This window comes from Durio zibethinus, chromosome 23 (assembly GCF_047325235.1).
Source record: "Durio zibethinus cultivar Kanyao isolate XHJ-2024 chromosome 23, ASM4732523v1, whole genome shotgun sequence".
NCBI classification, from domain to species: Eukaryota; Viridiplantae; Streptophyta; class Magnoliopsida; order Malvales; family Malvaceae; genus Durio; species Durio zibethinus.
This window is the reverse complement of record NC_143184.1, coordinates 9624169-9696257: the sequence shown is the minus strand read 5'-3', so window position 1 is coordinate 9696257 and position 72089 is coordinate 9624169. Positions and strand designations below refer to the sequence as shown.

The 72089-nt window shown below is 29.4% G+C and overlaps 2 protein-coding genes and 1 pseudogene across 7 annotated transcripts; 2 read left to right on the top strand and 1 right to left on the bottom strand.

Moving 5' to 3' along the window:
* The first annotated feature begins 32053 nt into the window (after positions 1–32053).
* On the top strand, positions 32054–41054 carry LOC149512194 (uncharacterized). 5 transcript variants are annotated; one of them, XR_016332692.1, is made up of 7 exons: positions 32054–32160; positions 32538–32892; positions 32969–33205; positions 33286–33411; positions 35196–35246; positions 35332–35395; positions 40530–41054. XR_016332692.1 is itself a non-coding variant. In XM_089752820.1 (7 exons), the coding sequence occupies exons 4-7, from the start codon at positions 33346–33348 to the stop codon at positions 40688–40690; spliced, it is 342 nt and encodes a 113-aa protein (XP_089608946.1). In that variant the 5' UTR covers positions 32054–32160; positions 32538–32892; positions 33101–33205; positions 33286–33345; the 3' UTR covers positions 40691–41026. The 5 variants fall into 5 exon arrangements, 2 of the variants coding, with proteins under 2 accessions (XP_089608946.1, XP_089608947.1); XM_089752820.1 differs by having other exon boundaries at positions 33101–33205; positions 40530–41026; XM_089752821.1 differs by having other exon boundaries at positions 32538–33205; positions 40617–41054.
* Positions 41055–53066: 12012 nt separating this feature from the next.
* LOC111314581 (uncharacterized) lies at positions 53067–65545 on the top strand. The gene is made up of 7 exons (XM_022916069.2): positions 53067–53336; positions 53797–54151; positions 54265–54384; positions 54465–54602; positions 56381–56431; positions 56518–56554; positions 64855–65545. The coding sequence occupies exons 2-7, from the start codon at positions 53825–53827 to the stop codon at positions 65202–65204; spliced, it is 1023 nt and encodes a 340-aa protein (XP_022771804.2). The 5' UTR covers positions 53067–53336; positions 53797–53824; the 3' UTR covers positions 65205–65545.
* An 881-nt stretch (positions 65546–66426) lies between these two features.
* LOC111313550 (UDP-glycosyltransferase 82A1-like) lies at positions 66427–69303 on the bottom strand (annotated as a pseudogene). The gene is made up of 2 exons (XR_016332564.1): positions 68616–69303; positions 66427–67371 (listed from the first exon to the last, which is right to left on the bottom strand). The product of XR_016332564.1 is annotated as a UDP-glycosyltransferase 82A1-like (transcript).
* Between the last annotated feature and the right edge of the window lie 2786 nt (positions 69304–72089).

Below are 72089 nucleotides of genomic sequence, written 5' to 3'. Positions count from 1 at the left end.
TAGTTTTTCATTTTCCTTTTGGCACTTCGTTACCTTTCTGAAGGCTCTTGAAAATCTTTTTTTCCATTCATGTTGTTCTTTAGTGAGTGCAGAGATCACTTCCTTATTTTTTCAAGCTTTATTTTTCCAATACTCCACCATATCTCTTAATTTTTTCACATCTTTCTTAGATCCCTTCAAAGGTCTACTGTTCAACCTTAATTTCTTATTTTTTTAATGTAGATTTTACAGATCTTCTTTTAATACCTTTCATTCATTGGTCAACTTCTATACTATATCGTCTCTCATCATTAAATCATATCTTAATTGGTTAACCTGATCCATCATAGCCATCTTCTTTTTTTTAACCTTTTTTTTCAATCTCAAACTCTCATTGGAAGATCTTAAAAGTTAACAATACTAGTACTGAAATAGGAGCTGGTAACTTTTCTAAAACATCGACTGGTAAAGGCCTAATTTCATTAACCGTTTTCATCCTCCAAGTAAGGTAACCTTCTGTAACATTATCTAAAAATCTAGCTGGACTCATTCGGTTGACTTGCTTTCATGCTTTGATGATTTCATGAACCCTTTTCACGTAACCGGATGTCCCATAATCGAACTCGAGTGAACTGAGTCCACAAGTCATAGGGATAAACTACCGTGAGTCATATTATCTTTGAACCATAAGGGATGCATAACTCACTACCCCCTATATTCCTAACAAGGGTACCCATGACTCATTTCCACAACTATACAAGACGACCATAAGAATCATCCATGGTGCCCTCCATGTTACATCCTCGCTAGTGAGCTTCAGAAAGAATGCCAACCACTGACCTTTTGTCCAATCTTTTCTCCATTCTTTAGTAATAAACTCTTTGATAATATTGAAATGAACGGAGAATGATCGAAATGATGTCTTTTCTTTTCCTAAAAAATGGCTTCTAACTTAGACAAAAAGTAATTGAGCACACCCTATAAATTGTCCTTCACCCTTTTTTTGATAAAAATTAAGTGATCTAATAGTCTTTGCTAAAATAGTTAGTGAAGGATTTATTCCTTTATCTAATTGCTCAAAAAAATCAATCACTGATGCTTCTATATGTCCCAACACCTTAGAAAAAATCATCAATCCATACACAGCCAAAGCAAATCCATCCAATCCCTAATCAGTTTCAATATACTTCTTTATGTACTCGAGTAGAAAAGCTGATGGAATGGTTTCAACCCCGTTCTTTTCTTTTTTATGCTTGTTTATCTCTTCAACCTTTACTTGCATGATCTTGGCTAACTTTTTTCTATATCCGGTAGTCTTATGCTCTTTTCAATAGATCTTATCTTGATTGGTAAACTCTATCCAGAGTAAAGAAGAACATTCTTCAATCCTGGGGGTCAAGTCTTCTTGGTTGAATACAAAGCATCGATAAGATGGATCCCAAAATTGTATTGTGACTCTCATCAGTTGTTCATCAACCTTTACTGACATAAGCAGTGCCACATCCCCGTATTTCTTGGAAAAAGATTCTTTTTTCTCTGTTCTTCACTGTTTCCAAATAACTTCCAATTCTAATATATTATTCTGACTGAGATTCATATGCACTAACTGTGGTAGCACCGATATGTGACCATCTACTAAGCAATCTCTTTATTTCCCCTAAGTACTTTCTGAATGGCTTTTGACCTCTAAGTAGCTCTTACATATGAATGACATCCTTTACGTTTTCTGAAAGTTTTTCTTACTAAAGATTGATCCAAAACAATACCCTCTAAAAATATGGTACCTATATGATGCATGTAACAAAATTGAAAACAACAAAAGAATTAAACAAATCAATAATGTAAATAAAACAAATAAATAAAAATGAGTAAATGAATGAACAAGTATAACATGCATCATAATAGAATATACATAGTGTCCTAATTTAGGTAATTTTCTCATAAAAAGGACAGCATGGCTCTATCCTAAAGTTGGACCTTACGGTTCACTATATGTCAGGCTAAGATTTACATCTAAAGGTTCCCAGACTATTCCTCACATCATCATCCATTATAGACTAGTAAGGCTCCTCGATCCTTACCCATTATAGGTTAGTAACAAAATGGGTTCAATCTGAGTGGAAGTGTTTCGCTAGCAAATGCAGAGGTTATCACCTCACGAGAGCGTAGCTACTTCGCTTCCTCCTAAAAGGGATAAAGCCCGGGTCTAGAGCTCATGCATGAATATGCAAAGTGTGTGCAAAATAATGTATTAATCAAAATACCATAAACACGAAATAAAAATAAAATAACAACTAACATACAATTTATCTTATTCATTAACGCATATTTTTTGAAAAATAAAAATAAAAGAGATTAAATGAAATGTCAAATAAAACCAATTAACTCCAACAAATCTTAATAGTGTGTAATTAAAAGTTTTGGCTTGACTCTCAAATTAAACTCCCCAGTAGAGTCGCCAAGCTGTCATAACGATTTTGGGACCGCCAGACGTAATGAGTTTTAAAATCGAGAAAAATAAAAGGGAGTCACCACCAATCTTTGTTAGGGTGTGATTGGCCACCCAAAAGTTTATCTTTTTAATAAAACTATAAAAACAGGTTTAAAGTTTATCAAAAAGATAAATTTTGGTCTACGAAAAATCAAGTTGGGTCCGGGAGTCGGTTGCGTGTGGGGAAGGATTAACACCCCCACAACGCCCATAAATTGGTACCATTTAATTATGTGTTATTTTCGATGTTGGATAAAAATGGTTTTGACTTGAAATTTAAAACTAATTCCCTTCGTTTTAAAAAATATTTTTGCTAAAATTTTTATTTAGAAATATTGAGAAAATCTTTAAGTTAAAGAATTATCTTAAAATTCTCTAACATCTAGGTAGAATTTAAAATAGCTCTTTTCGCTTAAGACTTAATACAACAATCCTTAAAATGAAATAACACTCTTTATAAAGAATTATTGGTGACTCTCCAACATCTAGGCAGAGTACCAAGAATTATTTTTTTCGGAATATTATTTTTATTTTATTTTGTAATATCATAATTTTTTTAAAAGTATTATTTTTTTATTATAAAATATTTTATCACCAAGCAGTAAATAAAAATTAAAGATAGAATAATGTAAATAATTACTGATAATGCTAATGTATGTATGCCAATGAATGTTATGAAGGATGAGATGCAATTTAAAAATTGGATTCTTAAGTATAATAAGGCCATCTCGACTCTTCAACATCTAGGCAGAGCTTAGGTGCGACTGTTTATATTTAAGATCTCAATTTACTGTTATACTTTTTATTTATTAATCTTATTATTAATGCGAATTACGAAATCGTGTGAAAAGACTTAATGAAGTAAAGTTTCCTAAATACCCCATCATCTATGCGTCATTCGGGAACAAATTACTTCAAATGAGATTTCCACATGTGCCCTTAAGATTTTCAGAAGGTTTTGAATAAGGGTTTGAGTAGAGGTTTTGAAGGTTTGGTTTTAAGGTTTAGAGGGTTTTAAGGCTTGAATTTTAGGATATGAAAGGTTTAGGGTTTTGATTTTAGAGTTTGAAGATTTCAGGGTTTGAGTTTTGAGGTTTGGGGTTTTTGATATAAAGGTTTAGATTTTAGGGATTTTGGATTTTGGGGTTTGGATTTAAAGGATTTTGGATTTTAGAGGTTTTAGAAAACACTAACATCTCTAAAAATCTCCAACATCTAGGTGGACTTTCGGAGCAAGTTCAATTTTTATAATTTTTTTTTTAAAATTAATTTTAGAAACATAATTTTTATAAAAATGTTTTTTTTTAAGGTTCTTTTTTTATGAAAACTTATTATCAAAAATATTATTAACTTATTTTGTATTTTTTATAATAATAATTCCCCAACATCTAGGTAGAATTATTATTTTTGAAATATGATTTAATTTCCTTCAACATCTAGGTAGAAAAAAATTCTATTATTATTATTATTATTTAAGCATTTTTAATATTTTTAATTATTATCTTACTTTGTTTTCATTTTATTAATATTAAAACAATTAAAAAACTTATCCTAACAAATTTAAAACTTATCATGCATAAATATATAAAAAAAAGAACAAAAAACTTAAAAGAACAAAAATAATAATATATAAAAAAAAATTAGAAAATTTTTTAAAAAAATTTTTTTTACCTCAATCGAACCAGTCAACGACGGTTCGGGTCAACGGTTCGGTCCGACAGTTCGGGTGCGATTCCGCTCGATTTAGGCGTGGTCTGATTGGTTCAGCGGTTCAATACCAGTTCGATTTCGGTTCAGTCAAATTGGTCAAATGCTGATGGAGAAACGGGTCGCAGGTTGACGCTCGGATCTTGGGTGCTTAAAACGACATCGTTTTGGGCATTTATTGAAATGACGTCGTTTTAGCTATTAACAGCTTATATGAAAGTTAAAAAAAATTTTTCATTCATTTTCTTCCCTCTCCAAAAAAAAAAAAACCTTTTTTTTTTATTTAGCCAAACGCAGTGCTGGCAGGTCGCCCTCACCGTCACTGTTGCCGTCGTTTACCGGTCACCGACTACCGTCGTCGGTGGTCGAAAAATTCTTAGAAAACACCAAAATGTTTCCTTCGATTTCCTGAACACAGATCCGACCTTCTTTTCGGGAGAACAAGCCCTGATCGGCGTAGATCGGGGTTTGAACTTTTTTGAGTTTTCTGTTTCTTTTTTTTTTTTTGTAAAACAAAGACTAATCTGATTTTTTTATTCTTGTAAGGAGCTTCGGCACTGAGGTTCCTCCCTATGGGGAGGACTGTGTTTTTTTTGTTTAATTTTTTGGCAGTATTTTTTTGGCAGTGTCCCTTCTTCTCTCTGTATATTTTTTAGTTTGGCTAGGAGCTCTATTTATAGAGCTCCAATCATACGTGTGCTTAAGGGAAGGGCACAGGGCTCAGCATAGGGTGTAAGCACGAGCCCCATGCCCTATTATTTGTTTCTATCTTATTTGATAGTAAAGGTAGTAGCTATCAGCAGGATGAGTGATTAAAGGGGTGGAGGGTAGGGTATGGTGATCAGAAGGGTGGGGTGTAGGGCCTAATGGCAATGGTGCCGGGGAAGGCACCACTGCCATCCTCGATTTTTCTTTTTTCTATTTTTTTTTATTTTTTTATAATTAATTGATTTTTAATTTTAATTAAACCAATTTTATTATTATTATTAAAATCATTACTTTTTTTCTATTTTTTTATAATTAATTGATTTTTAATTTTAATTAAACCAATTTTATTATTGTTATTAAAATCATTACTGTTATATATGAAAAAATATAACGGACAAAACTGATGTCTACAGTATATACTTTAATAATATATATTGAATATATCGATTTTACTTGAGAAAATATAAGCTTGAATTGAACATACTTATTTTGCTTTTAAGTATGCTTGAGATACTTGTTGAAATTGATTGTGGTGTTAAATTGCTATTTACTTAAATGATTTTGGCATAATGGAATGATTTTGTGATTTTTATATATAGTGATTTGTGATTGTTGAATATGCCTATATGACCATGTTGATTAAAATTACTCAATTTATTTTTAATGCTTAGATAGTGTGAAATATTTTTTTTTAAACTTGATTACTATATTCTAAATTGTTATAACTCTTGATTTGTGAATTGATGAACATCTTGTGCTTAAATCATATATATTGATGTTTGATTGTTCATCTCTTGATTTCTTATTAAATAGTCTTAAAATATGCTTTAATTATTTATCCTTATTAATTAAAGATTTATTTCTTCTCTTGTGTTGATGAATTGATGAACATTATGTGCTTAAATGGAATATATTGATTCTTAATTCATCTCTTGGTCAAGATATATGCTTGTATGATCATTAATTCAATTTGACCTTAATGCTTGTGATTTAGAATTCTTGAATTGTTAACCTCTTGATTTGTGATTTTGGATATGATGAACTACTTACTTGTAAATGATATGTGTTATTAGTTCATCTATTGTTCTTGTCAAGTATGTGCATATATGATAAACGTGATTTTTCTTGACTTGACATGGTTGCAACATGACTTAAGTAAATGAATTTCTTATGATGCTTATTTTTAGCTCAAGTCATTGTTGATTATGGCCTATAATTTGTGTAGACATATTTATGCTTTTGTGCTAAAATTTTTCTTGAATATGTTTTTTATGATAAATATATCTTCCTTGAGTTAGTTTTGATATGGCCTAAAATTTATTTTGGCATATTCTTCAGTGATTTATTGAATATATATGAATATTAAATATGTCTTATTTGTTTTCAATATTTTAAAATGATCTAGAAAAGATTCATATTTTGCACATTACATGAGAACTTTAGCTTTAGTGCCAATATTGTGATATTTGATTCTTAACTTGATATATGACCTCTAGTTTAAGTATATATCTCCATTGCAATTGGCAACTTGTGCTTAGTGAATAAATTTTCTTTTGCCTATAATGACTTAGAATTTGGAATTGTTTTCTAACAATTGGTATAATTTTTATCAATTGATTTTCTTGATGCTTCTAAAGAAAATCCTTTGTCAAGAATATTTTCTAAGTCTATGCTAGGAGAACTTGAAATAAGCATAAATGAGCCTACATTTTTGGATTTTCAAGTACAAAAAAAAAAGCATGTCATCCTCATCAATCAAGCCCAAGTACATCAAAAACTAGCTCAAATGATGTGAATTAAAGAATTCAAAGCCAAATGAGCACAATAACAAAGCTTGACATGGATAGAAGTAAATGTATCGACTTTATGATATGATGTATGAGTTTGGATACATATACATGCTTGCTTTGATATGTGCAAATATATGATTTTGTGCTAGAACATATGAACACATTGCACAAATTAATCACCAAGCCACTTGGTAGATATTGTTCTAACATTTTTGAAAGCTTGGATTGATTAATTCACCTTTATTGATATTCATGCCTAGTTCTTGATTGCTTGGATTAATAGTTTTTATTGCATGAATATTTGTTTGAATCTTTGGACATGGATATGAGTTGAATATATTAATTTTTTTTTATCTTTCAATTACCTTGACTCATGGATTATGAACTTACAAATTTGAAATTTATATGCATGTTCATTGATTGAGATCATTGAGATAGCATGTACCATATTTTGTCTAAATGTTTGTATCTTTATTGGTATATTGGTATATGTGATTTGAAATGCTTTTGCATATGTTTGTATGGTTTTGATTGAAAAATATGTTTAAATTGTATTTATGTACTTGCATATGTTTGGATTAAGAATATTGCTTTGCATTGAAATAATTTGGATTATAATTGAATAATTATGCTTTCATTATTTCTTTGCTATAGCATATGTGCTCATCATGTTTGGAGAATCGTGCTTATATAATCTTTTTTATGACATGATGATAATCGAACCTCATTGCTCATTAGTACTTATGATTTATTATATACATATGAGCTTTTGGTTCTTATTTGGATAGGATAACTTATGAAAGATTACTATTATATTTATGTATGTATTGAATGAATCTTTCATATGCTTAAAGTATGTTTGTTCTATGAAAGTTGAATAAAATTGCTAACAATTGGTAACAATCGGTATCAAAATTGCTAAAGATTTTTTAACTTTCATAGATACTTATTTATGTGCCTATTCTTGATGTAGCTTGTATCTTTCATGCAAAATTGTGTGTGCCTTATATTGATTAATCCTTATTTTGAAAATGAAGAGAAATCTTATAATACAATTTTGCTTGATTTGTTTTATGATAACAATTGGTATGTTTCTTGATAACCTATCTTTAACAATTGGTATGAGCTTATATGCATGTGCTTGAATTTATGCTTAATTGCTATTGATGTTTTAGGTTCTAAGCACTTCTTATGATAACATGATTTATGAGTAGATTGCATATCATTCATTATCCTTTGCTCATAAATTTCATGTAGTAAATTTGATGACTTGTGCTAAAATGCCAAATTTGGATACACTTATACTTTTGTGCTTGAATACATGTATGTGAACTTCATTGTGCATATTACACTTGATTACATGCATTCAAAATACTCTTGATATTATTGGTATCAAGCATTTTATCTTATGCCTTGAATTGATTTCTCTTTATTTTGAAATGACAAAAAGGGAGAGAGAGTTTAGAGATATTTCTCCATGTATGCTTATTGCAATTGATATAGGAGTTTAAACATTTGGTATAAAGAGCATAAACAAAAAGGATGAGAAATGTTTCTTGAATATGTTTGTTAATGATGCATCTTTGTGTTTATTTGCTCATTAATATGCTCATACCTTTTTGCTATGACAAAAAGGGAGAGAAATATCATATGGACAAATTTGCTTGTGCTTAACATGCATATGTTTGATTGTGCTTATTTCATATATTTGACTAGCATATGTTTGTTTAAGTTGTGTTGGATTATAATGCATAAATTGAAGGGGAGCTTTACCATGCATTAATTAAGGGGGAGTTTTCCAAAATGTGTTTCATCAAGCAAATTTATCTTTAAGTTTTGTCATATCAAAAAGGAAGAGATTGTTAGCCTTGAATTGATCCTTATTTTGAAATGACAAAATATTAAAGCTAAATAAACTTGATCAAGATTTTGAAAAAGGATTTATTTAGTACATGTTCTTAAGTTTTATATTTTAGTACTAAATAAATAATATGATTTTCAAAGCTTAAACAAACCTTTCTTTGTTTTCCGATTTCTCAAACCAAATCTATCTTTAAAAATTATTTATTTGAGCTTAAATGAAAGTTCAATTGTTGTTTTTAAAGTGAACTCATTCATTTTGGACTTAATACAATTTTGATAATATTGGTTTTGAGAAATAGATTAACTTAAGAAAGTTGTTTTACAAGAATAAAGTTTTTCATCATCGAACTTGTTTTATTTTTCTGTATTAATTCACAAAGTCTTAATATTTGAATTTTATATGGTTAGAAAGCTCTTTGAGTCTACTTTCTAATGAATTAAACAAAATCAAAATCCAAATTTTCTAACAAAAGATTTTGAATTTTTACTAGACACTCTGCAGTTGTCAGAAAAACTACACAAGGCATAACTTTGAAAATTCATTATAATTCGTATACAGTGAATTAGGTGATAAAACTTTATATGGATAGAAAGCCCTTTAAGTCTAGTTTCTAAATCTTTAAACAGTTTGTGATTTGGATTTATACAACTCAAGTTATGATCAAATTAGTAAATAGAATACAAAGCAGAAAACTACCACCAAGCATGGACAGGATCGATCCCCTCTAGAAGGGATCGATTGGTTTTCAAACAGAATACTCCTAGAACTGAAAATCCAGAAAATGGATTGATCGGTTAGGCTATTTTCAAAGGAAAATTGGTTCAAAACATGAACCAATCGATCCCCTAAAGGAGGGGATCGATCCCCTGAAGGCCAAAATCACTCCAACGATTATTTTATCAAGGATTCAACGGCTACTTCTTCAATTTCTCTATAAATTGGGCACTCCAACACACAAAAAAGATTGATGAATCAAGAAAGAAATAGCCAACAAGCCATATTTTCATTTTCTTTTAGAATCAAGAGTTTTTAGAGCTTAAATTCAATATCCTTTGTTTTTCTTGTATCCAAAATATTTTTGTGTTTTCATTCATCATTTTCTTTGTACTTCATTAGGCAAACACTCAACCTTGAGAGGTATTTTAGTTTGCAAAAATTATTTGGTTATCTTGTAAGCAAGAGGTAAGGTATCCTCTTGATTTGTTAGGGTAGAGATTGCTATCTAAGCATTGAGAAAAAGATAAAGATTTAGTACAAGACAAGTTTGTATCTTATAACAATTTTTCTTTAATTAATGGATTGAAGCCTTGGTGTGGACAACGAAGAAAGAGGACATAGGTGCATTGTGGAAAAGGATCGAATCTTTATAAATCATTGTGTTTGATTTCTCTATTCCTACCTTTTTATAATTTATGGTTGTTTATATTTGATTTTAGGTTCATTAATTGATATTCTTTGCATTATATTTTCATCAAAGTTGCTTATTGCTTTAATTTTCATTCAATTATATTGAAATCATTATTTGGGAAGAATTTGGAGAAATCCAATTCACCCCCCTCTTGGATCACCATCTCACCTATAAAGCTAACATTATAGAACATCAATTCAAACCTCCACAGAGGCTACCCCATTTTCACTAGTGTATGGGATGAAGGTTGTATTACCAGTTGAAATGGAAATTTCTTCCCTGAGAGTTTTGATAGAGGTAAAATTGGATTAAGCAAACTACGTTCGAAACCATTTTGATCAACTAAATCTCATTAAAGAAAAAAGGCTCTCGACACTCAGCCATGGGTAGATGCACTAAAAAAGAATAATGTGAGCACATGATAAAATGATACAACCCCGGTGCTTTCATGAAGGTGAATTGGTTTTGAAAATGATCTTACCGAATCAACATGACAATAAAGGAAAATGAAAACCCATTTGGGAAGGTCCATACGTGATAAAAAATGCATTCTCTAACGAAACTTTGATCCTTAGAGATAGTGATGCATTGCCAAATCTTATGAATTCGGATACTATTAAGAAATATTTTGCTTAAAAAATAAAGATAAAAAAATAAAAATAAAAAACGAGACGATTCAAACTAAAAATCCAAAAAGGGTAGTCTGAACCAGAAAAAGGGATCATTTAAGCTAAAAACTTGAAAATGTGACTTAAATAAAGGTAGAGCTAGAAGTAAATCTTTTAAGGAATGAAAGGATGATGCATAACTAGATGAATCAGCATTAGAGTTAAAGGAAATAACTTTTAGGGGTAAGTTTCCATTAATCACAAGTGTGAGGTAAGGATTAGTTGTATGAGATCAAACATAGCAAAATTGCAAATGTAATGAGTTTTTAGGAAACAATCTGGTTTGACTAGGTCAAGGCCATCTAAATGTTCATTTTTTAAAGAACTGATATTTGATTCTTGATATATTGTTGAATTACCTATTTTTTGTGTTCTAAAAAGCTCATTTTTCTTTTTGTAAAACCAAAATAAATACCTCATTGTTAGCTAAATCTCATATTCAACCTTGAACATAGAATCATTGCATTTGTCACTTGAAATTAAGATAATAACTGATAATGTTTATAATAGACCAACGTGTCATTTAAAAAAAAGATGTAAGGGTCAGAAGAGAAAAAATAATTAATCTCTAAAAGAAAAAAGAAAAAAATAAAGCAAGATAAAGAAAGAATTCGAAAAAGGCTTCAAGATGTGCAAGAGTCAAACACGTCTAACAAAGGTATAAGATTTCAAAATAAGAAGAAAAAGAAATAATTGGATGATAAGTGAAAGTTTAGAAAGATGAGAATACCAGAAGCGACTTTTTAAGTTTGAAAGAACCTCATCAATCTTAAAAATTGAATAACATGAATGAAAGGGCATGATATAAATCATTGATTGCATCTTCATCTTTTTGATTCATTACAATTATCATATGCATTTTTATGATAAGTTGTATTAAGGGTCTCTTTATGAGATGTCAAAAAGAATCAGGGTGTGTTTCTTTTTCAAAACAAGGATAATGGTCTTTAAGATGAAAGGTTATGCTAATGTGATCTTCAAAATCTTGACTATCGATTTAAGGAACACCCAAATCACTTCTCAACTAGCGGCTTAGTCCTGGTCACATTTTCTCTTTAACTTGCGGCTCAGTTCTAGTCATCTTTATTCTTTGACTTATAGTTCAATTCCAGTCATTTTTATTTTTCAACTTGTGGTTCAGTCTCCGTCATATTTATTCTTCGACTTGAGATTTAATCTCGATCATTTTTATTTCCTGATTTATGGTTCAATCTCAGTCATTTCTATTTCTCGACTTGCATTTCAATCTTGATCATATTTATTCTTCGACTTGCAGTTCAATCTCAATCATATTTATTCTTCAACTCACGATTCAATCTCAGTCATTTTCATTTCTTGACTTGTGGTTTAATCTCGGTGATTTTCATTTTCTGACTTACAGTTCAATCCTAGTCATTTTATCCCTAACTTGCAATTTAATCTCTATCATCTTTATTTTTAGACTTATGGTTCAATTCTTATCACTATATTTTTCAACCCATGTCAATTCAAATCATCAAAAAAATAAATAAAATAAAAAAATAAAAAATAAAACTTTTGATTTCGGACAAAATTGTTGTCATTGTCTTTGTCCTATTTTTGAATTTTAAAAACATGCAAAGAAGGACAACTGTAGACATCAAATTTATCCAGATTTCCAAGTTGGGCCTTATTTTGATTTATTTTGGCCTAAGGCCTAATTTCATTTATTAGGCTTAAGCCCATTGCTTTTATTTTTATTTTATTTTATTTTATTTTATTTTTATTATTTGGTTTTATAATTAAATATTAAAATACAATAACGTTAAAAAGTATGTTTAATTAATTAATTAACAAAAAAAATTAAAAAGAAGGAAGAAGACAGTAATGCCGTACACGGCATTATTGCACCCAACCCATACTCCAACTATCCTGAAACCTTGAGCCACCCACTCCTTTACAGTCTTTAGCACTCCCCTATAGTCCTTAGCCATACCTTGAACTTTCATCAGCCACCACCTACTCTACTTACTATCTTTAAGTGGCTAGCCCCATAAAGCACCCATTATTGCCCTAGCGGCATTGGTCTGAGCCTCCATACATAAGCCCAGACACCTGCAACACCCAAACCTTTATTGTCTCTAGCTGTTCCTAAAATTTCCAAAGACCGTCAGCACCTAACTTTCTCCCTTATGCTAGACCCGTTTCCAGCCTTTTCCTTACCATCACAGACTCAAAACCTAGCCCTTCCACCTAGCGCACTCAACCCTCTCCATGAAGCACCCAATGAGACACCCATTTCCAACTTCATTATTCTCTGTGTACCTATAGGCACCTCAATCCCTTGTACTCTCAATGATCCCAACAAAGAACCTCGACCTGTGCATCTGACACCTAAAACCCCTTTTTCACCAATCGTCTTACCCAAGCCCCGTGCACTCATAGCCCAGTCCTAACTTACCCACACTAGCCTTCGTCCCAGTCCCAACATACCCACACCATGCCTCTTAGCCTCGCACACACCAAACCCAGCTCATACCCACGCACCATCAGCCTTCACTCTAGCCTATCGCAAGCACTCTAGACACCCCCACCAAAAACCTACCTAGCCACCCATCAGGAAACCAAAAAAGAAGAACTAGAAAAAACCAACCAAAAAAAAAAAATAAAAAATAATAAAAAATCAATCATAATCCTCATTGGTAAGGAACCTCGGTGCCAGTCTCAAAAAAATCAAATTAAGATCAACAAAAAAAATTTTTGACTAAAACTTGAAGATCCAATCTAAGGAAATTATGAGTGTTTTTGGTGAAAAGAAGTTTAAATCAAGAAAAAGGAGAACGTCAGGAGTTTTTTTGAGCCTTTTGGAATTTTTTGACTATTGGCGACCATTAGCACGATGGCTAACACGACAGAGCTTAGCCGGTTTCTGGCCTTTAGGTTTTTGTTTCATAAGGAAAAAAAAGTTTTTTTTTTTTTAAGCAAAAGAAGAAATGAGCTAAAAAAAATTAAGCTTTTATATAAGGAGAAAAACCTCAAAACGATGCCATTTTAAGCAGGAAAGACTCGCACGTAAATTTGAATCTGACCCGAGATCTGCGCAACCAAACCCAACGACCCACCTTTTTTAGCCAACCCTTAACCGATTCAATTGACTACTTGCCTAAACCACCTCTAGTCGATCCAGTTGAACTGACTTTGACTGGTCCTGTTCAAGTGATTTTTTTATATTATTTATATCATTTTAAGTTTTATTATTGTTATTTATGCATATTTAAAACCATTAAATTTGCTAAAATAAATATTTGTTATTTTTATAGTAATAATTAATAAAAATAAAAACTAAATAAATAAATAAAAATAAATAATGAGTAATAAAGTTAAAGTTTTTAATAATTTTGTAAAAGTTTTTTTAAACAAACCTTATTAAATAATATAAAATAAAAAAATAAAATAACTAGATAATAATAACAATAATAATAATAAATAAAATAAAATAAAAATGATTTTAAAACTTTTGATTTTCTAGAAAAAATTTAAAATAAAAAAGAATAATAACCAAAATAATAATAATAATAATAATAATAATAATAATAATAAGTAAAAGATTATAAAATAGACTAATAAAAAAGATTTTCCCTAGATAATTGAGGGAATAAAATTAGTTTTTTAAATAATAATAATAAATAGTTTTGCCTAGATGTTGAAGAATTATTTATAATAGTAATAATAATAATAATAATAATAATAATAATAATAATAATAATAACGAGTTTTTATTAAAAAAAAAAGAAATACATGAAAAATTTTAACAAATTTTTAAAAACGATAAAAATCGAACTTGCTTCAAAAATCTACCTAGATATTGAAGACTTTTAGAAATGTTTGTATTTTTTAAAAACCCTTCTAAATCTTGAAACCCTAAAGTTTCAAAATCTTAAAACCTTAAAACCTTAAAACCCTAAAATTTCATCAAGACCCTGAATCTAACCTAAACTTTAAAATTAACACGCAACCCCAAATCATCACCAAACCTTAAAGCCCCGACCTAAACCATACTCAAAACTATTCCAAAATTTTAAGGATACATGTGAAAATTTTAGGTGAAGTAATTTATTTTCGAATGCCTTTTAGACGATGGAGTATTCAAAAAATTTTATTTCGTTAAGTTTTTCGTGCGAGTCCTTAATTCGCATTAATAATGGGATTAAAACGAATATATAAAATATATAAAATAGGATCTTAAATATAAATAGTTATATCTAAACTCTACTTAGATGTTAAGGAGTCAAGGTGATCTTATTATATTTAAGAACCTAGTTTCAAATTGCAATTTACCACCATACATAGCACCTATTGGCATACACACGTCTATTTGCTATTGTTTGCACTTACTTCGTGTATTTATACCTTTAATTTTTGTTCACTACCTAATGGTTTATCACTTACTTTTTCACACAAAATGTTTTTTTAACAAAATTACTTACTTTAAAAATGTAAAGTTATAAAATAAAACAAAAATAATATTTCGAACGAAATATTTCTTAGTACTTTACCTAGATGTTGAAAAGTCACCAACAATCATCTTCTACAAAGAGTTTTATTTTCATTTTAAGGAATATTATTTTAAATCTTAAGCGAAACGAGTTATTTTAAATTTTACTTAAATGTTAGAGAATTTTAAAATAATTCTTTAACTTAAAAATTTTCTCGATATTCCTAAATAAAGAGTTTTAGGAAAATTTTATTTTCTTTCTTTAAATGAAGGGAATTAGTATTAAATTTCAAATTGAAACCATTTCATCCAATACTAAAAATAACGCATGATTAAATGGTACCAATGTATGGGCATTATAGAGGTGCTAATCATTTCCCACATATAACCAACTCTCAAACTCAACTTGATTTTCTTAAACTAAAATTTATCTTTTTAATAAACTTTAAACTTACTTTTATATTTTTATTAAAAAGATAAACTTTTAGGTGGCAATCACATCTTTTTTTTATTTTCAAAATCCTATATATCTAGCGATCCCAAAGCAGTTATGACACTTATCTGTAAAAGTCATCAATGTGCAATGACAATAATAAATAATGTTGAAATATTTGCTCATTAAAAGATTTTAAAAAAGATCCAAAATAGTCCTTCACAAAGCAATTTCTCTGACATGATTATAAATCAAAAATGACTTTCAAGTCAATGTCATGTTAAATGTAACTAGCAGAGAAAGTTTAATAAGTCCACAGAGGATACTTTTAATGATGTAAAACTTATAGGAAATTGATTAATTTTTAAGGATGGAAAAACTATAATTCCATTTAATAAACTAATATAAGTTCAATAGAAGAATAGAATCTACAAATTAAAGGTGGTAGACAAAGCTCTCTTCCATAAAAGTTTCTAACAAAGTAAAGTTTCATTACATGGCTTGTGTAAGCTTGATTTTAGCTTCTTTAGGCTCAGAATATCTCTTCAAATTTCAAATATAGTGTGAAATCTAAGCTATTTGTAAGACGAAACAAATAATGGAGAAAATGTATTTTAGGGGATAGTAACAACAAGTCATTCTAAGGAGTCAAGAATATGAAAATTTCAACTTACTCAATCAATAGCGGCTTGGAGAGTGACATGACTGTTAGGCTAAAAAATGCCCTTCATCAATTAACTATCTAACTTAGCAAAAGTAAAATCAAACCATCAATCAATCACACAAGAGATTACAATTTAACGTGATTCGACTCAACCAATCTATATCTACGAATGAAAAAAAAGATCCACTAATTATAAAAAATTACAAATATATAATTCATATCAATTAACACTCAACAATCAATATTCAATACCCATATGCCTTTTTAATCTTTTTAGTCCTATAGAATATTCTCAACTCAAACAAATACATGCTCATGTAAACCCATAGAATATACCTATTTTGACCATCTCAATCTTCTTTAGTCCATTTAAATAAAACAATCATCATTCTTATATGGATCCTTTCAGTCACCTCTAGTCCACTTACAAACATTTAAATATATATACCCATAAGAACGTTAACCTCTAGTATAGGATCCTTACCCAATAAAACCCTACAACTTTCTCAAACCTAATATTATGAAGACTTCACTTATTTATAAGTATACAAACTTGCCTACTAAGAATTATTTTTTTCTTTTAGAATTCTTCACCTGCAAGTCTTCTTATCTATCAAGCAATATCTAACCAATCTCAAATAAATTTCTTATGGGATTTAAGTTACTATTCCTAACAATGATCTCCTCATTCCCCAGATTAAATGTAACAAAAAATTTTTGCACTGAATGAGTTAGCATTTACTCATTTGAGATGATTAAACAAATCTTTCTATTCTTCAAGAGAAAATTCAACATTAATCATTATTTAACCTTTTCATCTTCTTCATATAGCCTTTGTACTTCATTGGGACATATCCTTCAAACAACTTTCTAAAATGTACTTCACTTATTGCTTATCCAGCCCACATTATGAAATGGCATGACATTTTTTTTAGAAAGAGATGATAGAAAAGTTGAAATAAAAGTATCACACTAGCACATGTATTAAGGTTCATGTCGCTCAAAAATAAAACAGGAGACAAAATGATTAGTGATCGAATGATTAAGGATCAAAGACCATGAGAAACTAAACTTTGGAGATGGTCACAAAATTGTCTCTTATAGAAATTAGAACATGTGAAAATGATTTTTTACTCTAGTATCCACATTCATACAATGTACTCTACCAAATATATAACTCAGGAAATGCACTTTTTTAAAACATGATTACTAATTGCTATTTAAATTTTTTTTGAAGAAATTATATAAAGTTTTGCCATAATGTTTGGTGTCAAACTAAGAATTTGACTGAATAAGATACCTAGTTATAAATAATAGACTTAAGCTAGTTGTCAAACAAATATTTATCCCATAAGTTTGCAAAAATAGAGATAGAAATGTGTTCAATGTGATAAATGTAGATACCTTGTTTATATTTACCTTTAATTTTATCATATATCCACCATAATAACAAAAATAAATGCATCGTGATAAAAATTTCAACATAAGAAAGATTTGATTCTTTTTCTTAGACAAAAATAAAAAAGAAAAAAAAAGATTTTTTTTCCAATTTTTATCGTTTTAATTTATATTTCAATTTTCGTAATTTTAAAATTTTTTCATTCAAAAATATAAAAAAATTAATAAATAAAAAATGGCGTGACGTTTTTAGACAAATGGCATGTTTTTATTGGTTATTTTTTGACACAATACCCATTTGACTAATTGCACATTTTATGGTGGATAATGACTAATCGCACAGTATCTAATTACACATTTTTAAAACATTAGGTATCAAATCGAAAATTAGAGTATAGTTAGGGTGCCAAATATGTCATTAACTTTTATATGCTCATCTTTTCTTAGTAGGAACATAGGCATCACACATGTGTAGGTATATAAATTATAAATACATACATACATGGAAACCTTTTAGATTTTGAAGTTGTATCAACGTGTACTATAATTCAAGTTAGTAAAAGAAAACTTTTATTCTTTGTAAACACCCTACTTAGTCCGGGCCTAAGCCCATTGGGCCTAGCTCAATAGGGTCCAGGGTATCGGGCCCAATTGGCCATTCTTCTATTTATTTTATTATGTCTTTTTTTTTTGTTTTATTAGGTTGATTATTAATCTTCAATTTTTTATATATATATTTTATTTTTTTGTATTTTTATTAGATTTATTATTTTTTTTAGGTGATTAAAAAAAAAAAAAAGAAAAAGTTACCGTGGATTGTGGCTGGTAGGATTGAAGTTGGATTCAATTTGTTTAAGAATAGATTTCATGTTTTCTGGGAATTTCATCTAAAGAGGGAATCAGGGTCAATCAAAAACTCTTCTTATTAAACCCTATAAATACCCATGGATCACATAATATAGAAGAAGACAATGAGCAAAATTTAGAAACAAAAAAACATAGAACAAAAAACACAAAGATCAGAGAGGCAGATCATGCAACAATGGAGAAAAAAGTAACACACAGAAGTAAAAATAAAAAATCACAGGTAAAAAGTAATTAGAAAGGCTTTTAAAGATTTTAGGATTTAAGAAGAAAAAAGTAATTTTTTTGGAAAAATCTAAAAAATTCCCAGAATCTGGTGAAATTTTCCAGTTTTTGATGAATTTTTTGATGTCTGTTGAATTTTTTGATGAATTTTCTAGCGCCAGTTAAGTTTTTCAGTAAGGGTTTCCAGAATCTGGTGAAGATTCCAACGAAGTCTGAACTTTTTGGTGACACAACCCAGATTTTGATAAATTTTTTAGAATTTAGTGAATGATTCAATCGAAGTTCCTCTGGGTAGAGAAAGAAGGAGAGAAAAGAAGGGGGTAGAGAGAGAAGGGGAAAGTGGGATCTGAGGAAAAAGGCTAAAACTTAGCCTTTTATAGCCTTGTCAAAATGACATCGTTTTGGCATTTAAGAAAACCCAAGATCCGTGCGTTTTATCGCTGGGTGACCCGACCCGATCGCTTGACCCGCTTCTCTGCTTTTCACCTTAGTCGATGCTGAGCCATTGAACCGAGCCGCGTACCAAGCCAACTAGTCGATTTTGTCTTTGGAGTCGCACTCTACTTGAGCTAAGCTAAGTCACGCCAAAGGTTTTTTTTTCCATTTAGTTTTATTATTTATTTATTGATTATTTTTCCCTTATTTATTTATTAACTAAATTAAAATAAGTTATTTATTTAATTAAACATCATTTAATTTTCAATTAACTTTTTAAAATGAAAATTTGAAAAAAATATTTTTGAAGGAAAGTTGAATGTATCAATTTCCTTTAAACATAAAAATTATAAAAAAAAATATTTTTAAGGAAAAGTTGAAAGTATCAATTTTTCTTGAAAATAAAATTTTTAAAAAAATATTTGAGGAAAAGTTGAAAGTATCAATTTTCCTTGTATAAAAGCATGAGTTTTTTTTTCTTATAAAACACAAAAGAGATCTATATCAAAAGTAAAATCATCATCCCTTTTTTCTTGTTTTTTTTTTTCTTGAAAAATTTTTAATGTTAAATAATCTGACGATTGAGCATCTACAAGTGAAACAATAGTTTTCTTGTATACTTTTGAGGTGAGGGAATTTTCTTAATTTTTTGCCAAAAGTATTAGAGTCAATTAAGGATAATTTCTAATAATTAATTACTTGGTAAAATTTTTAAGGCTTATCGGATAACACGAAATTGAGCTGGTACCATCTTCTGATGGGCATGTGGGGGTGCTATAACATTTCCCACATGTAACTAAACTTTCGAACCCCGTTCTGGTTTGTAGACCCGAACCTATTCTTTTAGGGACCCTTAGTTAAGCTTGGGAGTCCTTTAAAAGGATGGATTCCTTAAGTGGTCAATCACACCTAAATAAAAAAGATTTGTGGTGACTTTTCAAGTCAATGTCTAACGATAGATCCCCAGATCTAATTGTTATGACAGTTTGGCGACTCCACTAAGAAAAATCGAGAGTCAGACTAACAAATAAATTCATGTTATCCAAAAAGCCTAATAAAATTGAATTCTTTGTAAGGAATTTTTTTTCTTTCTTTTCTATTCATTTTATTTATTTATGTTGCAAACTATGTCATTCATATACATATGCATAACATGAGCTCTATACCCAAGTTTCGTCCCTCTATGAGAGAGTAAAGTACCTATATTTTCATGAGGTTCTAATACCTCTTCAGTGGCTAGTGAAATACTCTCACTCAAATTGAATCCTTTCCATTGGTAGCTTGTGATGGGTGAAGATTTGACTATTTTACTAGTCTGTGATGGATAATGATATACAATTTGGGAACCTTTAGTGGTCAATATCACTTAGCCCTACATATAGTGTATATTTAAGAAGCCAACCCTAAGATAAAGCCTTTCCTACCTAATGATGGATATACCCCGAAACTAGGACACAAGAAGGAACAAGTTATGTTTATCTAACCATTTTGATTATTTGACTTTATGTATTTGCATTATCATGTCATGCATCATTTTTATTATCATATGTAACATTGTGCATCTACATCATTTTCATATTAGATTTCATCCATAAAAATGTACATTTCATTCGTGCATCAACATATCATACAAAAAGCATAGCATAACATTCTAATCATAATTATGGTGCTCAAGGTTCAAGGATAACTCCACCAAACAATCTCACTCACCAATACAATACAAGGGCTCAAGCCAAACAGATGGAACAAAAAAATTCCAATCATCTTGAGAGGATAGAGAAAGCCCAAGAGAAGCTAGAAAGAGAGTTAAATAAGATTTTGAAGGCTTTGAACAAATTAAACAAGGGAAAATGTATAGAAAAAGTACTAGTCAACAAGACCATCTATCATAAGAGGTGGATGACCCACTGTACCCTCTTGGTTTTAGGTTACCTCAAGCCCAGTCCACACAAGGTCCACTACTATAGCAGTTTACTTATCCTATAGGGCACACATACCTTGGAATGCCATTGGCTTTAAACCCTAACTAATATCAAAGTTATGTAAATCATGTCTTTACAGAAAAAGTAGTAAAGCTAGTTCAGGTCCCTAATTTAAATGATCTAAAGGAGAACGAAAAGTTAAAATCAAAAGGGGGTGAGTCACTGAAGGACTCAAAAGCTGACCAAAAGATTAATATACTGGAAAAAAAGCTACGAGCAGTGGAAAGAGTTAGTTTTTATGGTTCTATGGATGCTGTTGGGCTCTGTTTAATCCTAGATGTGATTATTCCTTTAAAATTTAAGGTTTCAGAATTTAAAAAAGTACGATGGCATAAAATACCCAAAGACTCATTATTACCATGTACCATGTTAATAATGAAAAGTTATTAATGCATGTATTCCAAGACAACCTCACGGGCTCTACTGCTAGATGGTATGTCCAGTTAGATAGAATCCACATTTATTTCTAGAATGATATGGCCCATGATTTTATCAGCCATTATCGACATATCATGGATTTAGCTCTTGATCGTTTGTCTTTGCAAAACATGAAGAAAAAGATAAATGAGTCTTTTAAAAAATATGCCTAAATGTTGAAGGATATTACCTCTTAGGTGCAACCTCTTCTGACTGAGAAGGAGACCATAGTATTGTTCGTTAACATTTTGAAATCTTTCTATTATGAAAAAATGATAGGGAATGCCATGAAAAACTTCATCGATATGGTGATCTCAGGTGAAATTATTGAGAATACCATTAAAAATGACAAGATGAAAGGAGAAGAAACCAAAAAGGCATCAGAGAAGAAAGAGATCGAAGCTCAAATTGTGAGCTTTGATAGATAGTACAAGGGTTATCAACCTTATCCACCACAAAGATACCCTCCATATTATCCTGCTGTGAATAATACTTCATCATACTCATACCAACTCGCACCATAACCATTTTACCCATCAACATGCCAGCTTATATTTAGCCTTCAAGCTCTCACATACAGCCTTAACATTCAACCTCCTACAAGACCCTAAATTTATCTTATTAGCCCAACAAGTGGTTCACGAAAGCTACAAGCTACCCGAAAAATACTCATATTTAATCTAATCTCCATGACTTATATGAAATTATACTGAGAGCTCTACAATAATTACTTGATTACTCTCAGTCATGTGGAGTCATTCAAGCCACCTTATCTCAAGTGGTATAATCTTACAGCTCACTGTGACTACCATTATGGAATTACTAACCATTCTACTGAAAATTACACTGCTTTAAAACATAAGGTACAACAATTAATCAAGGATGTGATGATAAGTTTTGATCAATGAAGAGTAACAATACCTAATATTAGTGGCAATCCATTACCTAATCATAATGTCAATGCTTTGAGCAAAAATCAAGAACACGTTGATCCAAAAGGGCATGGAGAGCTGTATTGAATTAAGGGTAAGATATTAATAAATATCTTTCACCTGATTGCATATGAGCATAATTTTGGAGAAGAATATTAAGGCTGAGTAGAAGTTGTTTATTATTTTAAGATTTCTTTTAAAGTAATGTTAGAATTTCTTTTATACAATAGGACTTCATTTGTTATCATTTTAATAAAAGGCAAGTTAATGCATTTCATTATATTTTCTCTTTCATTCAACTACTATTCCATTCTTTGTCACCTTGTATAACTTTTCATTCACATTCTCAAATTTCAGATGATGAATGTTTAGACAATGATAATAATAATTCTGAGATTTAATTTTGAAAACTCATTCATATTGATTTGAAGAGATTTATTTGAGCAAAAAAAAGCTAGCTACTAGTAGATGTGAAATAGGTGTGTCATGAAGATGTGCAATTTGTTATAAAGATCCATGAACTTGTTTTTGTTCAATAGATGAATTTCAAAGAAAGCATTCACATTTGGGAGAAAAAATTGCCATCTTTCTTTTACCATTTGAAAAACTATTCATTACTACCCCTTTGAGCCCATTATGATTTTTTTTCTAAAGAACCCTGACCAAAGATCACCCTCCACAATGAAGAGGTAATTTTTGAAAAAAAAAAAAGAGGTAAAGATCACAAAATGTCTCAAAAAAGGAAAGAGAAAGAAAAATAAAAAAAATGAATGCCACACATGATTTGGGGTAAAGTAATGAGAGTACTTTTGTGAGGAATGAGAAAAAAAGTAATGAAATGATATGAAAAGGGGCAAAATGCCAAGTTGTTTTGAATGATGAGAAAGGATCCTTTGATTTTGAACCATTTAAACACATGTTTTGAGCCTATTTTACTCATTTCTTTCATGATCCCTCACCATGGCCTATATTATAACATTTAAAAGTCCATTTGGATTAAGTGTGAATACTCGAATTGAATAATCATATGTTAGATTAAGGCATGCTTGTGATGGAACAATGGAATCATGCTACATTACTTTAGGGATTTAAGTGTGAGAGATACCACTAATAGATGAAAAAAAATTAAAAGAAAAAAATGAAAAAAATGAAATGAAATGAAATAAAATGAAAATAAAAGAATAAAATGAAAAAAAATAAAAAAATGAAGACTAAAATTGAAAACCCGAAAGGGCGATTTGGGTAGAAAAAATATCTAAGTAAGCTAAAAGTTTGATAGACAGTTCTAGCATATGGAGGATAGAGGTATCTAAAGATCTCTCGAAACTGGAGCAAAATTTGATGAGCTCAAAATGATTTCGACAAACAATGGGATGAGTTTTTGAAAAAGAATCTTGGATTAATATTTGGAATTGTCTGAATTTTATTGTTTGGATATACCACTCATTCCAATGACGTGCATCCAATTTATTCTTTACCCAATTCTTTTTGTACCAAACTCGTTTTTCATTGATTATCTTTCTTTCAATTCACCTTATGCTCCCTTAGTGTTGCATCCCCAGAATGAATCGAGAAAATGTATGATTGCATTATGTTTATCAAGAATTGAAATGATGATGAATGAATGATAATGTTCATAAAAGAGTCTTACATTCCTTTGAAGAAAAATCCAAGATGATAAGAGAAAAAGGAAGATATGGTAGAAACCTCAAAAAGATGATTTAAGAAGGCACATGGTGTGACCAAATGATGAATATAGGGATAAATTGATCGACATAACTTGTCAATGGTGATCAAGTGATGAACATAATGTGGATCAGATGACAGAATTCATTCTAAAATGGCTACTACTGAGAAGCTTGTGAATTGTGATGAAAATAGTGTGGGCTAATGGATGAAATTTAGGTTGAAATTACTAGTACTGAAGAGCCTGTGAGTTGTGATTAAATGATATGGGGCAATGGACGAAATTTATTCTGGAATTGTTAGTGCTGAGAAACCTCATAATGGTGATCAAGTGATGAAAATAATGATGATCAGTTGATGAAACTTGTTCCAAATGTTAATAAGCTAAACAAGGAGAAAACATGAGATGATGGGGTCTGGAGGACCATATTACCACATTTTGATTAGAATTTCATGACATTTATATCTACATTACATGCATTACATTGGCATTACTTTTTGGAAAATGTTTAAGATTTTGGTTTGGATATGCATTTGTATTATGCAGTAAACATTTGAATCAGGGTTAAGAATAAGGCATTGTGAGAATCTAGATTGTTGCATTTGCATCATTGAGAAAATTTTGCATCATTGATCATAACATTAATTGTATGCATAATTTTAATTGTTTTGATGAGAATTTTTAAGTTCTCAAATGAAAATCTTTGAATTTCAAATGAGAATCTTTGAATTTCAAATGAGAATCTTTGAATTTCAAATGAAAATCTTTGATGTGTGAAACTCAAAATTTATCGAATGTGAATCTTTAAACTTAAATAAGAATCTTTGAGGTGTGAAACCTAAAATTTGTTGAATGTGAATATTCGAACTCAAACGAGAATCTTTGAGTTTCAAATAAAGATCTTGGAGGTGTGAAACCCTAATGTTCGTTGGATGTGAATTTTCAAAGTTCAAACTTTTTAGATATTAATCCTAAATGTGAACCTTTAAACTTGAATTAGAAGCTTTAAACTTTTGGATGTGAATCTCCAAAATTCAAATGAAAATCTTTAAATGTTGAATATAAGTCTTGCAATTTGTAAATGCGAACTTTGAGATCTTGCAAATTTGAATTCTTGAGAAACTGAAGTTTTGATAATCAAACTTTAGTGAATTCTTGTGAAGCTGAAAGGTTCTTACGAATCTGAACCTTTGACTTTCGAACTCAGATTATGAATCTTTGAGTTTTCATTACTAATTTCATCAGATTTGATTTACGACTCCGCTGGACATGATTGTCAAGGAGCTTTTTATTTTTTAAAGTTGTGATTGTCTCTATTTAGAGGAGCATTTTATTTTTTCTAAAGTAGTGGTTGCCTTTATTTAGAGGAGTATTCTATTTTTCAAAGTTGTAGTTGCCTCTGTTTAGAGGAGTATTTTGTTTTTCAAAGTTGTGGTTGCCTCTATTTAAAGGAGCATTTTAATTTTTAAAATTTTGGTGCCTCTATTTAGAGGAGTATTTTGTTTTTCAAAGTTGTGGTGCCTCTATTTATAAGAGTATTTTGTTTTTCAAAGTTGTGGTTGCCTCTATTTAGAGGAGCATTTTATTTTTTAAAGTTGTGGTGCCTCTATTTAGAGGAGCAATTTATTTTTCAAAGTTATGGTGCCTCTATTTAGAGGACCTTAATTTATTTTCAAAAGTCGTTGAGCCTCTATTTAAAGGAGCTTTGTTTACTTTTTCAAAAAAAAAAAAAGAAAAGTGTCGAGTTGAATCTTACTTAGGTGTCTACGTCTTTGCACAATTCATGTTTCACAGAAAATGTGCAAAGAGGTGAGCTATAGATACCTTGCTTGGTCTAGGCCTAAGCCCATTGGGCCTAGCTCAATAGGGTCAAAGGTATCAGGCCCAATTGGCCATTCTTCTATTTATTTATTTATTTATTATTATTATTATTATTATTATTATTATTGTTATTATTATTTTGTTTTATTGGGTTGATTATTAATCTTCAGTTTTTTTATATATTTTTTATTTTTTTATATTTTTATTAGATTTATTATTAGTTTTTTTAGGTGATTAAAAATAAAAAATAAAAAGTTACCGTGGATTGTGGCTGGTAGGATTGAAGTTGGATTCAATTTGCTTAAGGATAGATTTCATGTTTTCTAGGAATTCCATCCAAAAAGGGAATCAGGGTCATTTAGAAACTTTTCTTATTGAACCTTATAAATACCAATGGATCACACAATACAGAAGAAGACAGTGAGCAAAATTTAGAAACACAAAACAGAAAACACAAAGATCAGAGAGGCAGATCACGTAACAATGGAGAAAAAAGTAACACACAGAAATAAAAATCATAAATCACAAGCAGAAAGCAATTAGAAAGGCTTTTGAAGAATTTTGGATTTAAGAAGAAAAAAGTAATTTTTTTGGAAAAATCTAAAAAATTCCCAGAATCTGGTGTAATTTTCTAGTTTTTGATGAATTTTTTGATGTCTGTTGAATTTTTTGATGAATTTTTTAGCGTCGGTTGAGTTTTTCAGCAAGGGTTTCCAGAATCTGGTGAAGATTTCGACGAAGTCTAAATTTTTCGACGACGGTCCGATGACCCAACTCAGATTTTGATGAAATTTCTAAAATTCGGTGAAGGATTCAACCGAAATTCATCCAAATAGAGAGAAAGGGAGAGAAAAGAAGGGGGTAGAGAGATAAGGGGAAAATGGGATATGAGGAAAAAGGTTGAGACTTAGTCTTTTATAGCCTTGTCGAAACAACGTCGTTTTGGTGTTTAAGAAAACCCAGGATCCGCGTGTTTTATCGCTGGGTGACCCGACCCGATTGCTTGACCTACTTCAACTCGTTTCTCTGCTTTTCACCTTAGCCGACGCTAAGCCGTTGAGCCGAGCTGTGTACCAAGCCAACCAGTCGATTTTGTCTCTGGAGCCACACTTTGCCTAAACTGAGCTGAGCCGTGCCACGCCAAAGGTTTTTTCTTTTCATTTAGTTTTATTATTTATTTATTAATTATTATTTTTTCCTTATTTATTTATTGACTAAATTAAAATAAGTTATTTATTTAATTAAACATACTTTAATTTGCAATGATCTCTTTAAAATGAAAATTTGAAAAAAATATTTTTGAAGGAAAGTTAAATGTATCAATTTCCTTTAAACATAAAAATTTTAAAAATATATATTTTTGAGAAAAAGTTGAAAGTATCAATTTTTCTTGAAAATAAAATTTTCAAAAAAATATTTTTGAGGAAAAGTTGAAAGTATCAATTTTTTTGGTATAAAAGCATGAGTTTTTTTTCTTATAAAACACAAAAAAGATCTATATCAAAAGTCAAATCATCATCTCTTTTTCTTTTTGTCTTTTTCTTTTCTTGAAAAATTTTTAATGTTAAATAATATGACGATGGAGCTTATGTAAGTGAAACAGTAGTTTTCTTGTATACTTTTGAAGTGATGAAATTTGTTTAATTTTCTGCCAAAAGTATTGGAGTCAATTAAGGATAATTTTCAATAATTAATTACTTGGTAAAATTTTTAAGGCTTATCGGATAACACAAAATTGAGCTGGTACCATCTTCTGATGGGCATGTGGGGATACTATAACATTTCCCACATGTAACCAAACTCTCAAACCCTGTTCTGGTTTGTAGACCCGAAGTTATTCTTTTAGGGACCCTTAGTCAAGCTTGGGAGCCCCTTAAAAAGATAGATTCCTTAAGTGATCAATCGCACCTAAATAAAAAAGATTGGTAGCGACTCTTCAAGTCAATGTCTAGCGATAGATCTCCAGATCTAAACGCTATGACATTCTTAAGACGATGTTACAAAATGTAGATATCAGTGTTAGATTATTTTATCTGTGTATGTCTATGTTTGCCCACATATACAGAGACATAATAAATCTAACAAACAAAAGCATGAAAAATATGCCTAAAAATGAAAGATATGAAAATCTCCTATATCAGTAAGGAGAAAAAATTTTGCTAAAGGAAAGGTTCTCTTATTCTTATTACTATAGCTAATTTTTTTTTTACAAGACTATATCCTAAAATAAGGTAAAATAAGGTGTTTGCTTTTATGGAGCAGCATAAACCTTACTTGCTTGACAATCTATCTCTCAACATGTTTGTGGTAGTCTGGATTCCGGAACAGCTGATCTGCTAATGCTCGAAACTATTCAAAAACACACATTATAGAAAATTTATCAAGAAAAATAGTAGATGTAAAAAAAGAAAACAGAAATTATGCCAAGAATCAGTGACTTTCATATTGAATTCTCATTGTTGCATATATGTGCAATTATGCATCTGCATACGAAAATATAAATATGTAAAATGTGTGATAAATGTAGGTATAAAAGGTGATGGTAGAGAAGGACTAATTATAGTACAAAAACAAAGACCTAGCAATATCCATCAACATCAATTTGCAATTTAGTTAAACCATAAGTGGTCAACCTAAACAAAAATCAAAACCATCATAACCAAATAAATACAAACCAATTTATAGGCATATGTGAAATGTAGATTGTAGAGTATGAAAGGTTAGATGTCAAATAAAAAATCTTCAACTATTATGTGAAGAAGTATGTCTTTACTTTATGTCATATTTGAGATCTAACTAACACCAAAGTTAGAAAATACAAACCTAATAAGGATGGCAATGTGGTTTTAAGGGTCATTTTCTGCACCAAATTTATTAACATCACAAACTCAAAATGATTTTTTAACACATGACGCCAAATGCCAATAAAGAGGAACTAAATTTAAGAGATCTTGTTGCAAAAATAGAAAAAAAACCATAAAGGTTTTGTTAAAAGAAACATATAAATTAAACATCATAGCATAGATTAACCATGAAATTAAATACTAGAATGAAGTCCAAATTGAAGTTTGTTTTTATTTAAAAAATCCTAAATTGAAGCTGATTATAAGTAGTGAGCAACTTAGAATAAAACAATCAATGAGAAATTAATATAGTGTGTATGATAAAATCATAACCTTTCAAATAATCGTTCATGATCTAAGGTTGCATCATTCATATCAAGTATTTTTCCATTGAAACGAGTGTACTATCAACAAAATAATCACGTGAATGGTTAGACGGCCAATAAAACTAAGATTATCCATAAAATCATTAGTCTGTGATACTAAAAGAATAAATTGTAACTTATAGCTATGTAATTTCCACAATAGCTTAACAAAAAATCATCAAAGATAAAAAGAAATCCCTTATGACTCAAAAAATTCAAGCAATTCGGAATGTCAAAAATACCCATTAACCTAGATAACCCATAAAAAAAAAGACAAAATATGGTTACTGGCATAACTGTTCTTATATAATATAAGCATATGAGAGATTAAAAAGGGTAGGATTGTTTAACTGATGCTCATAACTGTGAGCTAAACCAAGAAAAGTTTATATCAAATAGAACCAAATTATTCCAATTAACAATAAATTTCCTTTAATAATTTTTCCTTTCATTTTCTCACCAACCAAATAGAGCATAATTTATCTCAGTAAAACAAGCAGGGGAACGGATATAACTGAATGACAAAACCCAAAAATAGCCATAGCATATAAAATCAAAAAAAAAAAAATTGAAATGGAGAATACCAGATTAAGAAAAAACTAAAGGAATTTGAGGATTCATTATTGTATGATTGAATATTTGTTTGATCTTTTTAGCTGTAGTTGAAAGTTTATATATATATATATATATATTTCATAATTGGGATAAGCAGAATTTAAATCTATAATTGAAATTAAAAATTAATAAAAATTTGACTGATCATTTCATATAATTGTTATGCTTAACGTGCAATTCATTTTTAAATTTATGATAAAAAAATGAGCGAATCACAATATAAATTAATAATTATAGCACTAATAATTTATAACTAAAATTAAAAATTAACACTTTATTATTATTTAATAATTGAGGTTTATGATCAGATCGAGTTTCATTTATACGAATATTAGTATACACTACACGCTCTGTGTGGGATTAATCTACTCATATAGTTAAAATAAAATTCTTATTAGATGATAAAATATACTAACAATTATTAGAAGTTGATTTACTTGAAGTACACAATAATTAAGTACTATCAAAATGGATAATAATTGAAATTATAGTAAAATATTAGTTCCAAAATAAAAAATAAAAATAATAGAATAAATTTATATAAATATATACATTAATATCCTAAAGGCAAAAGCTTTGATAAACTATTATTGCTCTAAAGCTAAAGAAAGCAAAAAGCAAATAGGCATTACTCAAATGTAACCCTCACCCCTCACCTGCCTTTTTTTTTTCTCCTTATCTAACATCTCCTTTTTTTTTTCTTTTTCTCACTTTTTGTCCAGATCTCTCTTATCCCTCTCCTTATTCTTCATCGGTTTCTTTATCTTCTTCTAGATTTTTTTTATTTTTCATTTTTTGGAACTCTTTGGTCTTATTCTAGATTTTTCTAATTTTTTTAAAGTCAAAATATAATAATAAAATCTATATGCTAATGGAAGACCAAATTTATAATTAACATAAATAAACTAATCAATTTATTCAACCAATAAAAAATGCCAAATGTTAACAAAACAAATTGTTTTAATGTACAGCACATGTGTGGGAATAAGTTGATAGAAGTCATTTTTAAAAAATAGAATGGCAGTTGTGTAAGGGAAAGGTCGATATTGTTATCATTACTATTACTTTCAGGTAGTTAAAACTGATTTTTTTTTAAATAAAAATACTAAGGGTAAATTTTTTGAGTAAATAAAAGAAAACCAGGAGAGAAGAAAACGGTGTAGCATAGTTGCAGTCATACTTAACCTTACTTGGATTCGAATAATATGAGATGTGGGAAAAGTAACTGAGGAAGAAAATTAGAAGATGTTTTGGCTTTGGCCAGAAAAGGATTTCTTGTTTGGATATTTCAAAAATAAGTGTGAAAGCAACCAAAAATACATTTTAAAAAAAACAATAGAAAATTATTGCAAAACAAAATTTTCATTTTGTAAATTATTTTGTATATAAGTTAATTTATTAGAATTATAAGAATAACTGATAAATGAAATATGATGTATATACTATTTTATATAAATTAAAAAATATCTTAGTAAAAATAATTTATATAAATCAAATGCCCTTTTTTTTTTACCTTTCTAAGAAAGAATTCAATAAAAAATTATTTATTATTATGCATGTCCAATTGATTTTTTTATCAAAATATATCAAGTGAATTTTTAATTTAATGTAGTTTCTTTTTGTAAGTTTTGATGCAATAATTAATATCAACATATTTACTCAAATAATTAAAAGATAAATTGTTTATTATTACTCGAATAATTCGACCTCAAGTCAATCGATTCACTTAGTATAAAATTAAAAATATAAGATATTTTTTAACTACTTTTGAAAAAATAATCTATTATCATATTCAATTTAACTAGTATTATTATATTTACACTCAAACATATATTTCACTGTTTATTTTAATCTTATTATCATTAAGGGTATTTATAATTAAATTTTAATCAAATTAATCAATCGTACAGATTTAATTTAATTAATTGATTGACCATCGAATTAATTTTGATTAATTATAAAAAATAATTGTAAAAAAATTTTGTTTTTTGATTAATTCAATTCAAAAATCAAATTAATTGAATTAACTAAAATTTTAATCAAAATATAATAAAAATTATATATAAAACCAAAAATATATGAAATTATCTATTTTATTTCAAGTTATTATAATTTTTAATTTGATATTTTAATATTTAAATATTTTTATTGGATGATTTTATTTAATTTATTTCACGTATGAAAAATTAAAAATTAGAAATTTAATTTAATTTAATGTATTTTATTATTAGTTAATTAAAAAAATTAATCGAATTAATCAAAAAAATCTCGAGTCCTAAATTCATATTCTCAATCCATTTTTCTATTATGAACTCGAGTTTTTATTTCTTTGGATTATAAACAAATTGCGAAGTAAAAATTTAGAAGGAAAGTTCTAACTGTTCTTCACTCTATCTCCAGCGACTGAACCAGTGAGCGTTTATTTCCTTTTCTCTCCTCCTTTCATAGATTAATGGAAGCTTATTTTCTTTGTCATATTTCATTTCTTGGTACTCTTTTTATACCATCATATGTTTCTTGGTCGTTTGCTTCAATTTTCTTGCTTCTTCCTCTTTGATGTAATGGTAGCAGTAGGAGCAACAGTCAGTACTTTGTGGTTTGAATTTTTCTTGAGATTTTTTTTACCCAAATTTTGTTTTTAGGATATAGTACTATTTTGGGTAGAGTTGATTTTCCTATTATTTATGCTGATTTGGTGTGATCACTATCAACTGATTGCTTTTTACTGATCTGATCTGGTAATGAACTTTTTCTGATTTAGAAAGTTTTCCTTTTCTGGTTTTTTTAGGGGATTTGATTTGCCTTGGCCATGAAATAGGGAGGATTTTGGCGCTAAAAAGCAGGCAGAGGCAGAGACTTCAAATCACAAACCAGAAAAATTCAGAGATAGCCAACCAAAGCGTAAGCAAAGCCCTGATGAAAGCGAGAAACAGCCAGAGGCTGAGGCTTCAAACAAACCAACAATGATCAGAGATGGCCATCCAATGCAAAAAAGACAAAAGCAAAGCCCAGATGAAAGTAAACAACAGGCAGAGGCTACTTCAAACAAGCCAAAAAAGAGGGGTCGCAAACCGAAGCTAACCGAAGATGAAAGACATGCAAATAAGCTAGAAAGCGGTAGAAAACATCGGAAAAAGAAAAATGTAAAGACATTTCATTTTCTCTCTTAAATATCCTTTTGGTCTTTTATTTATATTTTACGCGTATCTGTAAATGAAGGAGAAGTACAAAGAATTGGAAAAAGAGAATGAAGAATTGAAAATGAAAGAGGAAGAATACAATGAAAAATTGAAAAAGAAGGAGGAAGAATACCAGTCTGACATAAAATTTTTGAATGATGAATTGAAAAAGGAGGAAGAATACCAGTCTGTCATAAAATCTTTGAATGACGAATTGAACAAGAAGGAGTAAGAATACAAGTCTGAGATAAAATCTTTGAATGAGCTGCTTTCAGAGGCAAGAAACCAATCCTCTCCCTCTCTGTTTCTTTTGTGTTTCTCCTTTCTAACATTTGCTTTGTGTTGTGCAAATTAAAGTTCGATGCTGGAGCAGATAAATTAGAGAGGGAAGTCAGTGATGAATCCAAAAAAGTGAATATGATGAAAATGGTGAACAAAGAGCTGGAACATGGGATGCAAGAACTACAACAAAATTTTCTCAAGGTATGCTCACAAACAAAAAGATAGCAAAAGTTGGCTTTTGCTTGTGATGAGTATGTTATGTATGATACTCACGGCTACAGAAGCTTTTTCTTATCAATTTAGCCAGTGAGGGAAAACATAAACCATAACCGCTTGCACAAATACCATATATTATTCTTGATGAAGGAGATAGCTATCGTCAAGTCACATGGTTATTATTGTCTATTACAAACTTCATACATATCATTTGTATTGAGTATTGATACCTTGTGTTGATTTGTCATCTCCTTTAACAGCAATTTGCTTCCACAAGAGGTGTTTCTTTTGAACCTCAAATTTCTTTCGTATCCTAGCCCTTGCCACTGTTTTAAGTATTTTGCTGGTGTTGGTTGCTGTTGGTTTTGATTACCGAGTGCCTATTATATTTTTGCCTAATTGCCTTTCTTTTTCTTTTCTTTGTTATATTATCTGTTAGCCTTGCCACCCTTATATATATAACATCCTATACATCACTTCAATTGTTTGAAAAGTGCTCCTTTACCTTCCAAGAAAAGATTATTCTCCCATAAATCATTTTTTTAGTGCACCAGAAGTAGTTAATATGTCTAATACTCTGTTATTGTAATAGTGTCAATATTTGATTCTTGACCATTAATAAATTAGTGTTACCATGTAGATTATACTCCCCCTTCTCTTCCGATTAGTTCCAACTCCCAAATATTGCTTCTACTGACTTCTTACTACCATACTCAGCCGTTTATTAGTACTTCTCCTGATCATCTAGTACTAAATCTTGCAACCTTTTGTTGCTCACCTTCTTACTTATTCACTCTGTCACCTGAAATTCAACCTAAATTGTTGTGCCTTTTTCATCTCCTAAATATTTATAATGGAGCTTAGATAAGATTATTCAGTTCTCCTTGTTACCTTATCCTCTTTTCATATACTCAAGGATCTTAAAGCCTCCCAGTTGTTTAATAATCTAAGCACATTTATTGCTAGATAACAACAGTTTGAAAGATAGGTATCAAGCTGATACATCTTTTCTCTCAAAATAGAAAACACAAAATTAATGCTGACTAGATAACAAGTACCTGGTGTTCTGGCAAACAGAATTTGACTTGCTACTGTATGCCTGTAAACGGAGGTTGACTAAAAACCAATGGTAATCGCTTCCTCTGTGCTGAACAAAATCAATTGCTAAGTTGATTAATCAACTTGATTCTAAATGACCAAAAATAAAACTATCAAATGAAATGCTATAAATGATCACTTCAAGCCTTTCATGTTAAAGCACCCTGCTGTTGCAATGGTAGAGAAGGCTAAGTCATAATCCCTTTGTGCTGTTACTACTAGACAAAGGGTAGTACCTTAAGTCTATAAATTGGTTAAGTGGGAAAGCGATGTAGCATCCTATATTCCAACAAATTGTCTGCTTATTGTAAAACAGCATAGGATTACTGACCTATTTTCAACGTTTCATTAACTAATCCTCTGGTCAACTGACTTTTACTCTGAAACTAGCCCACATATACACTTGACTCTTAGAATACCACGTAAGGTTGCCTCTCAACAGATTAGCACCTTTGTGGCACAACTCATAACTCATGATTTATCATTCTAGCTTAAAATATCCAACATCATAGTGGTAATTATTCATATTCCACACTGATTTTGATAAAACTGACATTTACCTCCACCATAATATATAGTTGCAAGAATAATAGCATGTAATTCTTCTATCTTTCGGAGTTCTAAAATTGATGGTATATGCTACTACAATTGATGTTTCTCCTAATTTGCAGGAGCATGACCCGAAAAACTCTGAAACCAATATACCATTGGATTTCGATTATGTATGGTACTTCAGTTTCATTCCTTTTTTTCTGATTTACTTATTATAGGATGGTGATGTGATTCTTTTCAAAATTATTGTTTTAGTTGAACAAATTTTTTGGTTTGGGGGGCGTGGAAGACTCCAGTGAGTATCCAGATCTACAATATGGTAAGACCAAAGTTCTGTGCTACCCAATGAATTTGTGAATAAATTAATTAAGGGTGCCTTTGATTTGAAATATCAAAGACTTATTTCTAGATAGTCAAGTGGAAAAACCTTCTTATACTAATTTTTTTTATACATTTTGAAAACATGAAAATATAGGAAAATAATAAACAAATCTAAAATTAGAAAAAACAAAAACAACAAACCAAAGGCTGTATGTCTATTAAGACTATCTTTTTCTCTCATTAATTAGTACATTTTTATTTTTTCAATCTAAAGAGTTTTAAGTGATTATATTCACATAAAGCTAAAGAAATTAAAGTTAGGCAATAAATAGGTTAAATAATTAAATAAGAAAAATAGAACATGCTAGCAATTTAGAAGTTTACATGAGACAAAAATGATAAGTGCATATACAAAATGTTAAGTTCCTAAAAACTTCCATTTTCAGATTAATTTTGTCTTCTTCAAAACCAACAGTGACCAGCAATGTTATAGTTGGACTATACCCAAATTATAGGAGTGATCTATAATTTATTTATCGGTAGTTTCATGAAGGATTTATCAATAGAAAAATTGAAGGGAGGCTTAAAGATTAGGCGTTTTGCTTAGTTGAATCTAGTTATCTTTTGCTGTTTCTTTTTGCTCATTAATATTGTGATTGGTGACGGCCTCATTCATCCTATGTTTGTACGTTTGGGTGGTTTCTTATATATTCTTGCCATAATTGAAAAATATTAATTAAATAGGACTATAGGAGTGATTGATTTGTTAATTTTGAGTAACCTATAATGGTTTTCTTGTAGAGTTTGAACTCTAAACTCTAATAGAGCTGTCTATGAGATCTTCATATCTAAACTTTATAATTAAACTATTGAACAAGTTCTGTTTCTATGTGAAAGGACTAGGCTGGCATGGTTCAGGGTATGTGTTATTTATAACGTTAATAGAGATCATATTACTACATTGGATGTATGGATTATGGAAATTCTGGCTATGCCAGGTGCCACTGCTATGGAGCAAAAATTTCTTTATGTATCCTTAGCATTCACTTGCTGGCTAATATGGAAGGAGAGGTGTAATGCTATGGTTAGTAAGAATAAGACAGATGTGTTAGCTACCATTTCTAAGATTAAGGGGGCTGTGGCTGAATTCATTGCTTTAAATGGAAAAATGTAGTAATCAAAGTTTTAGGAAGAGAGTGAAGGATACATCAGGCTGGTATAAACCTGAGGACATAAGGGTCAAGGTGAATTGTGATGGGACCTATGGTTATGATATAAATATGCAGGGATTGGGGTTATTGCCAGAGACACAAGTGGAGCAATGATAGGGGGCAGCCCAGCTGGCGTTAAAGAGTAATGGTTAATCAATGTATAGAAGCATAGGTTTGGGCACTCAGGAAGGGAGTCATGTTGGCAAAGGAAGAAGGGTACAGGAAAGTTGTTTTTGAAACAGATTTTGAAGTTTACATAAAGAGTTGGTGCAAAAGCAACGTCTACCTAACTGGAGACTTAAAGCTATGGTTAATGAGACTGAACAGCTAAGAGCAGAATTTGAAGCAATTAAAGTTAGCTGGGTAAAAAGAAACCATTTATTGGGTTGCAAACCAAGCTAAACAGGGGATGTGCCTTTCAGGGTGGGTATATTTAGCCCCATCCTCTTTTCTATTCATCCTCAATAAGGATGGGCTGCCTGCATCCTTTTGTACTAGCTTAGATTGCCTTAGGTCTCATGAGCCCTTGTTTGGTCTGAAAATAGTCCTAAGAAACATTTCTGAGTATTAACTTCTCTGAGCATTGTAAGCATCCTTTGTTTTTTCTAATGAAATGCTTGTTTCATGGCAAAAAAAAACAAAAAATAGAAAACAAAAACTTTCTATTTGAAACATATTATATCAGATTTTTTTTTTATCTTCTAATATAGGCTACTATATAAATGATCATTTTATGTCTAAAAGTTCTCTTAATTTCTTCCATTTACGTAACTCTCTCTCTCTCTCTAGCATGCCTTGAACCTCATCATCCATCGTCTTCCCTTGGCCCCAATTCAACTTTAAATTTCAAAATCCCAACTCCAAACTTGTCAAGGCCAAAACTGCGAAAAGAATGAAGTATTGACATTTTTTTTTTTTGAACCAGAAGTATTGGCTATTAGTTTATAGAGAATATTACCAATTTATATTTGCTGGAGAAAGCTAGTTTCAAAATAATGAGAAGAGATTTCTAGTTAAGAATGGCTCTGGGAGATTTATGAGGAGAGGATTTTATTAGTTGATTTAGTTTTCCTGGATTATTTTATGGATATGGAATGGTTAGAATTATGTCTATTTTCTTGTGTAATTTGAAAGGTTTTGAGAATAATGAATTGATCATATAAAGTGATAAGAAGAAAAGTTTCCCTACCACTTAAAATCATAGCAAATTAGTTTGATACAAATGCTAGAAAAGAGTTTGTGGTAATAGTTCAAATTTTGGTAGAATATTGAATTGGTGAAAATAGAATTGGGAAAGGCTAAACAAGGATTATTGGAGTGTAAATTAAAGAAGATTATGGCTGTAAAGGGACATCCAACTGTTAGAATTTGAGATTCTATCTTTAAGGTCTTGGGTTTGAATCTTGAGATGGACATCATAAAATTTATGATGGAGGGCTTGCTAGGTCTTATTGTGTATATCAAAATCCTTATGTACCAACTACCCGAAAAGATATACTTTTACATAGAATATGGTGATTGTATGCTGTAACTTTTTTCAAAAGGAAAAAAATATAATGTGGCACATTTCATATTTTAATCACCGGGTATGTGTTAACATTATTTTATAAGTAGTAATGATATTTAAACTTTCTTATAATTTGTGGAGACCCACGCCTAACCTACAAGGTATTGTCCGCTTTGATCCGAAGGTCTCACGGTTTTGTCCCACAAAAGGCCTCTCATAGATTTGGGTTTAGATCTCTACATGTATATTATACCATATCCACACATTCTTCCAATGTGGGATTGGGGGCATTACAATCTCTACACTTTTAAAACTTGATGTCTCTGTCAAGCTGAGTCCAACCACATGAGCAAGATCACACCAAACATTGGGATTCTAAAGGTGGCTCCCCATCATGTAGCATTTAGTGACTCTCATGATGTAGCACTTAGTGCTCATCGACTGGTGACCACTTTGATATCATTTATGGAGATCCGCACCCAACCTGCGAGGTATTGTCTATTTTGACCTAAAGGTTTCACGGTTTTGTCCCACAAAAGGTGTCTCACAGGTTTAGATTTAGATCTCTACATATATATTATACCATATTCACATTTTTTTCAATATAGAAATGGGGGCGTTACAATAGTGATGATATTTAAACTCTTTCTTATGACTAACTATTAGCATAGTTTTCTCTCTACGATGGATATTCTAGACTATTCAGGTATACAACACGTTTGTGGTTATTGGAAAAAGTTTTTGTTACATTATTTTTTTAGATTTCTTAATAAAATATAAATCATGTATTTAACTTGTTAATCTAATGATAGACCTCTTGTCATTTCTAGTTTTGAGCTAAGAAAACTAGTTGATATGGAGTCCACTACTATTTAATTTGAAACTCTTGAATTACATACATAAGATGATTAAGGAAAGATGATATAAAGAAAGCCTTAAGTTTTGTTCTTAAAGGACTTCGTTTGATAAGTACTATCCAATACAGTCACCATAATCATTTATTTAAAATCCACAATTTATGGATAAATTCCATATATTCCGATGGTAATTATGCCTATATTAGATAATTCTGAAAAGCCTAAAAGAGTATCTTAACCCTATCCTTAAGACATTTGGGATTTCAAATAAAAAAGGTATGTAGGTTTTGAGAATTTGACTGGATTTTTCTCCTTCAAATAGGTGTTCAGGAGGGTTGTTTATTGGTGATGAATAAAGTTCTTTTTTATGACAAAAAGTTTGATTAAAAACCTAATTATGGTAGTACAAGCCTGTGGGATTCAATATAGTTTTGATTGTGTTATTTCCAATCTCTTTGGAATTTATCAACAAGAGTTTTCTGGCATGAAACTTTGGATCTAAAGGATGAGTTTGCAGCAACTGGTGTATTGCGGGTGATTATCAAGCTCAAAAAAGAATGTTTATCGTCCTACATGGAGTAAAAGAAGCAAATTAGACAGGTTTTGGCAAAATGGTTAGCTTGCTACCATGACCTACGTCATAGAGGTTTGTAAAGACCAGTGTCAGGTTGCTTTATTCTGTTGCCTTAAGAATCAATTCAAGTGGGGGTGGGATGGGGGCTAAACTTGGTATTCTTGACTGTTTGGATTCTAAATAAGGATTCCATAAAGGATTTAAAGAGGAATAGGGGTCTCTTGAAGTGAATTTTAAGGATAGGTACTACTTAAAAGTTATATTAAGTAAGTTGCTTTGATGAAATTATTGTTTCTTTTGAAGAGAAGGTGGGAGTGTTTTGATATTATTGGCATTAACCGTTATCTCTTTTTCGATGGAGTTAATGAATGAAAAGAAGTTATCCTATAGATTATAGGCTCTTAGAAACCGAGAGTCCCTATAGATGAGAAAGGTGATCAAATATATGCTTCTTCCTAGGGAAGAATGGCCTTTTAAGTTGTGTAGTAGTCATATTCTTTGGCAAAGTCTGGTGTTTACAAGTCTGCTGGTGAATTGCAGTTTTCTTTTAGCTCATTGGTCTTATTAGTGATAGTTTCTTTGCTTTCATTTTAAGTAATTAGGGTCTTTTGGTCTTTTCCCTCAGCTTTCTTTTTTGATGCATTCATTCGGGTCTTGCCGTCTTGTTGCATTAGATGGTAAGGGGGTTTGAGTTTTGTCTTTTATACGTGTCCCCCTGCTTTTCCTTTCTATATATGTGTCTTGACGTATCAATTTTGAGTGTTTTCTTGGCTTAGGAAAAGAAAAAAAAATTAAGGTATAGAAAATGTTCTCTAATGTTTCAAGTGAATATAACTGTCAAATTGATATTGTATTTAATAGTCCAATGAAAATAATTATGGGTGATATGAACTTTTTTTCTTTTATAAGACAATTGTTTTTTGCATCAAACATATATGGCTTCTACTATATGTTGACTTGCTGGTTGTTGGGAATCATGGAAGGTTATTTTCTCTATGATGAGTTATTTTGTGATTCCGTGAATGTCTACGGCTTTACGGTACTAAAGGAGAATTCCCTCATGATTGAAGAGATATTCAGCGACCACCCTGACATTGCATCTGGCCTTCGAGTTCACTTACCAGCCCAAGAAATTGCTTCATGAACGCATTAGCTGAAGTCTACAAAATTGCAACAAAAAAGGAGGTTACCCTAGGGGAAATCGAACTTATGGAGAAGGTATTAAAGATTTGGAGTTTGCAGGATTTGAGATTTCATGGCTTAAGGACCTGGTAGTAAAGAGGTTAAAGGGAAAGAAGAAATTGTAAAGGAGGCTGAGCATACGTGTATACATACGACGTGTTCTTTGTATTTATTTGTGTTTGAAGATTGAGCATACGGCTTTTGTTTTGGCTAAGCAGCGTGAGACCATTATCTTATTTCCACTCTTCTATATTTTTGTGTTTGAAAATTGTATGTAAGGCTGCTTTTTCTTGACCAATGGGTGTGATTATTATCTTATTTCTACACTTCTCTCCCTCTTTCTCTTGTTTTTATATTACAGTTATTAAAAAAGTGATATAATTTTAAGATATCTTTAAAATATTAGATAGTAGGAGCATTCCTTTAAGAATTTTTATTTTTACTATTTTTTCAAAAGTAATTTGATGTAGTTTTTTTATATTTTTTTTAAGCAACGTCTGAATCCTGGTTAGATTCAGACATGATAAGCTTTTTTAGTTATTGGGAGAACTTTATAAGGGTTCATGTATGAACGAGGTTAGACAAAAAATTCTTTCAAAATTGGTTATTTGTCCCACTCTTTGAGGAGATACGTATGCAATTGAGTGAATATTATGTAAAATAAGTTTTTTTTCAATTAATTATATTGTAAATTTGTTATGACTAAATTTTTTTATTCAAGAAAGTGGGGATTCAAACTTTGTTTTTAAGTAGGAATATGTATCAACTGTTAAAATATTCGAGTGTTTGAAAATAAAGATTTTAAATTAAACTTAAACAAAAAAAAATTCAATTTAAATGCACATTTTGAACAAAGTTTGGTGGTAAAATTGTGCCTGGGTTGATAGCTCAACATGTTTTTAATGAGTTTCGATTCGATTTGATTTTATAGAGTGGGTTTTTTTTTTAAATCAAGTTTCGAGTTGGAGAATATTAAAAAAAAAAAAAAAGGGTTGGGTCGGATTTGGGTTTTAAGTAAATCAAATTCAATATGATATTATATAAAAATTATTTTTTAATTATTTTATTTATATATATTTATATATTTTATATTTATATTTTAAAAATAATTTTTTATATTTTAAAAAATAATATTTTATTAATTTTAGGTTAAGTAAAATTAGATACGATTTATATAATATCAAATAGAGTCGAATTTAAAAAATAAAAAATAAAAAAAAATTTAGGTAGAATCAAATTTAATATAAATAAAAGTTCGCCGACAACTTTCATTGTTAGTCTATCCCCTTACAAAAATTACAAATTAAAATGTTTAACATCTTCTAGGGAAGTGACTTGTGTGAATTGGACTTGGTTGAGTCCAAAAAAAAAGCCCAGATATTAGCTACAACTCCAAAACTAGCCTCTTCTCCCATGGTCCTACAGCGTAGTTTCATCAATCTTTCCTTCATTTCACCCTTGATTGCTGGTGTATCCTCTTACAAAAATTACAAACTAAAATATTTTAACATCTTCTAGGGAAGTGACTTGTGTGAATTGGACTTGGTTGAGTCCAAAAGAAAAGCCCAGAGATTAGCTACAACTCCAAAACTAGCCTTTTCTCCCATGGTCCTACAACGTAATTTCATCAATCTTTCCTTCATTTCACCATCATCTGTCACCTTTCTCAGAGCTTCCTCAACATCTTTTTGTCCAAATCCATTAATCTTCACTCCAATTTTCCAAACTTTAACAATGTATTTACAATTGACAAATTGATGGCCAGCGATCGCATAGCACAAGAGTGGTTTCTGGCATTGTATGGCTTCCATGGTCGAATTCCACCCACAATGTGTGAGATATAAGCCAACAGCTTTGTGTTGCAGCACTTGCAATTGCAGCACCCATGAAACCACTTTGCCGTGCTCTGAAACTCTCTCCAAATACCCGTTTGGTAAACCTTGTTGCATAGGCCAGCACCCAAATAAATGGTCGCCCTATTACAAATATAAATTATAATTATAATCAATATTACATCCATGATTATTAAATAATCCAACAAATTATTCAACAAACTAAAACATAAATATAACACGTAGAACCACAAAGTTAAAAGTATTGCTACATGTCTATATGTTCAATAATTATTTTATTTATTAATTTTTAATATACATAATGAAACATATGTCAATATTCTAATTTTGTTTGTAAAAGTTAAAATTTTCACAAAGTAGTGTATATGATAAATTATATATCAATTATTATTAAAATTTATAAATTTGATTTAATTTTTTTGTTAAAAATTTACATATATATAAATAATAAATTCTCTTTCCTTGTAAATTGTCATTTGATAAAATTGACATTGTAAAACTAATAAGTGCTAAGCATGTAGGTAATTGTTATGATGTGGCATTAAGTTCTCCATTCAAATTCAATCCTCTCTCTCCAAATCTGCTTAATGTGAGTGGATTACAATAAATGATTTAATTCTATTGATTTTTACAATATTTTTAAAAGATGAAATTTAAATTTTAACACTTATAATATTTTTTATTCATAAATTGTGATCTCTTTTTTTTTAAATAATTATCTTCTCATTCTTTTCATTCAAAACATAATTTTTTCACATAAATATTATCTTATTTTATTTTTTAAAAATTTTAATTTTAACAGAATAATTTGAATTTAATTAAATTAAATTATAACAAATATATATTAAAAATTCCTACAGTATTACTAGCATTTCTAGCATTGATTACTTAAGCCATTAGAAGTAGTTGAAGTTTTTTGAGACAAGATGAGCAATATTCATGGTTGGCATGGGGAATAACCTCCTACCATTGGTGTAAGGGTAGGGTCAACAAACTGATAGGTTTTCACTTGCATTCCTTTCGACGTGGCATTCGAATAAATAATGGGGTAGGCAACCGACAAGCTCAGATAATCAATATTTATTGATATTTACTTCGAAGTTATTTTAAAATATTATAGCCAAATGAATATTGTTTTAACTTCTACTCATAGTAGACTTGACAGAAAGAAAAGACTATTTGAGCAAAGCTAAGGTTGCAATGAGCTTGATTAAAAACAAAAGCAAGCACGACAAACCTTAGCTATGCTTTAGGATAATCATATCCTCTATATGCTATAAGTATTGATGGTCATGTGGAAAGACAAAGTTTATTATTGTTAAGCCCTTCGTGTAGTTTAGAAATGTCATTACCAATGCTCAAATAAAACAAATATAAGAGAAAGTAAGCCAAATTTAAAAGCTAATAAGAATGATATTTTTGTCAAGTAACAAAAAGGTAGCCATAAGGGAATTCAGGCAATACATAGAAATAACATCTACCTCTACTAGGACTTGCTTGTTTGGGCTTGATCTCGATGTAGCATGCATCATGAAAAGAGGTGACTAGCAAATTTTGGCTCCAAACTGTGGTTGATACCACATAGGTCAACACCAAAAGCTGAAAACTCATTTGTAAAAGCCATCAACTCATATGTGATGACAACAAAACAATAATGCTGAAACATTTGCTCATTAAAATATTTTAAAGAAGATCCAAAATATTACTTCTCAGAGTAATATCGGTGACATGATTATAAATAAAAAAGGACTTTTAAGTCAATATCATTATGTAAGTAGCAGAGAAAGTTTAACAGGTCCACAAACAGATGATGTTTTTAATGACATGAAACTTACTGAAAATGGATTAATTTTAAGGATCAAAACCCTATAATTCCATTTAATATACTAATATAAGTTCAATATATGAGCAGAATCTGCAAGTTAATTAATTGTGGTAGACAAAGCTCTCTTTTATAAAGGTTTCTAACAAAGTAGAGTTTCATTACATGGCTTGTGTCAGCTTGATTTTAGCTGCTTTAGGCACAGAATTCAAATTTCAAATATAGTGAGAAATTTGAACTATATGTAAGATGAAACAAACATCAAATAATAGCTCAGATAAAATGTATCTCAGGGGCAGTAACAAGTCATTCTAAAAAGTCAAGAAGAAATTTCAACTTACTCAATCAGCAGCAGCTTGGAAAGTGGCACAATCTCCCCATTCCCCAGATCTAGTGGAACAGACAAATTTGCACTGAATGAGCTAACATTTACTCATTTGATATCATTAAACAAATCTTTCTATTCTTGAGAAGGAAATTCAACAAGAATCATTATTTAACCTTTTCATTTTTTTCAGGTAGTCTTTGTACTTCATTTGGACATAACCCTCACACAACTTTCTGGAATATTTTAGCTGAAGATTAAGATATTAAAAACCAAAAGAAAAGAATAAAAGAGAGTCAATATAACCATGAAAATGATAATTCTAATCTCATTTCACTTATTGGTTATCTAGCCCACAGTGTGAAATGGCATGACATATTTTCGAGGGAATGATGATAGGAAAATTGAAATAAAAGTATTGCATTAGAACGTGTATTAAGGTTCATACTGCTCAAACATAAAATAGAGGACAAAATGTTTAGTGATTAGAGACCATGAGAAACTAAACGTTGGAGATGACCACAAAATTGCCTCTTACGGAAATTATAACATGTGAAAATGATTTTTTACTCTAGCATCCACATTCATACAATATAATCCACCAAATATATAACTCAGGAAATGCACTTTTTTAAAGCATGATTAATAATTGCTATAAATTTTCTTTCAAAGAAATCATATAAAGTTTTGCCAAAATTTTTTATGTCAAATTACGAATTAACTTAATAAGATATCAAGTTTAAATAATAGGCTTAAGTTTCTTGTCAAACAAATATTTATCCCATGTGTTTGCAAAATGGAGACAAAAATGTGTTCAATGTGATAAATGTAGATACCATGTTGATGTCTACCGTTAATTTTATAATATATCCACTATAAAAACAAAAATAAATGCATCCCAATAAAAATTTCAACATAAGAAAGATTTTTTTTTTAGACAAAAAAAAAAGAAAAAATTTTCCTTTTTAATGTTTCAGTTTATATTTCATTTTTTGCAATTGTTAAAATTTTCTCATTCAAAAATATAAAAAAATTAATAAACAAAAAATGGCAGGGCATTTTTAGACATATTGCATGTTTTTATTGGTTAATTTTTACGCAATATGTACCCATTTGACTAATGGTATAAATCTTATGTGCAAACTAATAAAAAAAACAAAATTCAAGTACCTAATTGCTCATTTTAAAACTTTAGGTACCAAATCAAAAATTAGACTATAGTTAGGGTGCCAGATGTGTCATTAACCCTTATATTTATTATTAACAAAGAAGATATGCTCATGTTCTCTCAGTTGGAACATAGGCATCACACATGTAGGTACATAAACACATACATACGTGGAAACCTTTTAGATTTTGAAGTTGTATCGATGTGTACTATAATTCAAGTTAGTAAAAGAAACCTTTTATTCCTTAGACGTTGTTACAAAATGCAGATATCAAAGTAAGATTATTTTATCTGTGTGTGTTCAAGTTTGCCCATATATGCAGAGACATAATAAATCTAACAAACAAAAGCATGGAATAGATAGCCAAAACAAAGATATGAAAATCTCTTATATCAGTAAGGAGAAAAATATTTGCTAAAGGAAAGGGTTCTCCTGTACTTATCACTATAGCTAATATTTTTTAACAGGATTATATCCTAAAATAAGGTAAGAGGAGATGTTTGCATTTGTGGAGCAGCATAAACCTTACCTGTTTCACAATTTGTCTCCTAACATATTTGTGGGTTCTCGATTGCGAAACAACTGATTTATTAATGCTCGAAACTATTCAAAACACACATCATAGAAGATTTACCAAGAAAAATAGTAGATGTAGACAAAAAAACAGAAACTGTGCCAAGAATCAATGACTTTCATATTGAATCTCATTGTTGCATATATGTGCAATTATGCATATGCATGTGGAAATATAAATAGGTATAATATGCATGATAAATAGGGGTATAAAAGGTAATGGAAGAGAAAAGACTAATTATAGTACAAAAACAAAGACCTGGCAGTTTCCATCACCCTCAATTTGTAATTTAACTAAACCAATAAGGATGGTAATGTGGTTTTAGGAGCTGTATTCTGTACCAGATTATTAACATCACAAACTCACATGATGCCAAATGCCAATAAAGAGTAAATAAATTCAAAAGACCTTATTCCAAAAATGGGAAAAAACCACATAGGTTTTGTTAAAAGAAACAAAAAAAATTAAACATTATAGCATACAGTAACCAAAAAATTAAAAACTAAAATGAAGTCCAAACTGAGCTTTGTTTTTTATTTAAAAAATCCTAAATTGAAGCAGACTATAAGTAGTGAACAACTTAAAATAAGACAATCAATAAGAAATTGATATAGTGAGTATGACAAGATCACAACCTTTTAGACAGTCGTTCATGATCTAAGGTTGCATCATTCATCTTAGGTATTTTCCTATTAAAACGAGGAGTGTGTTGTCAACAAAATGATCATGTGAGTGGTTAGAAAGCCAATAAAACTAAGATTACCCAGAAAATCATCAATTTATCATACTACAAGAATAAATTGTAACTTACAACTATGTAATTTCCACAAAAGCTTAATAGAAAATCATCAAAGATAAAAAGAAATCCCTAATGACTTAAAAATTAAAATTCAAAATGTTATAAATATTTTGGATTGAATATAAGCTACAAGACTATGCTTTGGAAATCCTATAACAAATATTCAATCAAATAGAAACAGATTATTCAAATTAACAATGAATTTCCTTTAATTATAAATTTTCTTTCCATTTTCTCACCAACCAAATATAGCACAATTTATCACAATAAGACGGGCAAGGGAATGGACATAATTGAAAGACAAAACCTAGAAATAGCCATAGCATATAAAACTGAAAAAAAGAAATTGAAATAGAGAATACCTAGATTAAGAAAAAACTGAAGGACTTTAAGGATTTGTTGTTGTAGGATTGAATTGAATATTTGTTTGATCTTTTTAGCTGTAGCTGAAAAGTTTATATATACATATATATATATTTCTATATATATATATATATTTATATATATATATATAATTGAGATGGGTAGAATTTAAATCTATAATTAAAATTAAAAATTAACACTTCATTATTGATATGATAATTAAGGTTCCTGATCATCTCAAGTTTCATTTATACAAAGATTAGTATCACCACATGCTTAGTGTGGGGTTATTCTGCATGTATAGTTAAAATAAAATTCTTGAAAGAACATCTAATATAAAAATATTATTAGATGACAAAATCTACTAACAATTATTAAAAGTTGATTTACTTCAATTAAATAGTAATTAAGTACTGTCAAAATGGATAATAATTGAAATTACAATAAAATATTAGTTTCAAAATAAAAAATAATAATATTAATATCCCAAAAGCAAAAGCTTTGATATACTATTATTGCTCTAAAGCTAAAGAAAATAAAATGCAAATGGCCATTACTGAAATGTAGCTAACCCTTACCCTTCATCTGCCATTTTTTTCTCCTTCTCCAACATCTTTTTTTTTTCTCACATTTTGTCCAGATCTCTCTCATCCCTTTTGTTTTTTTATTGACTTTTTAATCTTTTTCTAGATTTTTTTATTTGTCTTTTTTTGGAACTTTTTGGTCTTATTCTAGATTTTTAATTTTTTTAAAGTAAAAAAATTAATAAAATCTACATGCTAATGGAAGACTAATCAATTTATTCAACCAATAAAAAGACTCCAAACGTTAACATAACAACCTTTAGGGATTGTTTTAATGTATGGTATAGATATAGATATAGATGTGAGAATAAGTTGACAGAAAATAATATTAAAAAATGACATGGTAGTTGTGTAAGAAAAAGGTCGATATTGTCACTATATTACTTTCAGGTAGTTAAAATTGAATTTTTTTTATTAAATACTAAGGGAAATTTTTTAAGTAAATAAAAGAAAACCAAGAGAGAAGAAAATGGTGTACTATGGTTGTAGTCATACTTAACTTTACTTTGATTCCGATAAATATGAGATGTGGGAAAAGTGCAAAAGGAAGACAATTAAATGATGCTTTGGCTTTGGCCAAAAATAGATTTCTTGTTTGGATATTTCAAAAATAAGTGTGGAAAGCAATGAAAAAAAATACTTTTTTATTAAAAAAAAAAGAGAAAATTATTGCAAAACAAAATTTCCATTTTGTGAATTATTTTGTATATAATTTAATTTATCGAAATTATAAGAATAACTAATAAGTTGAAGCTTATGTATAAACATTTTTATAGAAATTAAAATATATTTTTAAAAAATTGATTTATATAAATCAAATGTCAACTTTTGATCTTTGTAAGAGAGAATTCAACAAAAAATTACTTATTATTATGCATGTCCGATTGATTTTATGTACAAAATATATCAAATGAATTTTTAAATTAATGTATTTTCTTTTTAAGTCTTGATGCAATAATTATTATCAACATGTTTACTTGAATAATGAAAAGATAAAATGCATAGTTGAAGGAATTAAAAATAAAATGTATTATTTTCAAAATAAAAATCAAGTGTATTAATGTATAAAGATGAAAAATAAAAGTAGGAAAATGAAATTAGTAGTGAATTTTACCGACCAACTGGTATAAAGGTAGGTTAATCTATATAATTAACAGTTTTAGTTTGATTAAGGGTTGGTTTGGATTTCATTTCATTTAAGAGGGATTTTTGTCTTTAATTATATTTGATAATTTTTATATTTTTATCATATAAAATATTAAAATAATATTTTATATAAAAATTATATATAATAATTTGTATCGACACAAAAAATATAAAAAATATATTTTTTATTAAATCATATATGATTTTTACTAAAATTTTATCTTATAATATTTATATTTTTTATATTATTTTTATATCATATTATCATATTTATTTATCTACGTTCAAATATATAGAGGGTATATTTGAGTATCACTGAACGCAGTTGGAGGCCAAAATTATGGCTTTCAATTTTCAATTGGTGAGGAAAGAGTTTAGTAAACAATTGGACATCGAGTCAATTGAATGACTTAGTATAAAATTAAAAATATAATTTTTTTTTTAATAAGGATAATAGACTACTTTTGGGAAGATAGTTTACTGCCAATTTCATTATTATCATTATATTTATATTTAAACATATATTTTACTGTGTATTTTAATTTTATTGTTATTAAGGTTATTTTCATATTCAATTTTATTATTATCATTATATTTATATTTAAACATATATTTCACTATTCATTTTAATTTTATTGTTATTAATGGTTTTTGTAATTTGGTTTTAATCGAATTAATCAACAAAATCAATTTAATTCGATTAATTGATCGATCACTAAATTAATTTCGATCGGTTATCGAAAATAATTTTTAAAAAATATATAATTTTTGTTAATTTGATTTATGAACCAAATTAATCAAATGTTTAACAAAAATATAATAAAACATATATATTAAAATTAAAAATATATGAAATTACTCATTTCATTTCAAGTTATTAGAATTTTTAATTTGATACTTTAATATTTGAATATTTTTGTTGGATGATTTTATTTAATTTGTTTCAAAAAATTAAAAATTAAAAATATAATTTAACTTAATATATTCTATTATTAGATAACTAAAAAAATAACCGAACCAATCAAATTAATTTTGATCAGTTAATTTTTTAAATTAAAAAATTCATTTCGATTGATAAAAGTAAAATAACATAATTTAATTAATTCAATTTTAAAAAATTTTAATTCAAAATTAACTAAATTGACTGAATGAATACCCCTAACTTTTATAATATTCATTCATATAGTTATTATCATTTTTAATGTATCGAAATCAATAAATAGACCCTAAATTATCAAAAACCAATGCACTAAGTTTTGGATGAAAAAATATTTGGGCAAAAAAAAACACTGGTCTAATCAAATGGCTCGAATAATTTCTACATATAATAATGATATATAATATTATATTATAACATACATTAAAATTTGATAAAATTTATTTACGTGAACACTTAGGTGGAGAATTTCTTTCGATGACACATAAAATAATAATAAATAATTACATTAAATATTATCAAAATAATCTAATATAAAAAACTTTTAAACTAAATCCTTAAATAATAACAAATATTCAGATATTAATTTGAAAAAAAGATAAAAGGATATATGATTATTTACTTTATTTAATATTATTTAAATTCATTTAAAATATTCATATTTGTTTAAACTGATAAATGTATCCATGAATTACTATTTAAAAATGTTAGTTTAAGAAATTAAAAATCTCCATCTTAATACATTCTTTAAATATTCAGTTAACTAAGTAGATGAAAACATCCATTTAAATAATTAGATAAAAACAAGTTCAATTTTTTATATTTTAAAATACTTTATGTAGAATTGAAAATATAATAAAATTTTATTAGTCTATTCCATCCAAAATTCTTTTTCTTTACTTATTCCATTCTAAAATTCTTCAAATTCTTCATCTAAAAGTATTTTTTTCATTCATATTTCTTTTTCAAAACTCTATTTTCTCTCTTAAATTTCTCAATTCTTATTTATTTTTCTTTTTACAATGATTTATGCGATCAATAAGAATAAACAATAAATATTTTTTGAAAATTTTTTTTTTTTTCAAAGGTATGTGATTTATTTTTATAAAAGTTTTCATTTCTTGATTTTCATTTAATTTTTGGTTAATATATGTATAAGTTTTATTGCTCATACTCTAAATTTTATTATATTATGGTGATAAAAATTTTAAATTGAAGTTTTCTATCATTCTGTTTTTCTTTTTTGTAATAAATGAAACTTTTTCATTATGGGTGCATGTATGCATAAAGATGATAAATGTTTAAAAGATTGAGGAATGATTTAGAATCTAACAAATTTTTCTCGGTTCGACTTTCTAAATCATAATTTTGTCTTTAATTTCAAAATTTTGTATTTTTTGTATTGGCTTTATTTAAATTTCAGTTACATTTTATCTTAATTATCAATTTTTCTTATAATTTCTCGATATCTATAAAAACTTACTACATTTGGATTTTGTGTAAACCTTTTTTTTATATAGCAATTTTTTTTACCAATTAAATAGTGAAATTTATGAAATGAAATTAATTAAAAACTTCATTGTTTTAAATACTTACTAATATTCTTTTCTAAATTAAGATAGAGGTCAAAAGCTTATTTAAAACTTTTTTTGATAAATTTTATTTTTTATTTTGAAATTTTTATACTTTCAATTTATGAAATTAAAAATCAAATCAAAGATTTTAACATTAAATAAATAAATTTAATAAAAAATAAAAAAGAGAGAATATACAAATATTTAGTGATAAGAACAAACTTTTCAATCTACAAAATTCTATTTATATTTTTTATGAATTAAATTAAATATTATTATAAATATAAAAATTTCATGCATTTGCACGGATAAAAATTTAGTTAGATAATAGAGTAATAATTTTCCTTTTTTAGTCCAGACATAATTAAGATTAACAAAAATTTATTAAAAAATAATAAGAGTGCATTTGGATAAATGGTGAGATTGATTTAGATGAGATTGAAAATTATGATGATTGTGAAATTAGTTATTATAACAGTGAGATTGAGTACTGTAGTGATGAGGTTAAAATTAATAGTGAAATATGTGTTTAGATACAAAAACAACAATAACAGTTCTATAAATTGTAGTAAAAATTGAAAATGATTATTAAAAATATTATACTTAAGTTTATTGTTTTTATTATTTATATAATTATATTTTTTTGTTAAGTCATACTAATTACAAAATATTTATTTTTAATTTATTAAATATTTATTTGATTATAAAATTTAGTATTTATTTAATTTTTAATTATTTATTAACTATTTTTATCATATAATTATCATATTTTATTTATTATATCAAATTTAGAAAGTTATTTTAAAAAATTTAAATAAAAATAAATAAATAAAACAAAAAAAAAGAAAAAATTTAAGGATTAAAAAAAAGCAAAAGTTTAGTTGGAAAAAAATATAATGGGCAGTGAATTTTTTCACTAGAGCTTTGAACTCCAGTCCAAAAAATAACTCCAGCTCGTTAAAAAAGCAATATAACTTATAATCGAAATGGATGATCAGTCCAATTAGATTAAATTTGAATAAATGATTAAATTAATTGTAATAAGATAAAAAAATAATTATTATAATTATGTTTGAAAAAATAAATTATTATAATTATAATTAAAAAAATTTTAATAAAAAATTTATATTAATTTAATTTTATTAAAATTAAAATTAAAATTTAACTGAAAATATGATGAATTTAATCGCATCTACGAAATCCAAACAATAACTTAGAGGCTATAATCTCACCGTACTGGCGGCTCCGTTTGGATTACCGTCAATTTAAAAAAGTTATTAAAAGATAGTTAGTCTGTGTGGTAAGAGATAGAATTAAATTCTCGAGTCCTAAATTCATTTGTTCAATCCATTTTTTATTATGAACTCGAGTTACGAACGCGAGTTTTTAATTATAATTTTAGAAGGAAAGAGCTCTAACTCTAAGCGGCTTTTCATCACTCTTTTCTCCAGCGACTGAACCAGTGAGCATTTATTTCCTTTTCTCTCCTTCTTTCAAGGATTAATGGAAGCTTATTTTCTTTGGCAAATTTGATTTCTTGGTGTGTTTTTTTTTTTTATTTTTTTTTCTACCATCATTTGTATGTCATCGTTTGCTTCAATTTTCTTGCTTCTTCCTCTTTGATGTAATGATAGCAGTAGGAGCAACGGTCGATACTCGGTGGTTTGAATTTTTTCTTTTTCAGCTAAATGATTAGTTTGAATTTTTCTTGAGATCTCTTTTTAACCCAAAATTTGTTTTTAGGATATAGAACTATTTTTGGTAGAGTTGATTTTCCAATTATTAGAAATTTTCATTTTTGGTTATGCTGATTTAATGTGATCACTATCAACTGATTACTTTTACTGATCAGATCTGGTAATGAACCTTTTTCTGATTTAGAAAGTTTTCCTTCTCTGTTTTTTTTTTTTTTTTTTTTGAAGGGGATTTGATTTGCCTTGTCTTCGAAATATGGAGGATTTTGGCCCTAAAAAGCAGGCAAAGGCAGAGACTTCAAATCACAAAATAGAAAAGATCAGAGATTGCCAACCAAAGCGTAAGCAAAGCCCCGATGAAAGCGAGAAACAGCCAGAGGCTGAGGCTTCAAACAAACCAACAATGGTCAGAGATGACCATCCAATGCAAAAAAGACAAAAGCAAAGCCCAGATGAAAGTAAACAACAGGTTGAGGCTACTTCAAACAAACTAAAAAAGAGGGGGCGCAAACCAAAGCTAACCGAAGATGAAAGAAATAAAAATAAAATAGCAAGGGACAGAATATATAGGAAAAACAAAAATGTAAAGACATTTCATTTTGTCTCTCATATATCTTTTTGGTCTTTTATTTGTATTTTACCCTATTCGTTTATTTTCCATCTTATAGAATCTATCCTTTGTATCTGTAAATGAAGGAGAAGTACCAAAAATTGGAACAAGAGAATGAAGAATCGAAAAAGAAGGAGACGGCTCATCTGTCTGAGATAAACTCTTTGACGGGGCAGCTTTCAGAAGCAAGAGGGCAGCTTTCAGAGGCAAGAGACCAATCCTCTCCTTCTCTGTTTCTTCTGTTTTTCTCCCCTCTAAATTTTCCTTTGTGTTGTGCAAATTAAAGTACAAGGCTCGAGCAGATAAATTAGAGAGGGAACTCAGTAATGCATCCAAAAAAGTGAATACGGCGAAAATGATGAACAACGTGCAGGAAACTGCGGCGCAACAACTACAACAACATATTCTCAATGAGGATTGTCAGGTATATTCACAAACACAAAGGTAGCAAAAGTTGGCTTTTGCACGTGATGAGTATGTTATGTATGATACTTATGTCTACTACAGCTTTTTCTTATGAATTTAGCCAGTAAGGGAAACCATAAACCGTAACTGCTTGCACAAATCCCGTATATTATTCTTGATGAAGGGGATAGCTATCATCAAATCACATGTTTATTATTGTCTATTATAAGCTTCATACATATCATTTGTATTGAGTATTGATACCTTGTGTTGATTTATCATCTCCTTTAACAGCAATTTGGTGGTTCTTTTGAACTTCAAATTTCTATTTTATCCTAGTCCATGCCCCTGTTTTAATTATTTTGTTAGTGTTGGTTGTTGTTGGTTTTAATACTGACTGCCTATTATATTTTTGCCTAATTGCCTTTTTTTCTCTTTTCTTTGTTATTATCTTTTAGCGTTGTTGCCCTTGTATATATAACATCCTATACATCTCTTCAGTTGTTTGAAAAGTGCTCCTTTACGTTCCAAGAAAAGATTATACTCCTATGAATCATTTTTTTTAGTGCATTAGAAGTAGTTAATATGTCTAATACACTGTTATGGTAATAGTGTCAATATTTGATTCTTGACCATTAATAAATTAGTGTTACCATGTAGATTACACCCCCCTGCTCTTCCTATTAGTTCTGACTCCCAAATATTACTTTTCCTGACTTCTTACCACCATACTCAGCTGTCTATTATTACTTATCCTGATTATCAAGTACTAAATCTTGCAACCTTTTGTTGCTCACCTTTCTACTTTTCACTCTATCACCTGAAATTCAACCTAAATTGTTGTGCCTTTTTCATCTCCTAAATATTTACCATGGAGCTTAGGTAGGATTATTCAGTTCTCCTTGTTACCTTATCCTCTTTTCATATACTCAAGCGTCTTAAATACTCCCAGTTGTTTAATAATCTAAGCACATTTATTGCTAGATAACAATAGTTTGAAAGATAGGTATCAAGCTGATACACCTTTTCTCTCAAAATGGAAAACACAAAATTAATGCTAACTAGATAGCAAGCACCTGGTGTGCCGGCAAACAGAACTTGACTTATTACTGGTATGCCTGTAAACGGAGTTTGACTAAAAACCAATTGTAATCACTTCCTCTATACTGAACAAAATCAATTGCTAAGTTGATTAATTAACTTGATTCTAAATGACCAAAAATCAAAATATCAAATGAAATCCTATAATTGATCACTTCAAGCCTTTCATGTTAAAGCAATATGCCATTGGATTGGTAGAGAAGGCCAAGTAATAATCCATTTGTGCTGTTACTACTAGACAAAGGGTAGTACCCTATAAATAAGTCTATAAATTGGTTAAATGAGAAAAGTATATAACATCCTATATTCCAACGAATTGTCTGCTTATTGTAAAACAGCACAGGATTACTGACCTACTTTCAACCTACTGTTTCATTAACTAATCCTCTGTTCAACTGACTTTTACTCTGAACCTAGCTCACACATGCACTTGACTTTTAGAATACGACATAAAGTTGCCTCTAAACAGATTAAAAACTTTGAGGAACAACTCATAACTCATGGTTTATCATTCTAGCTTAAAATATCCAACATCATAGTGTTTATTATTCATATTTCACAGTCATTGATAAAACTGACATTTACCTTCACCGTAATATATAGTGGCAAGAATAATTGCATGTAATTCTTCTATCTTTTGGAGTTTTAAAATTGATGGTATGTGCTATTGCAATTGATGTTTCTCCTAATTTGCAGGGTCATGATGCGAAAACCTCTCAATTCAATGAACCAATCAATGACAATAATGTATGGTACTTCAATTTCATTGCTTTTTGCACTGTGTTACGTATGACTGGATGGTGATGTGATTCTTTTCAAAATTATTGTTTTAGATAAGCAATTTGGATGTTGAGATGCCGAAAGACCTCAGTAAGTATCATTTTGCAAACCTTTTTTTAAATACATTTTGCAAACATGAAAATATAGGAAAATAATAAACAAATCTAAGATAAGAAGAAACAAAAACAACAAACCCAAAGACTGTATGTCTATTAAGACTATCTTTTTCTCTCATTAATTAGTACATTTTTATTTTTTCAATCCAAAGACTTTTAACTTTTAAGTGATTGTATTCACATAAGCTTAAAGAAATTAAAATTAGGAAATAAATAGGTTAAATAATTAGATAAGAAAAATAGAACATGCAAGCAATTTAGAATTGTACATGAGAGTAAAATGATATACAAAATGTTAAGTTCCTAAAAACTTCCATTTTCCTATTAATTGTCTTCTTCAAAATCAATAGTAACCAGCAATGTTGTAATTGAACTATAGCCAAATTATAGGAGAGATCTATAATTGATTTATTGGTAGTTTCACAATTGATTTCTCAATAGAAAACTTGAAAGGAGGCTTCAAGATTATGTGTTTTGCTTGGTTGAATCGAGTTATGTTTTATGCTTTCTTTTTATTCATTAATATTGGGATTGGTGATGTCCTCATTCATCTTGTGTTTGTATGCTTGGGAGGTTTCTTATATATTCTTGCCATGAATGAAAAATATTTACTAAATAGGACTATAAGAGTGATTGATTTGTTACTTTCGAGTAACTTATTAGAGTTTTCTTGTAGAGTTTAAACTTTAAACTCTAATAGAGATGTCAATTAGATCTGCATATCTTAACATTCTAATTAAACTATTGAACACGTTCTGTTTCTACGTGAATAGACTAGGCTGGTAATGTTCAGGGTGTATGTTGTTTATAACGTTAATAGAGATCAGACTACTACATTGGATGTATGGATTAAGGAAATTCTGGCTATGCCAGGTGCCACTGCTATGGAGCAAGAATTTTTATCCATAGCTTTCATTTTCTGGCTAATATGGAAGGAGAGGTGTAATGCTGTGGTTAGTAAAAATAGGCTAGATGTGTTGGTTAACATTTCTAAGATTAAGGGAGCTGTGGTCGAATTCATTGCTTTAACTGGAAAATATAGTAATAAGAGTTTCAGGAAGAGAGTGAAGGATATATCAGGATGGTATAAACCTGAGGGACAGGTCAAGGTGAATTGTGATGGGACCTATGGTTATGATATAAAATACGCAGGGATTGCCAGAGACTCAAGTGGAGCAATGATAGGAGGCAGCCTGGCAGGTGTGAAAGAGTAATGGTTAATTCATGTGTAGAATCATAGGCTTGGGCACTTAGGAAGGTAGTCACATTGGCAAAGGAAGAAGGGTACAGGAAAGTTGTATTGGAAACAGATTTTGAAGTTTACGTAAAAGTTGGTGTGGAAGCAAGGTTTACCTAACTGGATACTTAAACCAGTGGTTAATGAGATTGAACTGCTAAGAGCAGAATTGGAAGCCAGTAAAGTTAGCTAGATAAAATGAAAGGCTAATATGGCCATTGATTGGGTTGCAAACCAAGCTAAACAGGGTATGTGCCTTTCGAGGAGGATAAATTTACCTCCATCCTCTCTCATGTTCATCCTCAATAAGGATGGGCTACTTGCGCCTCATTGAAATAGTTTAGATTGCCTTAGGTCTCATGAGCCATTGTTTTGGTCTAAAGATAGTTCTAAGAAACTTTTCTGAGTATTGTAAGGATCTTTTGTTTTCTAAGAAACCGCTTGTTTCATGGCCAAAAAAGAAAAAGCTTCCCAACTAAAACATATTATATCAGATTTTTTTAATCTTCTAATATAGGCTACCAAATACATGATCACTCTATGTCTAAAAGTTCTCTTAATTTCTTCTATTTTACGTAATTCTCTCTCTTTAGCATGCTTTGAACCTCATTATCCATCAATTCTACTTTAAATTCCCAATTCTCAACTCCAAACTTGTAAAGGCTAAAATTGGGAAAACATTGAAGTACTGACTATTAGTTTATAGATGAGATTGCCAATTTATATGTGTTGGAGAAAGAATTAGTTTCTAAATGATTAGAAGTGATTTCAAGTTCAGAATGGCTCTTGGAAGAGGATTTTATTGGTTGATTCAGTTTTCGTGGATTATTTTATGGATATGGAATGGTTAGAATGATGTCTGTTTTCTGGTGAAATTTGAGAGATGTTTTGAGGAAAATGAATTGATCATATAAAGTGATAGGAAAAAAAGTTTGCCTGTCATTTAAAATCTTAGTAAATTAGTTTGATGCAAATGCTAGGAAAGAGTTTGTGGTAATAGTTGAAATTTTGGTGGAATATTGAATTGGTGAAATAGCATTGGGAAAGGTTAAACGAGGATTATTGGCATGGAAAGTGAAAAAGATTATGCTTGTAAGGGGACAATATTTGAGATTCTATCTTGAAGGTCTTGGGTTTGAATCTGGTGATGGGCATCATAAGATTTATGAGATAGAAAAGGCTAGTTACTATTGTGTATTTCAAAATCCTTATGTACCAACTTCTAGAAAAGATATACTTTTACATAGAATATGTGATTGTGTGCTGTAACTTATTTCAAAAGGAAAAAAAAATATAATGTGGTATATTTCATATTTATCGAAGGGTATGTATTAACATTATTTTATAAGTAGGGATGATATTTAAACTCTTTCTTATAACTAAATATTAGTATATTTTTCACTTTAATAATTAGGAATAATGGCTATTATAGATTATTCAGTTATATAGCATTAAGGTTGTAAACGAATCGAACATGAACAAATGAATATATGTTTGTGTTTTGTTCGTTTATTTTTAGAGGTATTCGGACTTAGTTCGTGTTTGGTTAAAAAATTGCTTTGTTCATTCGGGCTTGGTTCGTTTAAATGACAAGATATTTGCGTTCAGTTCATGTTCAGTATTCAAGTGCTTTATTCCCAATACAATTATAGGTTTTCTAACTTCTCTCCAAAATCTAATTAGTTTTTAAGAATTTTTATATAACGTTTTGATGTTTTAATATTTTTTTAAAAAATGTCGTGCGTGCAAAAGGCTTCGGTGCCAAGGCACCAACACACAAGAGGCCCTTGCACTCAGGCCCCAACGTGAGGGAGGCCCTTATGTGATGTGGCCATTACCCATTTTCCCGCAAAACCTATTTATTAGAATGTCCAGCATCAATGCTTACATGCTCAACGACCTTTCTTTTTCTATCTAATATGGTATTGAAACACTTTGTTTACTCTTTTGGAGTGCTTGACATGACATTTTCCTTCACCCAATCTCATGATGTTCTTGTCACGGCTACTACCCTGTCTACTCTCCTTTGGAGCGCTTTGGCGTGGTTAGACTCTGCCATCGTGCCTGACCTCATCTCCTTGTTGAGTGGCAAATCGGTCCACCTTACCTACTCTCATTGAGGCGCTTGGCATGGTGTCGAATAAGTTAAGGGTGGGCTTTGATACCATTTGTCACGTGACCATTATTCTCTCCCTACAAAATCGACTTATTCGAATGTGTAGGACTAATGCTTATATGCCTAAGAACCTTCATTTTTCTATCCAATGTGAGATTAAAGCATTTTGCTAACTCTTTTGAAGCGATTGGTGTAACACCTGCATTTAGGCATGCTATTAAAAAAATATTCTTTATCAATTTCGTGACAAATCTCTTAATTTTTAGGAAACACTCATTATTTATTTTGTTTAACAATTGTCTTTTTTTTTTTTTTACCAAAAATACTCCCATTGATTGCATCAACAATTCTCCTATTTTTAACGGAAACACTCCCCATTATTTATTTCATTTGACACTTTTCCTATTTTTTAGAAAAATATTCTTATTACTTGTTATTTTTTATAATTCTCTTATTTTTTAGGGAAATACTCCTGTTACTTCTTGTTCTGTATGAAAGTTCTATTTTTTAGAGAAACACTATTTTTACTTGTTTCATTTGACAGCTCTCCTATTTTTTAGGAAAATACTCATATTATTTGTTACGTTTGACAGTTCTTCGATTTTTTAAAGAAATATTCCAATTACTTGTTCGGTTTGACAAAAAAAAAATCCTTTTGTTTTATTTTTTTGCGTAACACTGCTTCTTACAATTCTTTTATTTTTGTTGGATTTTTCTTCTTAAAAAATTTTAATACTTTTCAGATCCTGTACAAAGTTCTACTATATTGCTATTGAACTATTAACTTTTTAACACAAGTTTCACTTTATTGTTTATTTATTTACTTGCATAACAAAAAAGTCTATGAATTTTATCACTTAGATAAACTTTATATTTTTATTACATCCAAAATAAGTTTTTGAATTTTAATTTGCATTCAAATAAATTTTTAAATTTTAATTTGTATTCAAATAAACTTTTAAATTTGTATTTAAATAAGTCCTTAATATAAATCAATATTTTGTTTGAAATAAGGATTTATTTGGATACTAATCACCTAATAAAGGTTTGTTTAGGTATAATAAAAATATAAAGATTTTATTTTAAAAAATAGAATAATTTAAAGGGTTTTTTTTTAATATTTTAGTCTTTATTTATTCACAATCATTCTTGTTTTGTAGAAGAAAAAGTTAATCACACAATCTTGCGCACAAAGAATGTCCCACGCACATAGCATTCCTGTTCGCAAGAAACACCCTACGCCCAGGAGGCTTTGTTTCAAACTGCTTATGTCTTTTCATGTACTAAACAAACAAAATTGGAAAAGTAAACTTGCGCCAGCAGACAAAAGAAAACGGCAAGGCAAGCCTGAGAAAAAAAAATACCCTCATAGTTAGTCTTGTCTTTTCCTATTATAAGTATAATTTTGTCTTCCCCTAGTCTTTTTGTTTCTGTCAATGCATGTTTCTGTTACATGCATATGATTGTTAATCTTTGTTTAATTTTATTCCCATTTTTTTAGATTGGTTCAATGTCAGGAAAAACATTGGTCAATTGTTTTACTTAGGTCAAAACAAGAAACCTTCATCAATTCTTACCAATCTTTGTCAAACGCATTAGCTGACTTTTTCTTCTCTTTAGGACAAAATCATTCCTTGAAATAACCATGCCTTCTTCTATTTTGTGACTTGAATTAGTGCATAAAAATTTTTTATACTAAGATTCTCATGCAAGGGGTAATAAGCCTACTTGCGCATGAAATATACTCACGCGCAAGTCATAAAATATATATATATATATATATATATATACAATTTTTTACACTACATATCATGCAAAAAAAAAATTCTATTTTAACTTATATTCTTTTGGTAAAAAAGACTTAAATTAGTCATCTATAAATTATGAAAATAACTATATTTTATTTATTTATTTTCATATATTTTATTTTTACTCTTTCATTTTATTAATGCATGAGAACTTCTTATACTAAGAATTCTCGTACAGGGGGCAAAATGTAGTATTTGATTTTGGTTACTAATATTTTATTTCTTTAAAATTTTTAAAGTTGTTAAAATTGAGGTTAAGTTGTTCGTGGAATAACTTTTATGGAACAATACCTTCACGGAACAGCTATTCATTGAAAAATTGTTTATGGAACAAATGTTCACGAAACAGCTATTAACGAAACAACTCTTTCATGGAACGCCATCTTCATAGAATAGTTGTTCATGGAACAACTTCTTCAAGGAACATCAATAGCACTTTTACTGAAAGTTTTTTCACTAAAAGTTGTTTCACTGAGAATATTCTACAAAAAACGCTTTATTAAATATTACTTCACCAAATAGAAAAAGTGGAAATAACCTAGACTATGGCAAGGTTGTTGGGTTACTTCACTATTAGGATGTTCTAGATAGCTTGGCTTGGCAGATCAGATATAGAAATAGTTAAGAGGTATTCTCTTAACCTTTCTTTAAAGTATGAGTGCTTTTCCTTTTTCTTCATAACAAATAATGGATTCTTATGTTCACTATTCACTCACAAAAAGTTAAACCCTTATTAGACAAAGCATTAGTACCTTTTGTAATTGTTAATTTTACCATTATTTCTATTCATTACTCAATATATGTAACTCTTATTCTTAGAACCCATATAAAAGTTCTCACAACTCATTCGGGAGACTTTTGGAAACTTTGGTAAATTCACTTAACCCTCTTTTAAATTCTCTTTGCAATTCTCTATTCCCAAATCCCTTTCTCAGCCTTATTGTCTTCTCTACTCTGCTTTGCTTCACCGCCTACCACTATCTGTTGTTGCACTCAATATTTCACAGTCGACTTTAGTCTTCCTCTCAGCCATCTTTAGACACATCCATTTTACTTTATTGCAATGCTTCCTCCTCTCACATAAGAATCTCTTTTACGTCTACATCTTGTATTTAACTTGTTAATCTAATAGTAGACCTCTTTTCATTTCTAGTTTTGAGTTGAGAAAACTAGTTGATATGGAGTCCATAACTTATTAATCTAATAGTAGACCTCTTTTCATTTCTAGTTTTGAGCTAAGAAATCTAGTTGATAAGGAGTCCACTACTAAGTAATTGTAACCTCATGAACCACATAAATAAGATGATTAAGGAAAAATGATATAAAGAAAAGGTTTATATTTGATGCACTGTCAATGTATAAATTTATATACCATCAGTGAATCAAATAATGTCATTTCCTTAATCAAATGAATCAGATGATACCATCTCATTAATGAAAAAGTTTAAAAAATATATATTAATATTTTGTATAAATATTTACTTCTTAATGAGATGATGTCATCTGATTTACTAATAGTGTATAGAGTTTATATACTAAGTGCCTCAAATATAAACGCATAAAGAAAATCTTACTTGAGTTAATTTAAAAAAAAAAAAATCCTTTTGTTCTTAAGGAACTGTTTGATAAGTACTAATCCAATATACTCACCATAATCATTTAAAGAAAATGTACAATTTATGGATAAATTTCATATATTCCAATGGTAATTATGCCTGTATCAGATAATAAAGAAAAGTCTAAAAAAAGATTTGAGATTTGAAATTAAAAAAAAAAAAAAGGTTATGGAGTTTTTGAGATTTTAACTGGATTTTTCTCCTTCAAATAGGTGTTCAGGGGGGTTGTTTGCTGGTGATGAAGAAAATTCTTTTTTGTGAAGAAAAGTTTGATTAAAAACCTAATTATGGTAGTACAAGACTGTGGGTTCAATCTAGTTTTGATTGTGTTATTTCCAATCTCTTTGTGATTTATCAGCAAGAAGAGTTTTCTGGTGTGAAATTTTGGATCTGGAGGATGAGTTTGCAGCAATTGGTGTGTTGGGGGTGATTTTTAAGCTAAAAAAAGAATGTTTGCCTTCTTACATGGAGTAAAAAAAGCAAATTAGACAAGGTCATGGTTTTGGCAAAATGGTTAGCTTGCTAGCAAGACCTATGTCATAGAAGTTTGTAAAGACCGATGACAGGTTGCTATGCCATAAAGGATTTAAAGAGGAATAAGGATCTATTGAAGTGAATTTTGAGGATAGCTACTACTTATAAGTTATGTTAAGCAAGTTGAAATATTTCGTAAGCAATGAAACAGATCATATATTGTTAATTGCTTTAATGAAATTATTGTTTCTTGTGAAGAGAAGGTGGGAGTGTTTTGATATTCTTGGCATTAACTGATATCCCTTTTCTGAGGAGTTAATGAATGAAAAGAAGTTATCCAATAGATTATAGGCTCTTAGAAACTGAGAGTCCTTACAGATGAGGAGAGGTGATAAAATATAAGCTTCTTCCTAGGGAAGACTGTTCTTTGAGGTTGTGGTGTAGGCATATTCTTTGACAAAGTCTGGTGTTTGCAAGAGCTGATATGTTTATGGCATGGTGGTGAATTGCGGTTTTCTTTTAGCTCATTGGTCTTACTGATGATAGTTTCTTTGCTTCCCTTTTAAGTAATTTGGGTTTTTTGGTCTTTTCCCTCAGCTTTCTTTTTTATGCATTCGTTCAGGTCTTGCTGTCTTGTTGCATCAGATGATAAGGGGGTTTGAGTTTTGTCTTTTATGTGTCACCTGCTTTTCCTTTCTATATATGTGTCTTGATGTATCAATTTTGAGTTTTTTATTTTTTTGTGGTATTGGGAGACTTTTTTTTCTCTCTATTTGCACCCGATACTTTAAATTCAACGAATTATACTTGGCTTAGGAAAAGAAAAAAAAAAGTAGGGTATAGAAAATGTTCTCTAACGTTTTCAAGTGAATATAACTGTCAAATTGATATTGTATTTAATAGTACAATGAAAATAATTATGGGTGATTTGAACTTTCTTTTTTTACAAGACAATTTTTTTTTTGCATCAAACATACGGCTTCTATTTTATGTTGACTTGCTGGTTGTTGGGAATCATGGCAGTTACTTTTTTGGAAGAGTTTTATGGTGATTCCGTGAATGTCAATGGCTTTAAGGTACTAAAGGAGAATGCCCCCATGATCCAAGAGATATTCAGCAAGCACCCTAACATTGCATCTGGCCTTCGAGTTCACTTAGTAACATCAAAAAATGGCCTCATGAACACATTAGCTGAAGTCTGCAAAATTGCAACAAAAGAAGAGGTCACCTGGGAGGAAATCGAGTTTATGGAGAAGGGCATTGTAGATTTGGAGCTTGCAGGTTTTGAGATTTTATGGCTTAGGCTCATGGTGAAACAGCATCGGGAAAAGGCTGAAAGCAAAAAAACAATTGGAAGTAGGGAGGCTCACTAAAGGTTCTAAAGGAAGAGCAAAACAAGTTCAAGGAAGAGCGCAAGTCCAAAAGACAAACGCCTATCTGAGAACTTTTCTCCAAGTGATGGTATGCCATATGCTCTTAAATTACAATCTTAAACTTGATTTCTATGTTTTGTTACTTTTATATTACACGGCTAATGGACTGATTCTATTTAAACATGCATACATATAGACATGCACTTATATGTACACATAAGAATGGACTGATTCTATTTAAACGTACATTCATGTATACATGCACTTATATGTACACATACGTGTATTCTATGTATTTATTTGTGTTTGAAGATTGGGCATGCGGCTCTTGTTTTGGCTAAGCAGTGTGAGACCATTATCTTATTTCCACTCTTCTATGTATTTGTGTATGAAGATTGAATGTAGGGCTGTTTTTTCTTTACCAAGGAGTGTGATTATTATCTTATTTCCACACTTCTCTCCCTATTTCTCTTGTTTTTATATTACAATTATTAAAAAAATGATATAATTTTGAGATATCTTAAACATATTGGATGGTAGGAGCATTCCTTTAAGAATTTTAATTTTTACTATTTTTTCAAAAGACATATGAGGTAGTTATTTTATATATTTTTTTAAGAAATGACATGCCATTGAGTTGGTGTGAAGCACTTAAATGAATCCCTTTTTTTTTTGTTCCTCCCACCGCTGTGAATCCCGGTTAAATTCAGAAATGATCAATTAAAACTTCTTAGTTATTGGAAGAACCTCATATGGATTCATAGATGAAAGAGGTTAGACAATAAACTCTTTCAAAATTGATTATTTGTCCCTCTCTTTTAGGGTAGAAATGTATGCAATTGTGTAAATGGGATGTCAAATAAGCTTTTTACAATTAATTATAATTGTAAATTTTTATGAGATTATAATTATAAATTATAATTATAATCAAGTATTACATAAGTAAATAATCAAACAAACTAATCAATCAACAAATTAAAATATAATTAGATAAATCTAACAAAAAATTAAAATAAATTCATTTAAAATAAGATTTGAATGTAAGATTTCATGATTTTAATCTCTTTTCTTTATTATTAAATCAAAACTTCATTAGCAAGTTATAAAATAAGTTTAAAAGCATCTTATTTTGTGAATAATTTTTTTTTTTATTCAAGAAAGAAGGGGTTTAGGGTCTCAACTGTTGAAATATTCAGGTATTTGGGAATAAAAATTTTAAATTAAACTTAAAACAAAAAAAAATTCAATTTAAATGCACGTTTTGAGCAAAGTTCGGTGGTAAAATTGTGCATTGTTGGTGTATCTTCTTACAAAAATTACAAACTAAAATGTTTAACATCTTTTAGGGTATTGAATTGTGAGTTGGACTTGGTTGAGTCCAAAAAAAAAGCCCTGAGATTAACTACAACTCTAGAATTAGTCTTATCTCCAATGGTCCTATGATATAGCCTCATCAATCTTTCTTTCATTTCACCATCATCTGTCACCTTTCTCAAAGCTTCCTCAACATCTTTTTGTCCAAATCCATTAATCTTAACTCCAATTTTCCAAACTTTAACAATCTATTTACAATTGACAAATTGATCGCTGGCGATCGGATAGCACCAGAGTGGTTTCTGGCATTGTATGGCTTTCATGGTCGAATTTTTGCCTTGCTCTGAAACTGTCTCCAAATACCCATGTGGTAAACCTTGTCGCCAAGCATCGGCCAGCACCCAAATAAATGGTCGCCCTAATGATTCAAGTGTCAATGCCAGACTTTGGATTTTGGAGTCTCCAATGGGACTAACCCAACTCCCAAATGAAACGTAGATGACTTGAGTTAGGCTTCTGCTTGTCCAACCAATCTAAGCAGCTAATATCTTCTTCCTAAAAGCTAGGATTCTTCACCATTGATTGAGCTTTAGTCAAAGGTCCAACTGGAAAAACAATTGGATTGTCAGCTGGAGAGATATGACCATATCATCATCATCATCAATCTACTCCTAGGGAAAGGGATTCACCAGGAGCCATCGAAGTGTTCTTGAACGTTCCAGGGTTCTGTACCAAAATTTGAATCTTGCTTTTCTTGAAGCTTGGGTTCCAATTAACCATGGAAGATCTTCGGTTGATAGTAAAGCCTGACTCGATCGGGAGAAGACAATGGCTCCAGGATGTTGGGGACACCCTACAAAAACCAAAATGCCCTTAAATTATAAATTTAAAAAGTGTTAGATAAATGTAACCATGAAAGGCAACATATTGAATGTTGAAATTACCCAACAACATTAGAGGAATATTATAGATTAATTCTCTAATAATTACCTTTTAATACATTTTTTATCATTATTTATATGTATTGATTTCACCAACTGATGATAAACATATTCAAAAATGATAGACAAAAAAGAAAATCATAGAGAAAATTTCAACTTAAAAAATTATTTCTCGTGTACCACTAACTCATAAAATAAAATAGATAAAAAAATTTTAATGAAATGGATGATCACAAGCATGTTATCTTTTAAATTTTGTATTTGGATCAACCTGTGGACATTTATTTCTTTTTTTTTTTTAATATTTAGTTGAAGATCATACACATTTATTCCCTTACTTGAAGTTTATTAAACTTTCTTATAAATTAAATTATGGCAATGTGTAAAAAGATTAGTGATCCAACATTGAGAGTTTCTTTTTTTATTTATTATTATTTTTTAAAGTAACATTGAGAATTGAAGTTAGAAAATCAAAGGTAGAGTCAAATGAAATACTTTTATTTATGACAAATTTTTATTATGAATTATGAAGAATTTCATGTGAGGAACTTCACTTAAGATTTATCCTCATGTTTTTATAAAAAATAAATATATTATATTTTTTTGGCCAAATAAAAAATGTTATCTTATATTGCCTATATATATATATATATATATATATATATAATCTTGCTTCTTTTTCTTAGCATCTATTAAAGCCATTAATGATTTTATGCTTTCATTTTTTTGTCTTATCTCAAACAAGAATTTTTTTTTATATATAAAACCAATTATATTTGCAAGCCAACAAACACATTTACATAACAAAACAATAAAATTTACACCATATAATTTTTTTTTTACTGTGATAGGAAGATCTTAGATTTTTTTTACCTAATTTTTATTGAGTGATTTTAAGGATGTATTTTTCTTTTATATTTCAAAATTTTACTTTTAAAATACTTCTCACAAAATTTAAATTCATACCGATAAGAAAAAAACTTCTTCCATGATCAACTAAACTAATCCCTTGTGAGTTGTGCATCATATAATTTTGGATATATAGTTGACCAAAAATATTTTCTAAAATTAAAAATGAATGGCAATATCAAAAAAGGAAAATAAATATATATTTATAGTATGTGCTAAAAAAGATCATGTGTGTTGGCAAATTTACCTGTATCAGAAATCAGGTCGGACTGGATCATGTCCGGTATGACGGTGATCAACCGATAAGTGGCTTCCATAGCTGGCCAGAAACCGGCGGCAGGGATCCGACATCGGTTGGCAACTTGAATGGCCCATGAAGCTAACAAATCAATAACCATACAAACCACTTCTCCATCTCCTTCTTCTTCTGCATCAACTTTATGAATGAGACTCTCCAAATGTATTGGCATGATATTCTCCATAGCTTTCTCAATGGCGAAGAAATCATGAGGACCCTCTTCGTCTAAGCCATCTGGTATTGACAGGAACCTAACTTCATCTTTGTGGTCCATGTTGGCTACGATCCGATGGTGAATGAACTCTGGGGTTACAATGATGGGTTGGAACCCATGGTTAAGGCAGGCTAAGCCTAGCTTAAGCATGGGAGTTACATGGCCTTGTGTTGGATATGGAACCAGTATGATTTGTGGCTTCTTCGGAGTGCACTTGGCTCTCATATTTCTTTGGGCTTTGGCGGCTGTTTTTATGCGTTCAAGCTCCTAAGAAAAGGCCCTTTTTATAAGGGAGGATGAAGCTCAAAGCTAGCAATGGAGTCAACAAAAGCACATGCCGAATTCCATGGCTATTCCTTTTTCCCACACATGTTTAAAAGGGTACATAGATTAATACTAATCTATTTCCTTGCAGGTACATCAACACAGTTGGGATGGGTAGAAGTATACATTATCTTATATAGATGTAAAAAGAAAGTCTTCTTGCACGTCCAGAAACAGTCTAGACTTATAGTTTTAAATACCACTCAAAAACAATAAAAAAATAATTTAAAATTTTAATAAAAAATCGTAATAATTTTAACAAAAACAAAAATTTCATGTCGAACATATGAACACAATTTATAATAAGATAATTTTTATATTTAATTTATATAAAACAAATAAAATACAAATATATTAATGATCAAATCTAACTAAAAAAAAATCTTAACGCATTGGCAAACTTTATATCCTTTTTAATTCGAAGGTGCATGGCAAGCGTGGGTCTTTTTTTAAACCGGTTAAAAGTGGTGCATCTTTCATATATGGAAAGTAAGGTAAATGTTAGAATTATAAACCTTTTTTTTTCCTCTGTGCAATGGAATGGTGAGCAAGTTAGGCTAACGGGCACCATAGCTTCATTTATTTTTGCTTTCACTTTTTGGTAGCCACACTTAAATTCCAATTGAAGCACGAGGTGAGTGTACTTTACACTCGTCAGTCGTCATTAATCACATCGCACTTCAACTCTTTATCCAAATGCAAATATTTTTCTCTTCATTTCTTTTTATAGGTTTCACCTTTTATTTTTAAATATTTGAATTCAATTTTTTAAATGAATATTTCTCAATTAAATTCTTGAACATTACTTAAAAATAAAAACATGCATTCAATATGTTATTGTATGAAATTAATGTAATAAATTTTTAGTTTATTATAATTAGAATTAATATTGATGTTCTGAAAATTTTAATTTTTGGTAGTAAAGGTAAAAACTTTTAGATCATTTGATCAATTTCATATGGCTAAACTTGTATCTGAAACTTATGTCAACAATTGCAAGAGGCACATCACCTTAATTTCCATTTCTTTCCTACTGCTGACCTTAATTCGCACATGTAAATGGTGATACTCATTGAACTTGCTCAAATTAATTTCAGACTAAATATGATGCAAAATGTTTCGAATATGCAACACACACATACACGTGAATTTGCTTCTTTTACAGACAGGAATGAAGGTATGAAAAAGATTGAAAACTGAACTCATAATTTAATTCAATTTATTCCTACGAATATGTTAAAAAAATAATATTTAATAATTTTAAAATTTAAATTTCAATGTTTATAATTTTTTATTTTCAAATTATAACTTTCTTTGTAAAAAAAAAATCCAAAATTATAGCTTTGTGAATTTGATGGAATTATGGGATCTAGACAATGGCAGCAGTTAAGTAGTTCCATTTAGAGTGAGGTAGGTGGATCAGCTTCACGAGTTTATGTCGAAAAAGATTTTTTTTAGACAAATATAAAAAAAAATATATTTTTTCAATTTTTAATGTTTCAATTTATATTTCATTTCTTGCAATATTTAAAATTTTTTCATTCAAAAATATAAAGAAATTAATAAACAAAAAATGACGTGTCATTTTTAGACAGATTGCATGTTTTTATTGGTTATTTTTGAACACAATATATACCAATTTGACTAATAGTGTAAATCTCATGTGCAAACTAATAAAAAAAGCAAAGTTCAAGTACCTATTTACACAGTTTGAAACTTTAGGTACCAAATCAAAAATTAGACTATAGTTAGGATGCCAAATGTGTCATTAACCCTTATATTTATTATCAACAAAGAAGATATGCTCATGTTCTCCGGTAGGAACATAGACATCACACATGTGTAGGTACATAAATACATACGTACATGGAAACCTTTTAGATTTTGAAGTTGTATCGATGTGTACTATAATTCAAGTTAGTAAAAGAAACCTTTTATTCCTTAAACGTTGTTACAGAATGCATATATCAAAGTAAGATTATTTTATCTCTGCTGTGTTCAAGTTTGCCCATATATACAGAGACATAATAAATCTAAAAAACAAAAGCATGGAAAAGATGTCTAAAACAAAGATATGAAAATCCCTTATATTAGTAAAGAGAAAAAATTTTGCTAAAGGAAAGGGTTCTTCTGTACTTATCACTATAGCTAATATTTTTTAACAGGATTATATCCTAAAATAAGGTAAGAGAAGATGTTTGCATTTGTGGAGCAGCATAAACTTTACCTGCTTGACAATCTGTCTCCTAACATGTTTATGGTAGTCTCGATTGTGGAACAATTGATCTGTTAATGCTAGAAACTTTTCAAAATATATATCATAGAAGATTTATCAAGAAAAACAACAAATGTAGACAAAAAATAGAAACAGTGCCAAGAATTAGTGACTTTCATATTGAATCTCATTGTTGCATATATGTGCAATTATGCATATGTATATGAAAATATAAATAGGTATAATATACATGATAGATGGAGGTATAAAAGGTAATGGAAGAGAAGGGACTAATTATAGTACAAAAACAAAGATCTACCAATTTTCATCACCCTCAATTTGCAATTAAGCTAAACCATAAGTGGCCAACCTGAACAAAAATCAAAACCATTATGACCAAATAAATACAAACCAATTTATATGCACAGATGTAGACTGTAGTGTATGAAAGGCTATATGTCAAATGCAAAATCTTCAACTATCATGTGATGAAGTATGCCTTTACTTTATGTCATATTTAAGATCTAACCAACCCCAAAATTAAAAAATACAAACCCAATAAGGATGGTAATGTGGTTTTAAAAGCCGTATTTTGCACCAAATTATTAACATCACAAACTCAAAATGATTTTTGAAGACATGATGCCAAATGCCAATAAAAAGAAACTAA

Bases quoted from the DNA above. Each gene is read 5' to 3' on its own strand.
- LOC111314581 (XM_022916069.2), top strand. From the start codon at position 53,825: ATGGAGGATTTTGGCCCTAAAAAGCAGGCAAAGGCAGAGACTTCAAAT. The intron at 54,603-56,380 runs GTATATTCACAA...CCTAATTTGCAG, and splicing joins TTCTCAATGAGGATTGTCAG to GGTCATGATGCGAAAACCTC. The intron at 56,432-56,517 runs GTATGGTACTTC...TTATTGTTTTAG, and splicing joins AACCAATCAATGACAATAAT to ATAAGCAATTTGGATGTTGA.
- LOC149512194 (XM_089752820.1), top strand. From the start codon at position 33,346: ATGATGAAAATGGTGAACAAAGAGCTGGAACATGGGATGCAAGAACTA. The intron at 33,412-35,195 runs GTATGCTCACAA...CCTAATTTGCAG, and splicing joins TACAACAAAATTTTCTCAAG to GAGCATGACCCGAAAAACTC. The intron at 35,396-40,529 runs GTAAGACCAAAG...GAATCATGGAAG, and splicing joins GTATCCAGATCTACAATATG to GTTATTTTCTCTATGATGAG.